The following is a 72,089-nucleotide window of genomic DNA, read 5'->3' as shown; positions in this document are numbered from 1 at the left end:
ACAATGAAAATAATAACATACTTACAACTTAAAAGCCTAGGCAGAATCAAAAGTATTATATAACAAAATGGCTAAAGTCTTAATCAAAGGCAAGGGAAAATCTTAAATGCACTCGTTATATATAAGAGTGTAAAACAGGTTAAGCATTCAACTCAGAGAATAAAAATAAAATTAATAGAATAGAGAGAAATAAAACTACTAAATGTGAAAGCAGAAATTAATGAAAACACAGAAAAACACTAAACTAATAAAATCAAAAGTTGATTCTTTGAAGCTGTTAATGTTCATAAAATATAGGCATTTCTAGTAAAATAGGAAAAGGTACAAATAACTGACACATGGTTCAAAAACTAGAACCATTAGCAGGCAGAGTAAAGGAAAAACCAGAATAATGTGAATACCTCTAACAATAAATTTGACAACTGAGATAAAATGAGAAACTAAAATAAAAAAGCATTTCTAAAGCTACCTTTAGAAGAATTCTCAATAATGAAAATAAACCAACACTTATTAAAGCAATTTAATAAACAGTTAAAATCCCATTTCCCCAGTTCATTACTGATGGTTCACCTACATCCACCACTCAACTCACTATACAAACACACACACGTGCACACAAACACTCACACATATATAACCTTCCAAAAGGCTTAGGCCACGTAATTTTAAGAAAACATTATGTAACCTAAACCTCTAAGGAACAGGTAAAGCTTATATGATACAAATCCTTTCAAAGACTACAAAACAAAGGAAAGGTATCCAAATCACTCTATAACATGTAATCAAGAATCAAAATTGTGCAAAGATGTACAACAGCAGCAAAATTCCTAAATGGGAGCAAATCAAATTATCATAGTAAAAAAACAAAAAAATGAAACTTCATGACCACATAGTGCCAATACCATAAATAGAAAAATGATTGGCCCATTCAGGACCAGTATTGATAAGGATAAGTAAAGAATTTCCTTAACCTAATAGAAGAAATCCACTCAAAACCCACAATTAATGGCAAATATTACAAACTATTATAATTTGTTTATGCTGAAAGATGACTATATTATGGGCATTTGTTATATTTTCTACATTTTTCTTTATGCTTAGGATTTTTCTTTACAAATCTATAATTATAGCTTTTTGAGACAGAAAAGAAAAGGAAGGAATAGAGGACTTTACCATCTATTTATTATAACCTGTCTGAAGAATCTGGTCAACATTAACGAAAGTTGGGATATATGCAAGTGTACTAGAAAAAGGTGAGTAAAAAGATTTATCAAATGACTTATCCAGCACTGATTAAGAAGGCAAGGGACTTTGAATCTGGCCTGCTCAAATGGCTGTCATTGAGATGTTTATTATAAAACAATGAGAAGGGTTTTAATCAGATTTAACATCATTGTTGTTGTTTTCATCAAATGAATATAACATCTCTTAAAACAAATCACCTCTGGTGATATTCTCCATAACCAACTTCTATTGTCCTACAGAGTAAACATAACTATATCTTCTATGAGAAATAATACTGCCTGTAGTAAATCCTTTAATTGGGCTAGTTGACATTTTAGTGTCCTAAACCTTTGTTTAGCTTCTATCAGTCTCTCTTAACTATGACCAAACTGTGTACCCTGGCAAAACTGAAATTCTGGGACAATGAAACCACGAATAAGATTCTCTTCTGTGTTCCAATTCTATTAGGTACTGCCAAGAGTCTGATTTGCCCCTAGCATCAATATTTTCACTTTTTAATACCAATAATGCAACTTTAGAGAAAGTTACAAAGCTTTGTTTAATGTGGTTCTTAACTTGTTGGGATATGCTTGGACACATTGAAGCTGGTTCCGTATGTTAATTCCGTAGCCCCCACTCCCTTTTGCCTCCATGGTCATGTTATAATTTATTCTTATCCTGAATAAATTTCTAATTCCCATGGTTATTATATTTGTTTTATTAATTTTTCTTCAAAAATGTGTGTGTGTTTGAAAAGAAAAGCCATGAAGTGTTAGTCCCTGAGGTTCTTGATTAATCTCCCAATGATGGTAAGTATTATATCTCTAGTTTTATGCTTTTCTCAATTTTGAGTTCTCATAGCAATTGTTGATAAATGTAAACTGCCACCCAGAAAATTGTTAGAGATGTCTTGGGGGCTATTGGACTGTATTGGTAAGAACTCATTTTAAGGGTTAGAATTCCCAAAAGAATAGGCAGTCTCTCTGTATGGAAGTACTCCATAATAGAAAAAAAATTCTTCTTTTTTTCTATTTTTTGGAGGGTTATCACAGAAGTTGACTATAAAATTCCAAATGGCTTTCTGAATAAATACTAATGATAAAGAAGGCTATTACCTTGCTTATTCCCTTGCCTGAAACCATCTAATACTGATTCACCATCTCACTTCTCTCTAGAGTAATTTCTTTCTCAGACAGCAATAAGGTCTGAATGTTCAAATAAGTAAACCAGTCATGTGAGAATAAGTGGTCCCAAACAGAAATCCTTCCCATGTCCAGACAGGGAATGTACTAAAAGCTGTTCAACTACCTTGGAGGTGAGTTAATTCATATAGAGCTCCATCATCTTAAAGTATTTACATGACAAATAGCCTAAAGTCAATCATAAAATGGCAACTATACCTCAGGAACAAAGAACGTGTTTGCAAATTTTCAATACAACAGTTATTTATTTCTCTGGAAGTGCTTGGAGGAAAGGAGAAAAGAAAAGATTATCAATTCTGATGTCATCCACTTCTGCTGTACCACCAACCTGTTCTTAAGGTATATCAATGTTCATGTCTCTCTTGAGGAATCAATATTTATAAACTCCTGCCCCTTTACTGTCTCCACTCATTTTAATCACTCAGTAGGATCTATTATGTTAATCAAAGACTTTTTGCCAGGATATTTTGCGTGTGGACATTTGTAATATACATATTTGCAGTTCAGTGTCATGCCTTTAGTCACACAAGGATTTACCTTAAATAGGGCTACAGCACATTATTTTAATGTTTATTTATTTTTGAGACAAAGACAGAGAGAGAGAGAAAGAGAGTAAGAGAACACAAGCGGGGTAGGGGCAGAGAGAGAGGAAGACACAGAATCCGAAGTAGTCTCCAGACTCTGAGCTGTTTGTGCAGAGCCTGACGCAGGGCTCAACTCAAGTACTGTGAGACCATGACCTGAGTGAAGTCTGATGCTTAACTGACTGAGCTACCCAGGCGCCCTGGGGCTATAGTGCATTAAATAAAGAATTATGATGCATTGATTGTGCTAAACATGTACTGTATTGAATTTACATAACATAGAAGGTAAAATTAAGAGTCAAGTGTTGGGGTGCCTGGGTGGCTCAGTGGGTTAAGTGCCCACCTCTTGTTGTGGGCTCAGGTCATGATCTCATGGTTTCATGAGTTCAAACAGTTCTGCACTTTCAGTGCAGAGCCTGCATGGGATTCTGTCTCCCTCTCTCAGCCCCTCCCCCACTTATGCTCTCTCTCAAAAGTAATAAACTTAAAAAAAAAAAAGAGTCAAGTGTTGAACAGCGTTTAACGAAGATCTCACAGAAATACAGATCTACCATATCTTGTAGAAAAGATCTGAGGGCAAAGGAACAAACACTAAATGGTAACACAACAAAATCGCAAGTTTCTACTACCATTAAATTCCTCTCTATGAAAGTTGTCATAAAGTTTCAATCTACACCAGGTCTGGACCATAGTAGGAAAAAAACAGGTTTAAAGAGTGATGTAGCTTGGAATGGCCACTTAACAAACTGAATAGCAGTTGCTGGGACAAAATTTCCCACCCAGTCCCAATATCCCACTATCATTGTCAAATGGTCAGCTCTGACCCACCAGTCCTTATTAGCTGTATGTTGGAAACCATGATAAAATATAAGAGTTAATCAGAAGAGTAGTGACAAAATTTAGAGGGACTTCAAATATGCAGGTTCCAAGAGGATATGCTTATTAGGTGCAGACCAGAAAAAACTGTCTGCCATAATCATATGTAAGTATTTATATTATACGAATATATCTAAAACCAAGAAAATAGTTTATACCCACACCTCCCCTTGTAAAGGGTAGGAAATATAACTACCCTTTTAGATGGTTTAGTTTTATTTGTCAAATATTTATTTCAAGTCTAATATGACAACTGTATTGGACACTAGGCAGATACAAGTACACAAAAGTACACTTTTACTAAGGTGTACTATTAACAAAAGTGTAAAAATGTTACATGAATTGTTAAGTGGAAGAAATTATTTATTCATAAGGAGATCAAAGAAACTAAAAAATGGAAGGGCCATTCATGAGTGAAGAAGGCACATCAACTAAGAATGGGGTTAGGAGTCACGACTGGTCTAGTTAGCAGGAGCCCAGCGTATCATGAGGGGAATACCCAAGGAAACAATACAAGGTGAGACTAGAGAAGGAAGAGGGGACTGTATTATGTATGAAGCTTGTAATCCCTAAATCAGAAATTCTATTCTTAACTCAGTGGACAATGAAGAGTCATTGATGGTTTTTAAGTACAGAGTACCACCTAGGGAAGATACTATAGGAGTAGTACCAGTAACAGCAGGATAATACCAAGGACAGGAGCAATAATACCTGCAATGTTGTCTTGCCTATTTGTAATAACTACACAGATATAAAAAAGTATTGTTGGAATAAATCCCATAATAAAGCATTACATCTTTAAGAAGTTTATAACTTCCCCTAAGGCCTAAGCACATCTCTACTCTTACATGACCATATCCTTTGTTCTTCCTTTTCCTGCTTACAATAAAATAGCATGTTAGGGCTGAACTGAAAAATTCTCCATTCCTCAAATATTTAGTTTGAACAGTACATATTGGAAAGAGCAGAAAAACTCAAAGAATAAGATGAGTAATTAGTATTAATTAGTGTCGATTGCTGTTTTTCCTGAAAACAACTCATGCTGAGGAAGCAATGATATGGTGGAGGCTGAATGTATGCCAACAGCTTTCTTGAATTTCACCAATTTTATATTTTTTAAAAAACTGAACATCACTTTATTTTTTTTTTCAAGAAGATTGATCAGGAGGAAACAGCTTTGTTTAATGAGATAATATTGCATTTGATGGTTGGCTTTCGGGTAGCTGTCTGGATTTGGAAGAGGCTGTTCTCACTTGGCTCTGGTTTCTGACACGAAATAAGCTTTGAAGATTAACCAGCCATGTGGTATGTGCACCCCCAATATCATATGTTGTCTTGTACTTACTGTCAACAGGAGTCTCCTTTTTTAAAATCTACTCATATCATTTGCCTCAAATCCATATTGGAACTTCCTATTATTTCAGAGCCAGAAAATTGCAGCAATTATGAAACAAGGGCCACTCTATCTGCAAAATTTCCCATTGGCCAGTTTAATACCTGATCTGCAATCCTGTCACAGCTAAAATAATATCTCTCTTTCACATCCAAAATAATATATCTTTTTCCCTGGGGCAAAGTCCAAAAACAGCATGAAATTCAGGAATGTGCCACATGCCAATAGCAAATTTTCTGGGGTTTTTTTTGTTTGTTTTGTTTTTCTAATTTAACTTGATAAGATTACATGCACATCATTAGCTCTTCTTGGAGTTACAGAAAAAATGTACATGCTATCAAAACACTTTTAGGATGTTTTTCTTATTTTTATTGCTATTAGTATCATCATCATTATTATTATTGCTATCATAAAGTCTTTGATTTTCACAAAAGTCAAATAATCCCACCAGCATCAGTCTGTTTTATAAATTATTCAGTAAATATTTATTCATAGAGCTGCTACATATAGCCATTCTCCCTGCATCCCACCCTTAACGCACTTACAAAGAGCTTCATCTTAAGTAGGATGTGACTTTATTTTCAATCTCATAGCCTCTGACAACTTTCAGTCTCAGAAAGAGCACTGACACATGTGAATTGAAGTGTATATCAGCTCAGAGTACGAAGCATGACCTCTGTAGTTTCATGGTTGCTGCTTATGATTGCTCATTTTAATCCCTAACCCCACGTCTCCTCTTCCTGTCTTGTCAACTAGAACTTTAGCTATACCAACCATTTAAATATTTTTTTGTTTTTCCATGGATAATGCAAAAAGTTTGCACAAATGCATTGGAAGAAGCTATGTTCCTCTGATTTTTATGTACTTAGGTAAAACTGTAAAGTCCAAAGAAATCTACAGGATATTCTCAATTATTGGTTTACATGGATTTAGTAAGCTTGACTGTGCTCAACTTGCAAAGATCATATTTTCAGTTATTTGGAATTCTAGATGTGGTTTTACCACCAAACAACCCCACTTCAAGTACAGCCTAAATTCATGGTTGGAGAGTAAGGCAATGAAAAAGTGGGGCTGAGATTACTACCAGAGCCCTCCAAGCTTCTGGTAGGTCACAAAGGAGGATGGAAACTTACAAGGGTGTGTGGGTCTTGGGGGAATGATTCCATGAATCTATATATGCAGACTTATGTGGCAATTAATTCAATGCACCAATGACAGCAAGAGTGTGACTCTGGCAGAAGGTATGTAGGGGCTGAGGTGTTCAGGGGTACAGTGGAGGCACCAGATTCAACAGCTGAAGTTCCTCATGAGAGTTGATCAATTTTGTGTGTTTCCCAACAAACAATGTAATTTATGGATTCTTTTTTAACTAAGCTACTCATCAGAACAGTTCATTTTTCTACCATAGAGGCACTTAACTTGCAAAGGTATTCATATTTTGATGTTAGTCTAAACAAGGTACATCTTAAAATTTAAACCAATGTCAATTTTAAACTTTATGTCATCTCTCATTTTGAATTTTCCTTGTGCTTTCTTTCTCATGGTAGAGTGATATTGCTGTGTACTTACATAGTATTTTGTTCTTTTTAAAGCACTTCATACCTACTGTCTGTCTGCTATGTTTCTGGCCTTATAGCAACTTCTAAAGATACAGAGATGAAGAGAATGCTGTGTTTGCCCTTAAAATCCTCATTAAATGTTATTGAGATACTGGAGTATAAAGAAATAATTACAATACAATGTGAAATGTGATAATAACTGAATATAGATGTTAGTAATTAATAGGGGTGCCGGGGTGGCTCAGTTGGTTAAGTGGCTGACTCTTGATTTCGGCTCAGGTCATGATTTCATGGTTTGTGAAATCAAGCCCCACTTCAGGCTCTGTGCTGACAGTGTGGAACCTGCTTGGGATTCTCTCTCTCTCTCTCTCTCTCTCTCTCTCTCTCTCACACATACACACACACACACACACACACACACACACACAATAAATAAATATTTTTGAACAAGTTATTAATTAGGGTGCCTGAGTGGCTCACTCAGTTAAGCATCCAACTCTTGATTTCGGCTCAGGTCATGATCTCACAGTCATGACATGAAGGCCTGCAATGGGCTCCATGCTGAACGTGGATTTCTTTCTCTCTCTCTCTCTCTTTCTCTCTCTCTCTCTCTCTTTCTGCCCCTCCTTCTCTTTCTCAATCTTTCAAAATAAATAAACATTAAATTAATGAATTAATTGACAAAAATAATAATAGTAATTGTAGTTATATTTATTGAGCCCAAACTGTATAGCAAGTGCCCTTCTGTCTTAAATTTTATTGTATTCTGGTAACTACTCAATGAGTGACACATTATTATCATTTCAAATAAGAGGCCTCAGGTGAGGCTCAGGGAAGGAAAAGAACTTATCTAAGGTAACACAGCTACTAAAAGATGGTATTTGGATTTGATCCCACCCAGTCTGACCCAAGAGCACCAACTAAGAGGGCCTCTGTTCAGAATAGGTAGTGATTAATGTCTTCTGTGGGGAGGGTTTTGAAAGATGAACAGAAGTCAGCCATGTCAATGGAATATGAGACCAAAGAACTGGGGAAGGGTGTTCTCAGGACTAGCCGGAGAACAGTCACAAAAAGGATAGAACGTAGAACCTGTGAAGAGGCCACTAAGTCTACATCTTAGTATGAGGGAACGAACAGCAAAAGATGCAGCTGCAGAGAAAACCTGGGGCATGAAGCTGTGGAGCCTTGAATGGCTTTCTGAGGGGCACAAACTTCAGAATGAGGGCTACAGGGACACAGGGAGGTTTGTATGGGCCGCAGTGAAGTGCTCACTTCTGTGTTTTACAGAAACCACCAGGGCTGTAATAAATATGGGGAATAAATGGGAATGTGGGAAGATCTAAGACCAGGAGAATGGCAGGCCTGTTGTGCCATCCCGCCAAGAGAAGACTGGGGTCTTGAAAGTATGGGGGCAGTGATAATAGAGGGAAGGGGACAGATGCAAGACAAATCTCAGAAGAGATATACAGATGTGGGTAAAGAAAAGCCAAAAGATTTGGGTAGTGGTTTGAGAGTGAGCCAGCTGAGCAGACCAGAGTAACTTGAGCAGTTCCCTTGGGGGACTCTGCAGATTGTGGGGCAACTGTAAATAGTTAACTGTGGATGAAATCACTTTCATTGAAGACATAAAAATTGGAGGTTTCTTTTGAAAATAGAACAGAAGGGGCGCCTGGGTGGCACAGTCGGTTAAGCGTCCGACTTCAGCCAGGTCACGATCTCGCGTCTGTGAGTTCGAGCCCCGCGTCGGGCTCTGGGCTGATGGCTCGGAGCCTGGAGCCTGTTTCCGATTCTGTGTCTCCCTCTCTCTCTGCCCCTCCCCCGTTCATGCTCTCTCTCTGTCCCAAAAATAAATAAACGTTGAAAATAGAACAGAAATAATGAACTGTTTTAAGTTCTTTTGAAAGTCAAATCAAAAGCATCTTTTCTGACACAGTTATCTTACCAGCTAAGAAACTTAAAAAACTGCAAGGGAAAAAGACATCATCAATTGTGCCAAAATAATTCCTTTTACATGGCATTAGTCATCATTATATAAGAGCTTTTCCCCCTTTTAAGACTTTGCATTAAATAACATTAATCCTTAGTTTTTTCATCCACAAAATAAAGACACAGTGTCTATGATACCACAGACATCTACTGCGGAGTTTTGAAACTTTGGTGCTGGAAGGGATTCATTTTAGTGTCTGTGGAAACACAACCTCTCCTAAAGACAGGTTTCAAATAAAACAACCAACATAACATGTTCATATCAGCATTCAAGGAACCCTTCTATGGAGGTATGTGGAACACAATTTAAAAATCAGTACTCCATGAAATTCAGGAATTTTCCATGGGATTCTGTTTAAATGCCTTTTTATTATAAGTTAATTTTAGTTCATTTGCTTCTGAAGAATAATCTGGAGTGAATGCTTATAAATCCTGGGAAGAATCCATCATAAGAAAACTTATACCTTACCTTATTCAGAGAAATGATAAGGGTTGATTCTTTATTTGCTTAATTGATTTTATGGGTGTGGACCCTGAAGAGAGACAGAAACTTAACCAGAATGATCTTGCAATGATCCCAGTAAAAACAATCGTTAAAATGTGGATAGCAGTGGAGAAACAAGAGAGGGGGACAAATCATAAAAACATCAACACAGAATACCATTCACACTGTATTTAAAAGATGAGGAATATCTTACTTCTTCCTAATAAATTTCTAATCTGCATGCTTTCACAAGTTCCCAAAGCACTAATACTGATACTAATCCCAGTCCACCAACTCAAGAGTTGCAAAGGTACCAGGCTTAAAAGACTGGTTTAAACAAGCAAACAAGCAAGCATTTCATCAATTCAAATAATGTTTCTCAGTACAGTGATCAGCACAGAATAGGTATTTATAGTCACAAGCCCAAAATGACATAGTCCCAAACTGTTACTGTAGAAGATTGAAGCCTAGTGATTTATGTGTATACTGTACATGTATAATGTGTACTGTAAAGGAGGCAAGGAGTGTATCTCAAACCTCAACAACACAGCTAAGAAGTCTAGAGGTCTTTTTCTAACTTGGGTTCAGAAAAGTAAATCCTTAGCAGTCATTGTCAATTTGGCTTGGTTTAAAAAAAAAAAAAAAAAAAAGCATATGCATTTAATTTGTAAACTGAAAGCTGCTCTTGTGTTTTATAGGGTAAAGAAAAGCAATATATAATCTACTTGATAATTCTAAAGGGCTAGATACCACTAAAAGGCAATGGAGATGAAAACTAGATTCTAGACTTCAGTGGAAGTACAAAATATTTTGTTACATGCAAGAAAATACGAGGGGATTGAGTTTTTTAAAAGATTCTGTAAGAAATGAAGAATTTTTAGACTGTGTTAAGTCCCTATGAGTATATCCATGGTATTTATGTATGGCACATATAATTTTGAGCAAACAATAAGCACGAAGGAAGAAAAATCCTTTTATTTCCAAAATAATTTGCTGGATTAAAAGCTTTACATATCTTAAAATATTTCATTCTAATTTCCTCAAGCAAAATTTCATTTACATATGTAATACAACATTTAGCAATATAAAAATAAACCCAACTCCCACAGAATCATTTGTGAAAAAGAAATCTTAAACACATTCACAAGACAATGAACCAGTTGTATCACCCAGCAGTTATATATCTCGATATAAGATTAAAATTTCCCACACTCTTAACTGAGCCAAAATGAGTCAATTATAGGAAAGAGAGGGTATGATCCACGGCAACAGCACAAAGGAGCAGCAACCAAGGAGGCTCAAATCTTTCTCCTCCAAAGAGGGACCTCGAAAGAGCTCTTCTTAGACTTTGGATCTTAAACATTGCCTTTCAATGTCTCTTTTCATGTTCAGGTCAGTTCCTCCTTTATTTAAATATTTCTTTAGCATTAACTGCCTGGACAATGTTATTATTTTACCTCATTCCTCCACCCTCGCCCTGTTTATTAACACTGAGGGGAAAATAATCTAGGCATCTGGGAGGTGTCAGCCTGTCACTGCCACGGTGACAGAGCAGCTATAAATGTTGGCAGGGATGTGACTTGCCTTGCAATACGAATCGTCTCCTGCAAGGCAGATAGCAATATACAAGTTGTACATCTAGCCTGAGCTGTCAACAGTGAATTGCAAAAGGCCGGTGTGTGTGCATCTAAGGATATTTACCTTCATCAAATGGCTTTGGGTTGTTTCCAATGAGGTCAGATTTTAAAAGATTTAGAAGAGGTAACCTGTTTTGATAACTCTGGCTTTAATTTATCAGTTGTGCTTTCCAGAGACCATCTAAAAGGTTAAGACTCCTGACTCCTGAGGAGCTGATATCCAAAAAATTTTTCCAGCAGAAGGACTATGAATTAGTATAATTAGGAAGGTGATTCCCATGCTCTGATATCAGCCTAGAAACAATCATTTTATGCATTTATATTCTGCATATTACAATTTACAAAAAAAAACTTGAATGTGCATTATTTCCTATAGTCTTTGAAAATAGAAGACAGTGTCAAGGAAAAAAAAAAAGGCACTGAAAAGAGAAGCAAGATACTCAGATTCCAGAAATGCTCACATCATCACAGGTAGAAATGTGGGTTCCTGGAAAAGTCACCTCACCTTTTTAGGCCTGCTTCTCTTCCATAAAAAGAGCATTAGATAGAAGAATTTAAGGTCACATGTGATTCCAACGTTCTGCTATTCACAGGACAGACCTAACTCTCAATGAGTGAATTTCCTTGCTCCACACTAATGAGAACAGAAGGCTAAGAGAATTTAAGTGATGTGGCCAAAAGCATATGTCTAATAAGTGCTGACCCTGATTCCAGACATTTGCATGGAGGCTCCAGTAAACTATCCTACCCTTTCACGGAGCCAGTAAGAAGGTCAGTAGGCAGTGTCAATGGCTCTTACCTAGTGTTGCTGGATTTAGCAAATAAAAATATAGGAAGCCTAGTTGAATTTGAATTTTATACAAACAATAAATTTTTAATGTTTGTTTTTGAGAGACAGAGAAAGAAAGAGAGAGAGAGCACAGGTGGGGAGGGGCAGAGAGAGAGAGAATCCCAAGCAGGTTCCACACTGTCAGCACAGAGCCCGACGTGGGGCTTGAACCCATGAACCACAAGATCATGACCTGAGCTGAAACCAAGTCAGTGGCTTAACCTACTGAACCACCCAGGCGTCCCAATAAATTTTTTAGTGTAAGTATGCAACATATACTATTTTAGATATGCTTATATTTTAAAAGTATTTGCTATTTTTCTGGAATTCAAATTTAACTGGTTACACTGCATTTTATCTGCAACCCTGCTCTTGTTCCATGAAGCTAGGAGATAGAGGTTTCAAGGTACCTGCTGCACCCATTCAGCTCTAACATCCATGTGGGTATCCTATGCCAGAGTCTCTTAGACCCTGAAACTTCTCCGTTCTCCTCCCTCCAGAATACTAGTGCTCCACGAAGAAGGAACACTTCCCTATTCGCTGCCTTAAAATGTCTGTTTCTCCATTTTTCCTCTGTCAGTCTTATTTCTGAAGACATAAAGCAACATTCTGCCTTTTTTCTATTACAAATTCCTCCACTTGGTTCATCTTTTGTCTGACATAACAATCATCTCTATGCTGCATTCTAAATACTCACCTTCATTCCTCCAAAAAAAAAAAATCTCTACTTCGGGATACTTACCGTATGATGAAGAAACAGCTGGAATCTGGCAACCTCAATGAGAATTTAAATTGTATCCCTGGTATGGGAACTCTCCATAGGGTTGTCCTCCTGCCACCTCCTGCTGCCAAAACTTTTCAAGTTTCCAAATATTACCCCTTAATCTCAGTTTGGTGCCCTGTCACTTTTAGCTTGCTTCAGAGCTAACATCGCACAGAGCAGCCAACCTTTGGCTCAGGTCATGATCTCATGGCTTGTGAGTTCAAGCCCCACATCTGGCTCTGTACTGACAGCTCAGAGCCTGGAGCCTGCTTTGGATTCTGTGTCTCCCTCTCTCTCTCTCTGCCCCTCCGCCATTTGCACCGTGTCTCTTTCTCAAAAATAAATAAACATTAACAAAAAATCTTAAGGGTCAACAAATGTGTTCTGTGAAGAACCCAGATAATACCTATTTTAGGCTCTGAGCCATACTGTCTCTGTCTCAGATTCCTCTTGGTTTTTTTTTTTTTACAATGCTTTAAAAATTAAAAACTACCCTTTATTATTATGTTATATAAACTAGAATTACACTAAGTGAAATAAGTTAGACAGAGGAAGACAAATATGATTTCACTTATATGGGGAATCTAAAAAACAAAACAAACAAAGGAGGAGAAACAGACTCACATATAGAGAAAGCAAACTGATGATTGTCAGAGGGGAAGAAGGTGGGGGACAGGTGAAATAGGTGAAGAGGATTAAGAGGCACATACGTCCAGTTATAAAATCTATGTCACAGGAATAAAAAGTACAGCACAGAGAATATAGTCAAGTACTGTAATAATACTGAATGGTGACAGATGGTGACTACACTCATCATGGTTGCACATTGAATAATGTATAGAATTGTTGAATCATTATGTCGTACGTCTGAAACTAATATGACATTGTATGTCAACCCTATTTCAATAACAAAAAATGTATACATACATACACATATACATACATGAAACTAGACAAAAATTGTCCACATGCGAGATTTAGCCCATGAGTCATAATTTGCCATCCCCTCCTCTAGACCATTTCCCTCACTGACAAAAACAATGTGCCCACCTTCTGATTTTTCCTTGTATCAGCAAGTTTCTCTTCTCCATGACCCCTCAGTTAATTCTCCTGGCCTGATCATTCCACCTCAAGTCTTCAACTTGCCTCAACTTTAATTATATTCATTTGCATTTAGACTCACGCAGAATAATCTTACATATAGTTTTGCCCCATGAAAAGATTGAAAGATTTACAATTATGTTTATCTTAGTAAGTTTTCTCTCTCAAAAAGCAGATAACAAGTTACATGAAGGCCCTCCCTGCATCTTCTCTTCCACAAGTCTCACCCCTCTGGATTACCTAACACTATCTTGAGGCCACAAGACAAAGTATTTGCTAAGTGACTGTTTATCTTACATTTCACAATATTATGGAAAATGAGAAGATGTAAAAACCTCATAAAACCTTTTTCTATCAGTAGTCTGATTGAATATGAATTATATACGATGTTTTCATATATACTACAGTCTGTAATCCATGTAATACATAATCAGTACACTTCTTGCCACACTAAAATGGAAAACTGGAGGTGGGGGGAAAGTGTTTACTCTTTCACACTGCTTAAGGTTTTTCTTACTTTTTGTTTTCTCTACATAGAAAAGAAAGCTGGAGAAAGGTGAGAACTAGGGGAAATGAGGTTAAAGCCTACTTTTTAGGAGTGTAATAGGCAAGGTAGGTTTTATAGAAGACTGCAGCATTCAGTATTTAAAATGTTGTATGTGACTCCTACAGTTTCAGCTATAGTGAAAACTAGCTAATTAAACTGTAATAATTGCTTTAGATTTGACTTAGACCTCATTTTTCTCTCCTGGTTAGAAGAAATTAATGAGGAATCTGAGTACATTGAACTCTAGACCAAGAAGATGGTCTTTTAAAGCAAAGACAACCAACCGTCTGCCAGACAAAAATCATATTTTCAAAATCTCTATTTTTGTCTTCTGTGTTTGAACTTGTACTAAATATATTTTACTTTTTAAGGCACCAGAGAAAGATAGAATGGTTGCATCCTAATACAACTGTTCCATAGACAACTCAGTTTATTTCCCCAAGATCTGCTTATATATGCAACTCTCTTAACATTTCTTCCTTCGTGTGGAAAGATACACCCACCTTCATTCAAGGATTTAATTTACTTTGAAAATTGATTTCATTTAACATGCAGCATGATCTCAATATTTAACAGCTGTGTTAACAGGAATTGATATACTGAACAGTTCTGCTAAAAGCTAGAAATCTGATACCATGTCTCCACAAAATGTAAGAGAGTACAAAAATAAACTGAGGTGTAAAGTGTAATGGAGTCGAAAAGTAAAAACTTAAAAATCAATTAGCTGGCATCTAATGTTTGAGAGAATGACTGCTCAAGATATATTCTGAATTTCATCTTTACCAATATTACCTCTCCCATTTGGTACAATATCTAAGTGCAATGAGAGAAACTTAGGACGACAATTCAGTACAACAGGGTACCATGTTTTTCATAGTGCAAAAAATTAAAATGGATTATTACCAATACCTGGACTGTTTTCATTAACTGATTTTCATTGGGTGAGTTATGATTCCAAAATTTATACTAGTTCCTGACAGACTAAAATACCCAGGACTTGGCAACCTCATTGTCTAAGTCAATCATAAGAGAGAGCGAGCACTAGTGTACAACATGAATTCTCCAAATGTGAGCAAAATGGCCCAGTTCAGCAATTTCTCTTCAGGCAGGGTCCCAGCCCACTGAAGCAGCATGACACAGGATAGGACATTGACAGCCTGGGGCTGTGCTGCTAAAAGGGAGTGACAACAAGTCACTATTAGATTTCCACATGAGTAAGGCCACTTTCCAATTCTTTTGCAAAGAGCTGACATATCTGATTATAGCGAAAGACTGCCCATCCACAAGGAGAAATTGATGTGCACAAGGAAATTGCTATCGTTTTTGGATCCCTGCTGTAAAGTGGGAATGCCAATTTCTGCCACACAGGGGTGGGGACAAGATTGCCAAAGGTTGTCAGGGCAGATGAGACTGATCTTTATTTAGAGATTTCAGTAAGTTTCTCCATCTGAAGATTGTTTAAAAAAAAAAGAAAACCAATAAAATCAATTTCAGACAATCCCTGGATAGAATGTAAATCAGTACAAAAGTAATAGCTGTCTATTTATGTAGGTGACACTTTATGTTATAGATGAAGAATGTGGTCAGTTGCCAAAAGGTTTTACACCTCCCTACCCGATGTTATAACCTCCAAACTTAAATACTGGTTTACAAAGAGCCTTGGAGATATAAGTTACCAGAAACTCACCATCTTGGTAAGAATTAACTGTCACTATTTTACACTGTGATTTAGAGAGAACTGGCTGATTAGATTAAGGTAGCTCTTTGAGTGCACACAAGACAGTTAAACCAAGAAGAAAAGCAATGAGGAATAATTTGTCATCCTGAAAATTTTGTGGTTATAAAAGTATGTTGGAATTGGAAAGAATGATATAATGTCATATACACACAGAAGGCTGATAGTTTGCATCAAATCTAAAACAGGAAACGGGAATGGGAGAATGGGGATTTATAAATATTGTTCTGTAATATCCAGGAGAAACGGTGCTCTGACTCTAATCAACTGGTACTGATTCACTGGGCAGAAAAAAAGTTTCTAGTGTGGAAAGAGCAATTCACTATGGTTCCCAGTGTTCCCTAAACTGTATTCCCTAAAGCACAAGTCATTTCATTAAAACCAAACAACAACAACAACAAACGTCATCATCTTATAACTTTAAAAAACACTGCATGCTATATATTCTAGTCATGGACTGATTCCATTATCAATCTACTTATGGACTGATAATAGAAATCAGCATATTATGAGTTCCAGGAGAATTTCTGGCTAAGAAAACTTGGTTAACCAAGAATTTTTCAAACTTATTCAGCCATGTGGATGTCCTGACTCCCAACACCAAACGACCATTAGTGTTCCACGAAACAATTATGTGTAACACTTGTTACAGATAAAAATATTATTTCCAAACCAGTTCTTTTGCCCTAACTTCATGCGAAGCAAGGGTTCCTATGAACATAATGTGGGGATTTGGTATGAATTTACCTATTTGGAAAGCAATGCCCATGCAGAAGACCTGTTCTGTATTTTAGGCAGGTGTATGTCCTATTCCTTTTCCAGAGCCTTCCTACCACCAAATAAATTGCTAATGTGGATTCTGAAAAGAACAGCTGAGATCCTGAGGCAGAGTTCTTGATTTATTTTTAGATTTACTATGCCTCTGCACAATCCTTTTTCCCTAGGAAAAACTAGGTACATTTAGAAAGAGGTAAAGACAGAGGGAGAGATTATATCAATTAATACCAATAATTTAAGGGGCGCCGGGGTGGCTCAGTCGGTTAAGCATCCGACTTCAGCTCAGGTCATGATCTCGTGGTTCGTGAGTTCAAGCCCTGCGTCGGGCTCTGTGCTGACAGTTCAAAGCCTGGAGCCTGTTTCAGATTCTGTGTCTCCCTCTCTCTCTCTGACCCTCCCCCTTTCATGCTCTGTCTCTCTCTGTCTCAAAAATAAATAAATGTTAAAAAAAATTAAAATAATATCAATAATTTAAAAACATACACACATCCTATTAAGACTTTACTTACAAGAAAGGAAGAAATGGGCAGGAAGAGCAATACAAGCCACAAATTGTTTTCACCCTCCAGACTCGAAAGTGTATCTTAGTGTGGCCAACAATGAGCTATGCCCAACTAACCGTAACTCATAATAAAATGCAGGAGTGTGTGAATTAGTCTCATGGTTAGACTCGCTGGAGTTGGCACACGTTTTTTTAAAGGGCCAGATTGTAAATGTTACAGGCTTCGTGGGGCTGAGGCAAAATTGAGGCTATCCTGGAAGTACTTACACAACCATTTAAAGTGTAATCAATTTAAAAATGTAAAATCTATTCTTAGTTAATGGGCAATAAAAAACAAAAACAAAAACAGGTAGCTGACCCAATTTAGCCCACAGGCCTTTACTTTGTGTCCTTAGTTTGGAGCATTGGCTCTGGAGTCAGAAAGCCAGGGTCCTGGCATCTCCTGTAATTAGCTGTGAGATGGACTTTCTCTTTCTCAATTTCTTCATCTGTAAAATGAAGATGATAATAATATCCCCTAACTCAACTGACAGTGGTGAGAATGACTTAGTTAATTAAGAACCCTGCCTGACCAGTAAGTGCTCCAAAACTGTTTACTATCATTTTTAATTAAAGAAATTCCTATCAGTCCACCAAAAATTAACAGACCCACCCAGCTCTTTAAACGATGAAGTCAGAGTGCAGTTTCTGTTTAGTGCAGCAGGAAACACACTGAATGTGGTGAGTATGCGAGCTTACTCCTATCACATGTGTTGCTCTGCAAAAGCAGAAAGAGACCAATAGATTAGGATACCTAGGTTCTAATTACAGTCCTGTCTTGGTTCTCATGAATACAAGATGACTCTAGTCTTTGTACTTCAGTGTAGCCAGCCACACCATACAGTGAGCAATACTTTACAGTTCAGGAAATGTGTGGGTAAGATAAGCTATTAAGTGTAAAAGTATTATGGAAAAGAAATGCTAGGTTCCAGACTATAATATAATACTTAATGTAACTTGGATACTTTCCTGTTTGTCCCAGGAGAGAGACTGAGCTTTGTTGCAGACCTGATAAGGAAACTCCTAGAAGAGAGATCATCCTTGATTGTGTTGGGGGCAAATCCTCAACCACAGATCTGCTTTTTGAACAGGCAGTAAGGCTGAAAAATCTCATTGAGCATGCAGCCTGTTGTCTTGGAATTTTTAATGATATGAACACTGAAATGAGACCAAATATCTATATCTTCTCAAATTTAAAAATCTCTTTTAAATGAAAAAAAGATATATAAAAATGAAGGTCTTGTAACATCACAGAGAAACAAGAACCAATGTCATTCATATCTTTGAAATTAAAAAATATTCCTTAAATATAGAAAGCAAATGAAACAAGACTGATACAAAAAGGCAGAGGGAAAAAAAATAAACCTAAAACATCAGATATGCAATAAAGTAATTGTGTTCATTGGGCTCACTCTTTATCACTCTGCAGAGCAGATGAGAACAGTGTCTACTGCCCCCAGACTGATGCCCTGAGAACTATTTCCTGAAAGCCCGTGAATCATCTGTTCAGGGAGGGCTCACAGTATATACGGGCAATGAAAGATAAGAGCGGTCTATAAAAAGACAGAGAGACAAAAAGGACTTCTGCCTGCATATAATACTGTTCTATGAAGTATCAATTCAGATCTGGAAGAAGATCCAGGCACCAAAGACATAGCACAGTCCTGGAGGGACCAAGAGCTCTCACACTAGGAAAACAAATCAATTCCAAGCACCCACTGAGCTCTGTACCACCTCCCTCCCCATGATAAGCAGAAGCAGGCCCAGTAAAAGGATAAATATGACTGAAAAGCTGAGCCACAAAGAGGTTAGATCCAGAACCTTCACGGCCCATCAATTATGAGTTTCAAAATGAAAATACAGGGGGAATAGAAAAGAAGGAATAATAAAAAATAAAGTCAAAGCCTATAACGACCCAAGTCTGGTGACTGAATATACTGTTAGTGCAAAAGAAACTCACACTGGGGTGTATTGTGGTGAAGTCTCAAGAATCTAAATGGAAGAGAAAAAGTCACCGGCTTCCCTGGAGAAAGAATAAAAACTTATTTTCTGGCATGGGAAAATCAAATTGGCATCAGAACTTTTATCAGTAACACTAAATTATAAATCACATATTCAATTTTCTGAGAAAAATAACACTACTATTCATGTATAAGAACAAAATGAAAGTACACATGAGGATGCATAGGACTAAGAATATTTATAGACATTTTGTGAAAAAATTACCAAAAGACACCCTGCAAAACATAAACCACCAGAGAACTTCAGAGAGAAAAACAAGGATTACAAAATATTATAATGGTCTTTAGACAAGAAAAGGGTAAGGGGAAGAAGGTAGGAACCTCTAACTGAGTCTAAAACTTACTGTTGCACAATATATGAGAAAAAATAAAAATATGGAATAAAACTACAAATGATTTTAGTACGAGAGCTAGTAATGATGGAAGTAGTAGAACTATTCAAAAATAGGCGACCATTCTATTTCCAATCCAAGTTGAAATAAATCATCATTCAAATTTCTATGATCCAGGGAATATAAAACTCACCATCTTGAGCCATTGTTCGTATTCTTTATGAAAGTATCTAAAGGTCAGTTAGGTGGTAACTTCAGAGCCCACATCACCATTTAAAGCATTAAGTGGGATACACCCTCCGAAAATCCTGACTGGAGTTACAAGAGAGACATTCTCAGTATTCCAATACTTATTGTTAGCTGGGATAGAACAAATGGAAATGAGATAACTTTTCTTGGTAGGCTACAGACGAACCTAAAATTTATATTTAAATTAATTGTAACTAAGACCAGAAAGAAGGATCTCCTTGTATATTCTCTTAAAGACTGCCTTTATTTTTATTTTAAAAACATAACAATGGAATGTGGATGAAGACAGACAGCCCACCTTCATTATTTAATATCACATAATTCACCTTTATTGTTAGATTTAATGGTGTACAAGACCACTATGTATAGGACAATCTGCTAAAAAAAATTATTAGATTTCCTCATCATTGTTAGCTTTTGCATTAACCAGAAGACATTTTGATTTTTAAAATCAATTCAGTTGCAGCAGTAAAATCAATAAGAATCATAACTTTCTGGAAATAAGAAGGAGTTTAACAATGAGTTCTTAATAATACCACATGCTTGTCACAAAGATCTTTGAGAAATATATACCAAGAGAGGACAAGATAATTCTTTAAAGAAAAACCAGAAATTACTAGAAAAGAGTCTTCTCGTGAGCAAAGAATTATTCAGGTCCCCATAAGGAGTTAAGTCAAAGATAGAGGTGTCTGGGATCAAAAGCTGAAGATGGCAGGTATCACTCCACTTTAACTTCCATTTTTATGAAATAATTCCTTACCATAGGTCAGATCTCCATTTTACCCAATTGCAAAACAGTGATATACCCACTCTTGTGTAGCCAGATGAGATCATCAACTAACTTCATCCCTGTGTTCTGCCCACTTCTATCATTAGCAGAATGGAACTCTCTTCCTTTTAACCCCTACACTCCTCTCCATCATCACCACTATGCTGAAGAGGTTTTCTAATATGATGAGCAAAAGTTATGCTATGAAATGTTATGTCTTCAGTAAGAGAGACACTTTCTTTTTCATGACCTCATTATATTTTAACTATACATTGAAGAATGAGAACAATCAGGAGAAATTCAACTTGCTGATGTAGATTCAAAAGACCTAGCATGAAACTCAATGTGTCAGACTGAGCATAAGTATAGGATAAAGTGGTACTCCTGGGAAGGAACAGGAAAAGAAATAAAAATATAAAATAAATAAAATAAAATAAAAAGGTAAAAATAATCTTTCTCTCCAAGGGAGAAAAGATATCAGATAATCACAAAGGCTTGAGAGACAACCAAGACCTAACACAAGGTTTATCAATAAAGTTCATGCCCTACACAAGGCCACTCCTTTAAGAATAGGAGGAAAAGCTGTTTTTCCTAGCACATAGAAACAAACAAAGAAAGTCAAACAAAAAATCAAGAGACAGAGAAATGTGTTCCAAATGAGAGAGTAAGACAAAACAGAAAAAGATCAAATTAAACAAAGATAAGCAATCTACCTGATAAAGAGTACAAAGTAATAATCATAAAGATGCTCACTGAATTTAGAAGATAAACACAGAGATAACTTTAAACAAAAACGTAGAAAATATATGAAAGTACCAAACAGAAGTCACAGAGCAGAAGGACACAACAACTGAACTGAAAAATACACTAGAAGGGTTCAACAGCAGACTAGATGAAGCAGAAAAAAAGCCAGTGACCTGGAAGACAGTATAATATAATGCACCTGAATAGGGCAGCAAGAAGAAAAAAGGAATTTTAAAAAGTAAAGATAACTAAAGGGACAACAGGACAACATCATGTGAAGTAACATTCACTTCACAGGGATCCCAGAAGGAGAGGAGAGAGAGAAAAATGCAGAAAACTTATTTGAAGAATAATGGCTAAAAGCTTCCCTAACCTGGAAAGGAGATAGACATCAAGGTCCAGGAAACAAAGACAGTTCCAAATAAGATGAAGTCAAAGAGATCCACACCAAAGCACATTATAATTAAAATACCAAAAATCAAAGATAGAGAATCTTAAAAAAAAAAAAAAAATCTGTTATGTACAAGGGAATCCCCATAACACTATGAGCCAATTTTTCCACAGAAACTTTAAGGGCCAGAAGGGAGTGGTATGATATATTCAAAGTGCTGAAAGTATAAAACTTCAAACTAAGAATACTGTACGCAGCAAGGTTGTCATTCAGCATAGAAGGAGAGATAAAAAGTTCCTCAGACAAGCAAAAGCTAAGATTTCATCACCACTAAACCAACCTTATAAGAAATGTTAAAGGGACTTTTTTTAAGCTGAAAAGACAAGAAAACATATGAAAGTAAAAATCTCACAAAGACAAATATGTAGAAAAGGTAGTGGATTAACCACTTACAAAGCTACTATGAGGATAAAATACAAAGGTAGTAACTGTAACTACAATTATTATTTAAGGGATACACAAACAAGATATAAAATATGACATCAAAAACAAACATGAGGGGAGGAGGTAGAGTTTTTAGAATACATTCATATTTAAGTTGTTATCAACTTAAACTGTTATATGCATAGGCTGTCATACGTAAACCTCATGGTAACCACAATGCAAAAACCTAGAGAAGATACACAAAAGATAATGAAAAAGAAAGCTAAACATAACACTAAAGAAAGGCATCAAATCACAAAGTAAAGAAAGCAAGAGAAGAAAGGTACAAAGAGGAACTAAAAATAACAGCCAGAAAACAATAAAATGGCAATTACATGCCTATCAATAATTATTTTAAATGTAAATGGACGAGATTCAAAGATCAAAAGACAGGGAGCGGCTGAATAAATTTAAAACAAACAAACAAACACGAACACAAGCCTCATCTAGATGTTGCCTACAAGAGACTTACTTCAGACTAAGGACACACACAGACTGAAAATGAAAGTGCAAAAAGTGAAGTGTATAAAGATATTCCATTCAAATAGAAATGAAAAGAAAGCTGGTATAGCTATACTTATATAAGACAAAATATACTTTATTTTTAAATGTTTATTTATTTTGAGAGAGAGAGAGTGTGTGTGCAAGTGGGGGAGGGGCAGAGAGAGAGGGAGAGAGAGAATCCCAATCAGGCTCTGTGCTGTCAGTGCAGAGCTCAATGCAGGGATCAGACTCATGAACTGTGTGAGCTGAAATCAAGAGTTGGATACTCAATCAACTGAGGCACCCAGGCACCCTGAGACAAAATATACTTTAAAACAAAGACTGCAGCAAGAGACAAAGAATGTTATTACACTATATTAAATGGGTCAATCCAATAAGAGTATACAACACTTGTAAATATTTATGCACCTAACAGAAAAACACTTAAATGTACAAAACAAATATTAACAGACCTAAAGGGAGAAACTGACAGAAATACAATAATAGTAGTGGACTTTGATACCTCACTTAAGCCAATGGATATATCATCCTGAGAGAAAAATTAATGAAGAAAGATAGGCTTTAAATGGCACATTAGATCAGATGGACTTAATACATACATACAGAACATCCCATCCAAAAGCAGCAGAAAACACTTTCTTCTCAAGTGTACATGGAACCTTTTCCAGTATAGATCACATATAAGGCCACAAAATAAGTCTCAATACATTTAAAAATAAATCACATCAAGGATCTTCTCTGATCACAATGGTATAAAACTAGAAATCAATTACAAGAAGAAAACTGGAAAAATCACAAATACATGCAGATTAAAGCACATGCTACTGAACCACCAATGGGTCAGTGAATAAGTCAAACAACACCTTCAGATAAATGAAAATGTAAATACAACAATACAAAATCTATCAGATGTAGCAAAAGCCATTCTAAGAGGAAAGTTCGTAGCAATACAGGCCTACTCAAGAAACAAAAAAAAAAACAAAAAGACTAAATTAAATCATCACCCAGAGGAACAAGAAAAAGAGGAACAAATAGAGCTCAACATTAGCAGAAGGAAGGAAATAATAAAGATCAAAGCAAAAAGAAATTAAATGAGACTAAAGTAAAAATAGAAAAGATTCATGAAACTAAGATTTGGTTCTTCGAAAAGAAACAAACTTTACAAACTTTTAGCTATATGTTCCAAGAAATAAAAGGCTCAAATAAATAAAATGAAAAAAAAAGTGAAATAAAAGTTACCTGATATGACAGAAATACAAAGGATCATAAGAGACTACTATGAACAATTATATGCCAACAAATTGGACAATTTAGAAAACGTGGATAAATTTCTAGAAACATACAATCTTCCACGATTGAACTATCAAGAAAATAATATCTGAATATACTGATTACTAAGCAGGAGGTTGAATCAAAATCTCCCAATAATAAAAGTCCAGGACCAGATGGCTTCACCAGTGAATTATACAAACTATTCAAAGATCTACTACCTATTCCTTTTAATCTATCCCAGAAAAATGAAGAAGTAATGTTTCCAAACTCATTTTACAAGGCCAGCATCACCCTAATACCAAAACCAGACAAAACACCATAAAAAAAGAAAATTACAGGCCAATATCCCTGATGAACACACATACAAAAATCTTCAACAAAGTAGTAGCAAACCAAATTCAATAATACCTTAAAAGGACCCTACAGCATGATCAAGGGAAACTTATTCAAAGGATGCTAGGATGGCTCAACATCCACAAATCCATCAACCTGATACATTAACAAAATAAAGGATAAAAATCATATGGTCACCTCAAAAGATGTAAAAAACATTTGACAAAATTTAACATCCATTTATAATAAAAACTCCCAAAAAAGTAAATATAGAGGGAAAGTACCTGAATATAATAAAGGCCATATATGATAAACGTACTGCTAACATTATACACATTGGTGAAAAACTGATAGCTTTTCCTTTAAGATCAAGAAAAAGACAAAGATGCCCACTCTCACCACTTTGATTCAACATAGTTTTGGAAATCCTAGCCACAGCACTTAGGCAAGTAAAGAAAATAAAATGCATCAAAATTGCAAAGTAAAACTGTCACTATTTGCAGTTACTATGTTACTATTTAGGACACCATAAAGACCTCACCAAAATACTAATAAATGTATTCAGTATAGTTACAGGATACAAAATCAACATACAGAAATCTGTTGCATTTCTATACACTAATAATGAGCTACTAGAAAGAGAAATTTTAAAAGTAACCCCATTTACAATTCCATCAAAAAGAATAAAATACCTAAAAATAAATTTAACCAAGGAGGTGAAATACATATACATTGAAAACTATAAGACAGTGATAAAAGAAATGGAAGAAGATACAAATAACAAGAAAATATATTCCATTCTCATGGATTGGAAGGATTAATATTCTTAAAATGTCCATACTATTCAAAGCAATCTAAAGATTCAATGCAGCTCCTATCAAAATTCCAATGCCATCTTTCACAGAAATAGAACAAGTATTTCTAAAGTTTATATAGAACCACAAAAGACCCTGCATAGCCAAAACAGTATTAAGAAAGAAGAACAAAGCTAAAGGTATTGCATTCTCTGATATCAAACTATGCTACAAATCTATAGTAATCAAAACAGTATGGTATTAGCATAAAACTACACAAATCCATAAAACAGTAAAGAGAGCCCAGAATAAATTCTACACATATATGATCAATTAATTTACAACAAAGGAGCCAAGAATACACAATGGGTAAAAAAACAGTCTCTTTAATAAATGGTAATAAAACTGGACAAGCACATGCAAAAGAATGAAACTAGACCACCAGCTTATATCATACACAAAAATCAACTCAAAATGAATTAAAGACTTGAATATAAAACCTGACACTATAAAACTCCTAGAAGAAAACATAAGCTCCTTGAAATCAGTCCTGACAACAAAATGAAAAAGCAACCTACTGAATGGGAGAAAATTTTTACAAATTATAAAAGGTTAATTATCTAAAATGTATTTTAAAAAATCAATTCAACAGCAAACAAAACAATATATTTTCAAAATATGCAAAGGATCTAAATAGACATTCTTCCAAATAAGACAAACAGATGCCAACAGGCTCATGAAAAGATGCTCAGCATCACGAATCAAAGCCACACTGTAATATCACCTCATACCTGTTAGAATGACTACTACCAAAAAGACAAGAAACAACAAGTGTTGGAGAAGATATGGAGAAAAGGGAACCCTTATACACTGCTGGTGGGCATGTAAATTGGTTCAGCCACTATGGAAAAATGGAGATTTCTCAAAAAGTTAAAAATAGAACTATCATATGATCCGTTATTTCACTTCTGGAAATGTATCCAAATAAAACAAAAACACTAATCTAAAAAGATATGTGTACCCTTATGTTCACTGCAGCATTATTTGCAATAGCAAAAATATGGGAACGACCTAAGTATCCGTTGGTGGATAAATGGCTAAAGAAGATGCGGCATATAGGTACAGTGGAATATTATTCAGCCATGAAAAAAGAAATACTGCCATTTGTAACAACATGAATAGAGCTTGAGGGTATTATGCTAAGTGAAATAAGTCAAATAAAGAAAGACAAATACGTATGATTTCATTTATACATGGAATCTAAAAAACAAAACACATAGACACAGAACAGATTGGTGGTTATCAGAAGGGAAGAGGTTGGGAGTGGGCAAAATGGGTGAAGGGGGTCAACTGTACAGTGACAGATGGTAACTAGACGTATTGTGGTTATCACTTTGTAGTGTATACAAATATCAAATTATTATGTTGTATACCTGAAATACTATGTTAAATACAAATTTTACCTCAATAAAGAAGAAAATCATGATTCTTTGAAAGTTTATGAAGAAATTGGAGTAGTTTAAGTAGACTTTGCTCTTATTTCAGCAAATGAGAGAAAGGAGGTAAGTTGTTTTTATTTGGTTTTGGCAATCTTTTTTTGTAGTAATGATATTTTAAATTCTGACTATAAAAACAGACATGACCATTCCACATATTTAAAAACTACAGAAAAGACTGAAGAAAAAAAATTAAAACCACCCATAATCTTACTTAAGATTATATATTTTACTTAATATAAGAAAATAATGAGTTATATAATTTACTTTTCATCTATTTATTCACAATATACATACACATATATTTATAAAATTAGGATTAGTGTGTCCACACAATTTTAACTCCATCATTTTCCACTAATATTATATATATTTTTCTTAAATTTTATTTAAGTGTATTTTATGATTCATAGTGTTTCACTCATACGCGCTGTTGTTTATTAAATTAGGCATGCAGTACAGAACATCATGATTTTCATTATAAACAACACTGCAGAAAGCACCCTTTATTTTATTCACCTTAAGCAAACACCATTCACACTTCTTAAACTGCTCTTACCAACTCACCAAGGAGCTAGACTTCTGCCATCGCCACCTCTTCACAACAGCATACTGGGAGAAAAATAGTGCAGGGGGAACATCAAATGGTTCCTACTTAAATTAGAGATCCTATTATTCAGAATGGGAAGAAGGACAAATACATAGGCTTTGTTTTTCAAAGTAATAGTTGATAATCAGATATTGGGAAAGCGCCCATCAACTGTGATGGATAGTTGAATAGCAGCATAGTCAATTCTGAATAATCTTTATAATGGAGACAAACTTTGAGACAGAAAAGGGAGATGGAGCATAAGTAATCCAAACAGCAATCCAATCAAAATGAAAAACCACTGATATCTGACGACAGATAATATTTTTTCAGGCAATAAGAATAATTCCCTAACTTCAGACTTTAAGTTATAACAATATAAATCAGCATTGTCTGAGCTCACACAATCCTGGACACGGTTACAGAAAATTGATCCGAGGCAAGGAAGCTGGCCCAGGTTTACACTTGCGCCTCCAGGTAGTTTGCATCATGGATCATCAGCATTCAGATAGCCTAGAGCTGCTGTGTAATGCAACGCTGACAAATAGCCATACTGCATTTTAATTGAAGCTGTGGAAAGAAATGGATGCTCTAACAAGTGGAGTTCTAAAAAGTAGTCAGCATTGAAGACAGTAACAACAAAAGAAAGTAAAAGTGCAATCTCCAATGCATGACATGCATGAGAAAAGTGCTTTAATCATTTAAAATCCCGACTATTTTATGACATATGTGTTTCCCCTTAATATATAAATTGCCTGTTAGGTGCTCAGAGTATTTTTATCATTGAAACTAAAACTCTGGTGTGGTACACATACTGGATTTCAACTTCTATACAACATACATGTTACCTCAAGGCCAAGCACCACGTTGGATAATTTCATTGTATATAATAATATACTTTAGGTAATCATTTCACCTTGGCCTGGTTAAGGTACAATAATCCTACTCCCCCCGACCTCAATCCAGAGGAATTCTCTATCTGTAACCAAGAAACAGCCAAACTCACATTATCCGAAGCACCCTCTTCCTTTCCTTCTGAAAGCTTGAGCGGTTAACCCACTTCCTTCCGTTTCCATGGCCACTTCTAGTCGCTCCCACATGTGATTTCTCTTTCCCTCAATGATAAACTGATAAATGTTTAAGAGTCAAAGTACTCTTGGGGCACCTGAGTGGCTCAGTCGGTTAAGCAACCGACTCTTGATTTTGGCTCAGGTCATAATCTCGCGATTTGTGGGTTCAAGCCCCATGTCTGGCTCTGTGCTGATATCACAGAGCCTGCTTGGGATTCTCCCTTTCTCTCAGCCCCTCCTGTACTCACTCTCTCTCAAAACAAATAAACACTAAAAAATTTTTTTCAAGACTCTTGAAGTCAAGAGACTTTTCAGAAAACATCTGTGTACAAAAAATCCTTTACCAACATAAAGGTTATGTAGCACATAATTCACAAACAATAAAAATAATACAGCATATGATTCCACATAGCCAGGTGATTCTCACAAAATGTTTTTGTTAATTTTTGCCAAATTCTGGTGTCCATAACCAAACTATTATTGCAGTTGAGAAACAAGTATAGTTCTGACCTAAGTTTTGGATAATAATTTCATTTACATTAATGAATAATAGGAAAATGAAAGAAAGAAGAAATATGTCAGAACAGCACTCATTCATCAAAGATGCTACGGGACCATTTTGCCAAATGGGAGAATAGTTTTCAAATACTGGAATGCTTCCCGAATGTCCTGTGCTATTCACAATGTAAGGGATACATACAAAACACACTTTTAATTTTGAAATGCATTATGAACATTTCAGCATCTTCTTCAATTTACACTAGAGACCAACAAACCTCGGCTCATGGGCCAGTTCTGAAGGGCCTCCTGTTTGGGGTAACCAGTTTGACTGATACATAGGTACATAAAAAAGGTTGCCTACTTCTGGTCTAGACAATCAACGAAACAAATCAGGCAAATTAACATTTGTGGTGTGAATATGTTTCCATGGCTAACTTCAAGCTACTAACTTGACCACGGAATTGGGAGGACATCCACAAAATGGCACACTATTCTATATTTCCACCAGGCAAATATGATAGACATAAAAACCTTGATTATATAAAATTGTAACATAGTAAAATAAGTAGGAAGTGCTGAGTTTTGAGTATTTATTATCTTTTTTTAATATAATTTATTTAATTAGTCTTCTATAGGTTAATTTTAATACTAGCTGTGGTTAACAGCCAGTTTTCATGATTCATGAAAATCAAAAAATCGGCCCTGGTGAGCCAGTAGGAGCTATCTCCCAAGCCCCTCTGACTTTGCTCCCACTGTCCTCACAACTTCTCCCTTGTGCTCCCATCCCTCAACTAAATTCATCATTTTGGAAGTTTGCTAGGGAAGGGTAAGTTTTTGACATGTTAGCCAGGAAAATACAGACAGTGACTTAAAGAGCTTTTTCTTAAAACAAACAAACAAACAAAAAAAACCAAAACAAAATACAAACAAAAAAACTTCCTTCTCTATCTTTTATTCTTTAAAGCTAAATTCAACAGGGAAATTCTAAGTAAAATGAAGGGGGTAAGGGAGAATTTTTAAATACAACAGAAGACCCCTCTATATTGCAAAGAAAAATAACTTACCCTTATGTTGGGGCATTTAATCTGAAGGAGCTGGGATTAAAATAAGTGGACTAGGGGCGCCTGGGTGGCGCAGTCGGTTAGGCGTCCGACTTCAGCCAGGTCACGATCTCGCGGTCCGGGAGTTCGAGCCCCGCGTCGGGCTCTGGGCTGATGGCTCAGAGCCTGGAGCCTGTTTCCGATTCTGTGTCTCCCTCTCTCTCTGCCCCTCCCCCATTCACGCTCTGTCTCTCTCTGTCCCAAAAATAAATAAACGTTGAAAAAAAAAATTAAAAAAAAAAAAAAATAAGTGGACTAAAGTGAGAGAATTGAAGACAAAGAGCTAAAGAGCCAGATGCCAAAATTTGGGATGTGTTGGGAGGCTGAAGGGAATGAGAAAGCAGGCACAGGGGCATTGAAAATGATAAGACAGGGGGTATGTCTATAAGGGCTAACCTCCCCGTCCTGCCAGACCTGGAACAAAGTGAGAATTGGGCAAAACAAGGAAGATGGATCAGAGGCTCCAATTTAAAACTGCAGCAACATGGAAGTAAAGGAAGTCATGCTAGTAGATGGCCTTGCATCCATAAGCAACATGGACAAAACTCAAACCCTAAAATTGGCTGTGCTGCTATTTACCATCTTTTTACTGAAGCGATTGTGGTGGCTCAACTAATGAGTTTATTTTCATTTTCACATTCAATGAAATCTAATATTTAGACAAAACGAAGATCCTCACCAAAAGCTCTATTACACTTAATTTCTACCTTCCTTCCTCTTAATTTAATAGGAGTTTTCTCCAGGTACTAAAATAGTCAGATTAGTCAGGTTCTAAAATAGTTTTCTGGAGTACATTGCATAAAGGCTTATTAATGCCTTGAGTTATAATGTGTCTTTGTGTAAAAAATATTCTGTTATTAAATAAATTTGGGCAATGTTGAAAATTATGTTCTTTTTTCCCCCTGCAGACTCACAAATGTGTATTAGTAATAATAAATGTTGTAAGTCTAGCAGTAAAAAGAATACCAGCAAGGGGCGCCTGGGTGGCTCAGTCAGTTGAATGTCAGACTTCAGCTCAGGTCATGATCTTGCAGATTGTGGGTTCAAGTCCTATGTCGGGCTCTGTGCTGACAGCTCAGAGCCTGGAGCCTGCTTCGGATTCTGTGTCTCCTTCTCTCTCTGCCCCTTCCCCACTTGTGCTCTATCTCTCTGTGTCTCTCAAAAATAAATAATAAAAATGTAAAAAAAAAAAAAAACAAAAACAAAATTAGTTTTATTCTCCAAAATACATATTGAAAAATGCTGATCTAGACCCTTAAACAAAGGTGGTCTATGAAGTCAACCTCAACTGAGTAGTTACATTGCACTCTACGACATTGTAGGGCCTCAGGAAAACATTTCCCCACCACAAAACATCTCATTCTCAGTCAGTTGTACACACTACAGTGGGCTTTTATCAATTAATGTCTGAGGAGAAAGCCATATTTGAAGCAACATGAGATAATGGGACACTAAATACGTGACATGGTAAACAGTGTATAAGTCATGGTACCATGTGGACCCTAATACTTGGCTCAGAGTTAAAATGCGGACTGAATGAGACATGAATCTGAGTCACCAATATCATCTTCAAATACGAAAGATGACACTGTCAACCAAGAGAGTTACTTAAGTTGTTTTTAATAGAAATGCTTTAAAGTTGAGGTATGGTCCCTGAATAAGTTTCCTGATTCAAAATTTAGTATTGGTGTGCTTCTTACTTAATATACATTCTTGACATTGGACCTTTGATATGGAAATTACTCATACTCCCTATGAGAATCATTATGAATGATCATGCCAGAACAACCCATATGTAGACATGCCACCTGTCAGGTCCTGCAAGGCCTCTCTTAGACAGGTACAAGAATTGTGGACATATGGTGTTTGTCACAAACAAATGCTTCACTATTTAACTATGGGACTTAAACACTCCTGAGTCAAGAACTGTAGGAAGTCAGTTACAAAGTAATGGGTGTAGGGGGAAGGCCTACTTCTGAAAATCTATAGGTAATAATCATGGTTATAATAGCCACAGGGAATAGATTTATAAATACTAACCAATTCAAACGCTTATATTGAGGGCCTTCCCCACTGATCATGGGCTAAAATTATTGGAGGCAATGCCTGCTTTGAAAATATACAAGAGTCACTTTAGTGTTTCAAGAAGAGTCTATGAGAATATATATATACACATATATATATATATATATACATATATATGTTATACATATATATATATATATATATGTATACATACACATATATATGGTTATATCAACTCACTAAGGGTATGGCAAATATCAAGGACCTAAGAACTGATGACTAGCATATCATGGGTACCAAGAAAGATAGCTCTCTCTAAAAAACTCTCACTTCTGTCTTCCAAATGTTTGAAGAAACATCAAATGGCTTAACTAATAGAGGTAAGATTTAACATTATGTCCCACAGAAGTTTAATAAAAATATACTAATTTGTGAAAGATTAATAACAGTAATAACTAACATTCATCAAATATTTATTGTATGACAGGCACTCAAATAGATTAATTTGTTTAATCATTACAAAGTCCTTTGAGTCAGTTTACTGACCATAAGAGTAAACTAAGGACCGAGAAGTAAATGAACTTGCCCACTGCAAGTAAGTGGCAGAGTCAGGATTTGATCTCAAATTGTCTCTCTCCAAATTCCACACTCTTAACCACTACTCCATATAACCTCTTCTATGTTTTGTTTTCTGAAAGTAAAGTTTGATATACTCACTTCAACCAAAAGGGAAGGTTTCTGAGCACAACATAAAGATGAAAAAAAATAGGGAGGGGGCACCTGGCTGGCTCAGTCAGCAGAGCGGGTGACTCTTGATATCCAGCTTGTGAGTTCAAGCCCCACATTGGGCGTAGGGATTACTTAAAAAACAAAATCTTTTTTAAAAAAATAAGGAAGCCAAGAAGTGAGGGGAAGAGCAGGCATAAAATGTTCTGGGCCACCAAGACTTAGCTTCTCCTCTTCATACAATTTTTTTCACTATGTGGTTGCGTCTTCCTAAGTTCTTCTTAGTTTCCTTTGACATTTTCAGAATTAGCCACATTAGGCCATATCTAACAGGTTTTGTTTTGTTTTGTTTTGTTTTTACTGGAGCTAAGTGAATTATTGTTTACTCCTGACAAATTCTTATGATCAGACCAGACCTGCCAGAATCACTCAGCAATGATTTCTTTTTTTAAGTGTAGGTGACCATGTGAAAATTATGCTTTTATTCAGAGTTGTTTACAAAGCAGTTGAATTTAACCTGCTAATAAGATTTCAAGTAGTCAGGAAAGGTAGGTAATCAAAGCATTCATTGAATACTGAAAAAGTCTTGAGTATCAGTATCACTTATATGTAAATTTTTTTTTAAAACATCAAATTCATAGGGGTGCCTGAGTGCCTCAGTTGGTTAAGCATCTGACTTCAGCTCAGGTCATGATCTTATGGTTCATAAGTTCAAGCCCTGCATCAGGCTCTGTGCTGACAGTTCAAAGCCTGGAGCCTGCTTTGGATTCTGTGTCTCCTTCTCTCTCTGTTCCTCCCCCACTCACACTCTGTCTGTCTGTCTCTCTCTCTCTCTCTCTCTTAAAAATAAAGATTTTTTTTTAAATTAAAAATCAAATTCACGGGGCGCCTGGGTGGCGCAGTCGGTTAAGCGTCCGACTTCAGCCAGGTCACGATCTCGCGGTCCGTGAGTTCGAGCCCCGCGTCAGGCTCTGGGCTGATGGCTCAGAGCCTGGAGCCTGTTTCCGATTCTGTGTCTCCCTCTCTCTCTGCCCCTCCCCCGTTCATGCTCTGTCTCTCTCTGTCCCAAATAAATAAATAAACGTTGAAAAAAAAAATCAAATTCATAAAACAGAGTAGAAAAATGGCTGCTGGGTGCCGGGGTCTGCAGGAAATAGGGAAATATCAGTAAAAGGGTACAAACTTTCAGCAGTAAGATGAATAAGGTCTGAGGGTCTAGTGTGTAACATGGTGGCTATAACTGATAACAATGTATTGTATAATTAAAATTTGCTAAGAGAGTAGAATTTAAATATTTCCAAAAAAAAAAAAAGTTAGATGTGTGAGGTGATGAATGTGCTTTAACTAGATGGGGGGGAATCCTTCCACATATGCACACTAAATCATCACGATGTACACTTTAAATGCCTTACAATTCTGTCAATTATGACTCAATAAAACGATTTTTTAAAAAAGTCTGAGTATCATACTGTAGAAGTACAAAAGCCCCATTGTTTGAAAGAGACAGTAATGTATTTGCTGACTTTGCAATGGCTAACAGTACAAAGACCGTCCTCGAAAAGTAATTTGCTTGATGGGCCAGAAATCCTGATCTTCAGGAAATCTTAGGGAGTCTTAGACTATGACCTTATGCTCCTAGAGAAAAATTAACAGGTGCTTTGTGGAATAAATAAAATGTCTTATTTATTCAAAAACATGACCCACTCTGACAAAATATGCTTTGAAATAAAAGTCCACAATGAAAGCTGGTTGCTGGGATTTTCCAAAGAGTTGAGGAATAACATTATTAAATCTGGGGAAAATGTCTTATGAGACTTTGATGCAAAATCTCAAATTTGAAAAACATCTGTGGAAAACAAAAGGTATTATTAATATGCTTCTGACAAGCAGAAACAATGTCATCCATCTGAAAGAGAGCACTTTAAATTGACATTTCAGGCCCTTATTTTAAACAGCTTCTCTTATCTTTCCATGTTGGAGTCCTAACTTCTAACAATGCATCTGTTATACTTATTTATATCAATGTGACTCTGTAGCTGGAAGATGAGCTTACATGGCATATCAACTTAACATCTGCATACTCCGACACAATATTAGCAGTGAGTTCAACATAGAATCATAATCAAGATTTGATCTAAAAGAAAAAAAAAAGAAAAAAGAAATGCAGGTGCCTGGGTGGTTCAGTCATTAAGCATCTGGCTTCAACTCAGGTCATGATCTCAAGGTTCGTGAATTCAAGCCACTCATCAGGTGAGCCTGAGCCCCACTTCAGGTAAAACACAGGCCCACTTTGGGTGAGCCTCACGTCTCCCCCCGCCCCAGCTCTCTTTCTCTCTGTCCCTCCTGAGATTCTCTCTCTCTGCCCCTCTGTCACCTGCACCCCCTTACTCTCTTAACAACAACAACAAAAAGTAACTTATTCTAACTATACTTAAGAAGGAAATTACATTTATTCAAAGTTTCCAGGTTTACATAGGGCAAAATTGGGAGAAAGAAGAGTTCAAGGCTTTCTCAGGTCATAAAGAGAAATGAATTAAAAATCAAATAGAAATAAACATGTCAATAACCAATTGGCTATTTAGAAGCCACATGAGACTGTCACCTGAGCCCTCAGGGCCAGGCCTGTGCTTTGGACAGAAGGTATACAATATGGAATAGAAAATAAGATATAAACCCATAAAATGATAGAAAAGGATACCAACATGCGTGGGTAAACAAATGTGAAAACAAGAGTCCCATAAACTCAGATTTGAATTCTGAAATAAACACACAATTAAAGTGATTACATGTAAATATGTATATATCATTTACATGTGTGCATATGCATATATAAAATATTGAATGTTTCCTATGTTAGTAGTAAGAAATGAAAGAATCTATATATATAAGCTTATCAAAATATTGACTGATCTCAGAGACTCGGCAAGAGGTTTGTTAGTTTGGAGGAGCTCACAGACACATTTTGTTTAGCACCACAGGAGAGAAGGTAATTATACACATCCAAATTGCTTAGAGAACAAATGATATTTTTCACATTTTTACATGGGTTGTGGTACTGATTTTATAATTACTTCATGGAAGCATACATGCATTTGATAAATGTTGAGTGAATGAATGAATGAATGAATGAAAGTATGAATGAGAAAGAGAGGAAAAGAGAAGGAAAGAAACATAAAGGAAGAAAGAAATTCAACCAATAGTACAGATAATAAATGTCAGGGAGTTTCAGGGTAGGAGGAGGCAAGAGAGAGAGATCACTCTACTTTGCAATATTATTGCACAGCCCAGAAAAGATATTAGGTACCTAAAATCGTATCTTGCTTTGTTGCCCTCATTTTTAAAATATTCGATCAAAGCTAACATAACATGTTGTGATGTCTGCCCAGTTTTGCTAGTATTATAGTAATAAGAGATGAAATTTTAAGATCATCAGGTCTATTCCTTGATCTGAGAAGGTATTGTAGCTGTGATTTCAGTTCTACCCCACAGCCACACATCATCTTAATAGGATATATTGATCTAACAAAGAATACACTGAATTGGTTTTATAAATTCTAATCATTTTTTTTCAATTTCATACAAAATTTGTGTTTAAGTTACAAATACAACATTTGATTTTAGAGGAATCTCTCTTTTTTGTATGAAATGTTTGGAACTCCCGAAAAAGATGTTGCATGAGCAGAAATAATAATGAGCTTTTAAAGGAAAAGTGATTTATATTTCTCAATCCATATATTCTGGAGGTAATTTTTTTCTTTCCTTTATTTTTTTGGTGTGGTTGGGGAGTATTATTCTTTAAAAAAAAAGTATTATTCCTTTTATTTTTGAGAGACACAAAGACAGCATGAGTGGGGAAGGGGTGGTGAGAGAGGGAGACAGAGAATCCCAAGCAGGCTCCACACTGCCAGCAATGAGCCTGATGATGGGCTCGAACCCATGAAACCTGAGATCATGACCTGAGCCAAAATGAACAGTCAGATGCTTTAACCACCTGAGCCACCCAGGCGCCCTGAGTATTATTCACATATGGACCTAAAACAGGATGTTTAGGGGGAAGAAAAAGAGTCCTATTAATGATAATAGAAATAAAGTAGGCTTATAATTGGCTGAAATTTAGAGTAGAAAAAGTATGTGTGTTGGAAGAGACTCATTTCTAACAGCTGGGTTCCTGGGAGCCTATTATCTAGCAAGTTCCATGGCCATCTCCATTTCTCTTACAAGTTGTGTGAGCTCAGAGGCTTCACATAGGCTTTCTCTGCTTTCTCAACATAGTGCTCTGCAAGTTTCTCACTTTCTGTTTCAAACAATCAGACACATGATTGGGTTACCAAAACCTAAGGCCAGCATTAACTCTTCATGGAGGTAGCACTCAGTCTAAGCATCGTTTCCCTATGTTAGGTCCTTGCGATTCAAAGTATAATACACAGATAAACAATTTTAACATCACCTGAGAGCTTGTTAGAAAAGCAGAATCTCTGGCCCCACCCTAAATTTACTGACTGAATCCTTATTTTAACAAGACCCCCAGGTACTTCATGTTCACATTAAAGTTTGAGAAGCACTGCTTTACCATAAATTGTAAAGAGGGAAAAGTGAATTAGTACAAGGCAAGTGTGTCTATCCCTTGTACCATTAACTACACCCAAAAGGTCAACTGCTAAATAAATAATAGTCAATGACTTCTAAATGCCATATGGTACCTTGGATTGGTCCTGGAACAGAAAAAAAGAGCATTATTGGAAAAATTGGTGAAATCAGAATAAAATCATGTGCCAATGTTAAATTTCCCAATTCTGATAAATGTAACATGCCTATTTTAGAGGTTAACATTAGAAGAAGCTTATTGACGAGTATATGAGAATTCTGTACAATCTTTACAATTCCTTGCAAATTCAAAATTCTTAACTGCTTCAAAATAAAAAGTTTAAAAATTATACCTGTGTGGCAAACAACCACAAGAATCTCAGTGTCGCGCAAATGTAATTTTTCTTTTTTTTTTTTGTTTGCATTTAAATTCCAGTTAGTTAACATACAAAGTAATATTAGTTTCAGTGATTCAACACATAACTTTTCTTAATCTCAAAGTTCAGTCGAGCTGTGCTGGGTCAAGCTTATCTCATCAGGTTTTACTCAGCCCCTAGAGAGCTCTGTTGATCTTAGCTTGACTCATTCACATGTTGGGTGGGAACAGACTCTCTAATGATTTACCTATAATGGCCTTCTCTGAGACAGTAGGGGCAACATGTAATTGTCCTACATATATTCCATCATCCTGGCCATTTTATCATGGTCACGGGAGAGAATAATAATGGGCAAATACACAATTTGTTTTGATGGTAGTCTTTTAAATATGGGCCAAATAAAGTTATAAAGACGGCCAATTCAAGGGGTAGAAAATCGGTGCTACCTCTGATTTTAGAATAGCAAAACTAGATGGCAAAGGGTGTGTGTATATGGAAGTCTAAATAAATGAAGCTGCCACTGCATTCAGTCATATATGCTGATGATGTATGAATTAGCAATGTGTCGCATTTAGCGTATCATATAATGTAGGTACTACACTCCAATCTTATCCTTTAGTGCTAATCAAAATGAATTCAGTGTTAATATTCCTCTCATTATTTCATAGTTTGTGGATTATATTAGAAAGAAAAAAAGCACCTGATTTCCTGACCAATTTTAGCTTACATAGTTTTCTTTTTGAAAGCAAATCTTAGTAAGAAAGTTAAACATAAAACACAAGCAAATAGAAGAGGTCAAGTTCAATTTGAAGAATATCATTTCCTTTACTGTTTGCCTTCATCTCATCTTAACAAAAACTATATAATTATAAATAACATAAAGATTCAATTCTACATTTATTACATTTTTGAATCTACTGAAATCTGTAATGGACACAATTACCAGTTTTTAAAATCGTTTTCTAAATGCAATTTAAAAAATAAAAATAGGCAATACTGGACATCTCTGATAAGATTCCTGGAACTTCCAGGCAAAAATCCCCTCCCATCTCACACTTTGCCCTATTTAAATTAAATAAATATTTTTTTATTTAGGTGTATGGTTTTCAGAATCAGTAAAATTCAGTGAACATTCATAATTGATCTCTTCAGGTGTACCTTGAGAACATATCCTTGCTTTATTAAAATTGACATCTATTTAGGGGCGCCTACGTGGCTCAGTCAGCTAAGCGTCCAACTCTTGATCTCAGCTCAGGTCATGATCTCATGGTTTGTGAGACTGAGCCCTGCATTGGGATCTGTGCTGGCAGTACAGAGACTGCTTGGGATGCTCTCTCTCTCTCCCTCTCCCTCTCTCTCACTCTGTCCCTCTCTACCCCTCCCCTGCTCATGCTCTCTCTCTCTCTCCCTCTCTCTGCCCCTCCCCTGCTCATGCTGGCTCGCTCTCTCTCGCTCTCTCAAAATGAATAAATAAAACATTTAGGGATGCCTGGGTGGCTCAGTCGGTTAGGCTCAGGTCATGATCTCACATTTCATGAGTTCCAGTCCTGTGTCAGGCTCTGTGCTGACAGCTCAAAGCCTGGAGCCTGCTTTGGATTCTGTGTCTCCCTCTCTCTCTGCCCCTCCCATGGTCACACTTTCTGTCTCTGTCTCTGTCTCTCTCTCTCTCAAAAATAACGAAACATTAAAAAATTTAAATTTAAATTAATAAAATGTTTTAAAAAATAAAATAAAATTGACATCTGTTTAAATAACTTTAGCAAAAATTGCTTTGGAAAGGTAACAGAAAAGAAAGTTTCAGAAACTGTCACACCAAGTCAGTTTCTACAACGTAGATAAACTTTGAAGCAGAGCATGACTAGGGTATAAAGCAAAATAATCAAATCCCCCAAATTATTTTTGTGTGTATCATTATGTCTCCTTTGTTGCAGTCCAAAAGTAAACCAAGGTGATAAAACTGGTTTTGTTAAATGTGCCATGCGATTGAAACAATGTTCCTATTTGGGTCAGATATGACTCTGCTACTTGGTAAGATACTGCATTCATATGCTTTACTATGATGAATAAAACTATGATGAATAAAAACAGTGCTTTTTAGATACACACACAGGTCATATATACAGAGATATAACTGATTACTTCTCTAGTATAGTGATGAATGTAGAGCAGTTTCATAATATACAGAGAGAAAAGTGAGATGCCAAGTGTATAATCGCTCCCTTTTTTGAAACTGAAAAATTACACTCTGTAAGTGTGTATTTCAGTAATGAACCTAAGGATACACCTTTTAGGTCTGTGGAAGTTTCTTTCTAACCAAATACTGGCTCCTGAATGAAAACTATATGAATCACACATAAGTTTTTGCCTACAAGTACACAGATATTAAAAATAGATGTATCAATTCAGTTAATATTTATTACATAATAACCATGTGCCAAATGTTCTAGATGCTGGTATTGTTGGCATTGTCTCTTCCCTTAATGTTTCATAGAATTCATCAGGGAAGCCATTTGACTGGAAATTTTCTATGTGGAAATGCTTTTAACTACAAATTGAATTCCTCTAATACATACAAGCCTACATAGGTTATCTGTCTCTGAGTCAGAGTTGGTAATTGTGTCTTTTCAGGAAATTTGTCAATGTCATTAAAATTTTCAGATGGATGAGCACTGGGTGTTGTATGGAAACCAATTTGACAATAAATTTCATATTAAAAAACTAAATAAATATAAAAAAATAAAAACTTAAAAAATTTTTCAGATTGTTGGCATAAAGTTGTTATAAATTTTTCTTTTTATCCTCTTCAGATCTGTAGGATCTATACTGTTGTTCCCTTTCTCACCTTTGTATTGATATTTTATATATTTTCTTTTTCTTGATTAACCTGGCTAAAAGGTTTATCAAGTTAATTGATGTTTTCAAAAGAACCAGCTTTGATTTTTCTCTCTTGTTTTTCAGTTTTCCATTTCATTTATTTCTACTTTCATCTTTATTAGTTCTTTTCTCCTGTTTACTTTGTGTTCAACTTCCTTGTCTTTACTAATGTCTTAAGAAGAAAGCTTAGGTTACTAATTTGAGACTTCTTTTTAACTAATGTGAGTGTTTAAAGCTCTACTTTATGTACCACTTGTACTGCATCCCAAGAACTTTCATATGCCTTGTTTTCAATTTCATTCAGTCCTAAACATGTTCTATGTTTCCTTTTGATTTGTTCTTTGATCCAAGTGTTATTTACAGGTATGTTGTTTTATTTTGAGAATTTTCCAGATTTCTTTCTCTTATGGTTTTCTAATTTAATCCCATTTAAATGTATACTCTGTATGATTTGAAAACTTTTTGAGACATGTATCATAACCATGATATAATCTACCTTGGTTAAAGTTCAATGTGCATTTGAAAGGAATATTTACTCTGATATTATTGAGTAGTAGGTTCTAAAGATATTTACTAGGTAAAGTTTGTTTACAGTTTTGGTCAAAGGCTTCTATATCCTTATTTATTTTTGTCTTCTATAAAGTATGAAACGTTTCACAATAATTGTAAATTTGTCCATTTCTCCTTTGAATTCTATTAGCTCTCTTTTCATTTATCTATAAACTTTGACATTACATACACAAATATTTAGGATTGTTATATCCTCTTTATCATTAACAAACTGGCCCACTTATCACTGGCAAAATTCTTTACTTGAAATTTACTTCGTATTGGGGCGCCTGGGTGGCTCAGTCAGTTGAGCGTCCGACTTTGGCTCAGGTCATGATCTCGCTGTCCATGAGTTCAAGCCCCGCGTCAGGTTCTGTGCTGACAGCTCAGAGCCTGGAGCCTGTTTTGGATTCTGTGTCTCCCTCTCTCTCTACCCCTCCCCCACTCATGCTCTGTCTCTGTCAAAAATAAACATTAAAAAAATAAATTTACTTCATATTAACATAGCCACTGCATGTATTTTCCCATCATCTAGGTTATAAACAATTTGTGTCTTTACGTTTGAAGGGAGTTTACTATATACCACAGATATTTACATCTTGCTTATTTATGCAATCTGGCACATCCGCCATTTAATGGAGTGTCATGACCATTTATATTTAATGGGATTTATTAATATTTTAGGTTTAGTTCTACCATCTTGCTTATCATTTTTTTACTTGTCCCTTCTGATCTTTATATCCTTTTTGTTTACTTCCTTCTTTTGGAATAATTGGTTATTTTAGTCCAATGTATCTTCTTTACTGGCTTAATAACTATTCATCTTTCCTAGTGGTTGCTTTATCATTATCATTAATTTATATAATTTTTCACCATCCATCTTTAATATTATATCACTTAAAGGATAATAGAAAAATTGTGTGACATTATTATTCCATTTCTTCTCTCCTAGACTTTGATCTGTTGTTTTCACACATTTTGCTTTTCCATATGGTATAAATGTCACAATACAACATTAGTATTTTGCTTTAAACCAGGTATTTTCTTCTGTAAAGAAGAACCAGACAGTAAATATTTTAGACACTGCAGGTCACATGAGGTCTCTGCTGCATATTTTGTTTTTGCTTACGCTTTTGCTTATGTCTTATTATCCCTAAAACTGTAAGAATCATTCTTAGCTCACAGGCCATAAAAAGCAGGTTATAAGAACAGATTAGGTCCACAGACCTTATTTTGCCAACTCTTGCCTTAAACAGTCCATTAACTTCCAAAGAGAATTTAAAGTAAGAAAAAAGCCTTTTATATTTACTCACATATGTCTTTTCCAATGTTATTTATTCTACTGTGCCAATATTGATTTCTAACTTCTATTTATCTTCTGATGAAATAATTTTCTTCAACATTGCTTGTAGTACTGGTCTGCCGGTGGTAAATTTTTTCATCTTTTTAATTCCAAAAACTTCTTTTCCTTTGCACTCTCACAAGAAATCACCTGTCAGTCTTTGTTCTTCTATATATAATGTCATTTTCCTCTGGCTAGTTTTGGTCTTGTTTTTAGCATACTTGACACACAACATGACATTAGCTTCAGGTGTACAACACAGTAATTCAACTTCTCTATATGTTATGCTATTTATGGCTAGTTTTAAGATTTTCTCTTTATCACTGGATAAGCAATTTAGCTATAATGTGCCTTGCTATAGTTTTCATCACCTTTTGTTATTCTGCTTGGGGTTTATTGAGATTCTTGGTACTGTGGGTTTATTGCTTTCATCAAATTCAGAAAACTTTCACCCATTATTTCTTCAAATGCTTCCCTCCACGTACCTTTCTAAGACTCCAGTCACATATACATTAGACCTCATCTGTTGTCTCACTGTTCATTTTATTTCAGCCATTTTTCTCTCCTCATTCTCAATAATATCTATCACTTTAATTTTACAAATCTGGCTTTCTGTAGTGTCTAATCTACTGTTAATCCTATTAAGTGTATTTTGCATATAAACATTGTACTTTTCACCTTTGAAGTTCTATTTGGTCATTTCTTTTTTTTTTTTTAATGTTTTATTTTATTTTTGAGACAGAGAGAGACAGAGCATGAGTGGGGGACGGTTAGAGAGAGAGGGAGACACAGAACCGGAAATAGGCTCCAGGCTCTGAGCTGTGAGCACAGAGCTTGACGCAGGGCTCGAACTCACGGACCGTGAGGTCATGACCTGAGCCGAAGTCGGCCGCTTAACCGACTGAGCCATCCAGGCGCCCCTGATTTCTTTAATCTTTAGTGTCTCTCATGCTTTCTTCTACTAACTTGAACATGTGGACTACACATATAATCACTTGCCTAGGCTATCATCACTGTCATTACTATTTCATTTTTTTTGACATCTCTATGGGTTATAAATTTTTACTTTTTTTTTTTTGCTTCTTTTTTGAGCTCTTTTCTGCTAATTAGCAAAAAATTGATCCTCTCAAAGTTTGGATTTAAGATTTGATAGATCCAAAACAACTTTTATCCTAGGTTTAATTTGGTCTCACTATTCTGGTGACGCTCTTCTTAATTCTCAATCTTCAGAGTCATCTCTGAGGATCATTCTGTTTTTTTCTGGTAGTTCATGGTCTGGCCTCAGGTAGTACATGATACACTGATCTCCACTCAAATACTCAAGAACATCCCTCATAGTGTGTCTCTATCTCTTTTTCATTCTTGTGGGTCTGTGTGTGTAGCTCTCTATTCTTTATATTCTGTGCCATGAATTTTAGCCACCTTGCCCTCCCTAAACTCTGTATTCTCTCTCCTCAACTTAGACTGCTAACTTTATTTGGATACTACTATTATGAGCTACAAATTGGATATTCTCTCCAGGCAACAAGCTAGAGTGTATAGCACTCACTTTATTTATTTCTCCTCTCTCGGGGATCATTGTTCTGTGCCGCCCTTTGCCCTTTGTCATAAATCCATTTTTTCATGTATTCAGTACAGGTTTTAGTTGTTTTAATGTAGGGCAGGGGATCTAGTGAATACTGCATCATGGATGGACACAGAAGACTTTTTCTATACAAGTTGCTTTTGAAGTTCATAGGTGAAATGAATAAACAAGGACATCTGGGAACAAACAGACAAAACCAGAAAGTGAGACATTCTAGAAAGTCACTGATCAACAGTCTCTTCACCATATTACAGCATTAAAAAAACATTCTGGGGGGTGGGGTATGTTTGTGTGAGCTTTAAGAGACATAATAGCAAAATGCAACGTATAGATTCTGAGTGCTGATTCAATAAACAACAATGAAATAAAGACATTTATTTTTTTTTTAATATGAAATTTATTGACAAATTGGTTTCCATACAACACCCAGTGATATTGAACTAAAGACATTTAAAGTGCAATCCAGGAGGGGCGCCTGGGTGGCGCAGTCGGTTAAGCGTCCGACTTCAGCCAGGTCACGATCTCGCGGTCTGTGAGTTCGAGCCCCGCGTCAGGCTCTGGGCTGATGGCTCAGAGCCTGGAGCCTGTTTCCGATTCTGTGTCTCCCTCTCTCTCTGCCCCTCCCCCGTTCATGCTCTGTCTCTCTCTGTCCCAAAAATAAAGATAGAACGTTGAAAAAAATAAATAAATAAATAAAGTGCAATCCAGGATACTTCAATATGGGCTAAATGTCAGAAAATAGACAATGTAATTTTTTAAATATTGGTATTATAATAACTGTGCATATATACAAAAGTTTTTCAGTCTTTAAAAGTATATGCTGAAGCATTTCATATGAATTTTGTGTACAATAGGAAGTTATAAAGAAAAGCATCGAAAGGAAAAAATAAGAGCAATGAGAGTGAACAGGCCTTACAAGATATTAAAACGTACCATTAGCCCTCAATAACTGAAATACTATCATTTTAATTTTTCAAGTTGCTTAAGCACTAAAACAGAGCAAGGGTCATTTTGAGATAACATATAGTGTTAGTGTAGAGTTGAGCCAAGATAGCTTAGCTATCAGGAAAACGAAATTTATTCCTGATTCTGTCACAGAAAAGATGAAATAATATCAAAGATTTTATAGCTCAGATCCTACTGTGGAGGGGTGCAAAGTCCTGGCCTGCTGATGGCTACTCAGAAGTTTAGCTTCGCCACTAATTCAAAGGTGTGTATTAGTACCTCCTGCCAAGAGCCAAGATCTAGGCAAAACTCAATATCCTTTGTTCCATGGAGCAAGTCAAATGACAGCGAGGCATGGGCTCTGAAATTTGACAATGGGGATCATACTCTGGTTCCACATAACACAGTATTAAAACCCCAAGGCGAGGTCAAACAGAGTCTATAGTTATGCACTAGTCCAATGTTTGGGATTCCAGCCAGAAATATTTCCAACACAAAATAATTGGTATTATATACAAAGCCATATATCTCAAACTACTCAACAATTTTATTTTATGTTTTTAAGTTTATTCATTTTTGGAGAGAAGAGAAAGTGCAAGTCGGGAGAAGCAGAGAGAGAGGGAGAAAGAGAGAGAGAGAATCCCAAGTCAGTGCAGAGCCCAATGTGGGCCTTAATCCCACTAACAGTGAGATCATGACCTTAACCAAAGTCGGACACTTAACCAACTGAGCCACCCAGGTTCCCCTCAGTAATTTTAGAGGCACTTAAATTTCTCTCCGCTATTTAGATCCACAGACAAAAAAACTGAATTACAACACAGTTACCTTCAAATATACAAATAGACCCTAGGGAACACAAAAGACACATAGTACCTTTAGTTTTCAATTCAAATAAATTGGTCTTCTAGAAAAAAACTCACAAAATTAAACAATTCTGGCTAAGGTCAACATATGACAGCAGTAACATCATGGCTCACAGATTCTATCAAGCATAAATAATAAATTTCTTTATTTCCAATGCTCTGATCATCCAAGGTCATTAGTTAATGGAATTCATACTGAAGAAATTTCAAAAGATATGCCCATTGCACTGATGTTCTGGATTATCATTTAATCTACCAAGTGTTTCAAAATTCGTGTTTATAATGTTTATAGTGTTCTTTCTTATTTTCACCTGGATTTCAACACTTGCAAAATCAATTATTACAATCTAAACCACTTTTTTTATGGCCCTCTAGATTATGCCAAAAAATGAGATTCACTATATTCACACCCAGGGCTGTTCCTCTTTCTCCTTTCTTCTTCTATACAGAGATAACATTATTTCCCTGTCACTCATATAGAAACCTATAACACTAATACAAACTTCTGTCTCCTTCACTCTTTACCCCTAATGTCACCAAAGTGGGTTATTTTTAGCTTATTTATATCTCAGTAACCTGTCCTCTCCTGTTACTCATTTTTCCTCAGGCCACGTTTTCATAATCCCGGAAGAATGCAATGGTCTCCTTGCTGATAACCTGTTTTCCTTCACAGCCCATCCTCCACAATACTGCCCTCACACTCTTTATAGGGGAAAGCTATTTAAAATTTCTCCTTGCTAGGGCACTTGGGTGGCTCAATTGGTTGAGCCTCTGACTTTGGCTCAGGTCATGATATGGCTCGTGGGTTCAAGGCCATGTTGGGCTCTGTGCTGACAGTTCAGAGCCTGGAGCATGCTTCATTTTCTGTGTCTCCCTCTCTCTCTATGTCCTTCCTCCACTCACACTTTGTCTCTCTCAAAATAAACATTTTTTTTTTTTAAATTTCTTGTTGGTGGGACACCTGGGTCAGTTAAGTGTCCAACTTCAGCTCAGGTCACGATCTCACAGTCTGTGGGTTTGAGCCCTGCATTGGGCTCAGTGCTGACAGCTAGGAACCTGGAGTCTGCTTGAGATTCTGTGTCTCCCTCTCTGCCCCTTCCCCACTCGTGCTCACTCGCGCTCTCTCTCTCAAAAAAAAAAATAAACGTTAAAAAATATTTTTTTTGCTAAATTTCTCCTTGCTGTCTCATCTCCCAAACACCTTACATGTAGATCCTAAACTCCAGGAGCAAACCCATGAGCTCTTTAATGTCCATCACCTCCATAATCCACTAGGCACACTATTATTTGTCTTTGTTATTCAATTCTAGTATCTCTTCCTCTTGAAAGTCTTCCCAAACATTCCTTCTCTCCATTTCTTCTAGCTGGGAACCTGGAAGGGGGCTCCCTCATTGTGAGCCTATGGCACCCCAATGATATTTCAATGCAGATGCTAAATTTTTATTGTTTCAAACTTTTGTTTTCTTCCTTCAAATGTAACCTATTCTCCAGGCAGTGTTAGTTTTACGTTTGTTTGTTTTTAAATCCATATTGCCTAACACAGGGTTTGCTACATAATAAGATTCAAAATTGTTATTGAATAAATTGAACTGAGTTTGAAACTGACAGTGAAAAGTAATTGTGAGATTAAAATTTACCTAAAAATTGAAATTTTCCTGGCTCTATGCATTTCTTTTGTATGAGTCATATGCCTGTACTATGGAAAGGAAATATTTTATAGAAATATACATCAAGTAGTGCCATCAAAACTTGCATATGAAAAGTAAAAATTTCAATTCATGAGCCAGATGTTTAATCTATTCAATGCCAAACATCTGGATGTTTATATAATCAGCAATGATCGGTTAATTTTGTTTTAATTTTTCATCTGTGTGTTCAGTATCACATAGACACAACTTATATTTCTAATATAATCTAACATGTTTCATACACATACAAAAGAAAAATGTGCTTGTGTTTAGTAAAATATCAGCTGGTCCCATTTTCCTTTTTGTATTTTTACTTCTATGATTTTTACTTCTGAGATGTTATACATAGAAGACATCCATACCCTCCTGACATACCTAGAATTTAGGCATTCCCATCCACATTATATAAATGAGGAGGTTAGGGATGTTGTCTTGGAACACACAAGATGTGGAGAGCTATGACTTGAAACCAGGTCTTTCTGACTTTAACATCCAGGGTATTAACATCCACATTATATTGAATTTTGGACTTATGATTGCAGCCCCTTTCAACACAGACCACTTATTTACCAAAAAACACAGCATTTACCAACAAAGCATGCACTGAAATTCTCGACATCATCTCAAGATGATCTTCATGATCTCTCTTTATATTTTTAAATGCTTCATTTGTACATTTCCTAAATAAAATCTCCATTGAGACCTTGTGACATATCTGAAAAGCTATCAGGATGGCCCTTTAGAATAAAGGCCTAGACAGGAAAAATAAAAAGTAGAAGCAGTAGTATACTCCTAAGGAAAAAAAAATCTTCATTTTATATTAAGACAGAATGTTTCCCATCAGTTATTTCTTGGATATTTATCCAAGTTGTAGTAAGAAGTATGCTCAGAAAGAGTTTTATATCAAGTAAGTTTCTGAAACCCAGGATTTGGCAAAGCTAAAGTTAAATTAGGAAAGGATTTCTTCAAGCTTTTAGTATGCTGAAGTAAGTGTTGTAATTTTGCATGGGGCAAAATATCGTATGTACCATTTCCCAAATGTTCGTGATCACGAAACCCTTTTTTCGAGGCATATTCTGTATGACCCAGGCCAAGTGAATGCACTTTTTCAAATGACAGGAATATTAACAATTGCCAACTAAATTCTGCATCCACCTTCCCTGGCACCCAACGAGACTTAGGACTTTGGAGCAACATGAAGGACTTATAACGAAATTCTATTTTGAACATTTATGGAAGATGTCACATATTATTATAACAAAGCATAAGTTCCTTGCACAGAGGGCAGATCTATAGAGAGAAGGAAATCAAAACTATGTTCATATTACCCTACGACTCCTCTGTGCTAGGTCTCCTGTATACAGATAGTCTCAGGGCAGTGAGATTATTTGAGGTTTTAAGAAAACTAACCCAGTGATGTAGTAACATACCAGATACTTTCAGCAAAAGGAGTGAAACCTTAAAAAAAAAAAAAAAAAGGATATGGAAAGAATCCTTTGAAATTGAGAAGAATTTTTAATTTGAAACTGGAGGCATTTTACTTAATCACCCATAAGACCCTTCACTACTCTATGTTTGACATTTGCCTATGCAAATTCCAAGTTCCTAAAAAAAATTTAGAGTGTATATGCTGGTCTTTTTTCATGTGCCACATCCCCATGTTCTGTTCTTCCAATTTGTGGCTAACTCTAACATTTCTGTTAATACAACAGACTAGATGAGATTAAAATATCTTTCAAGCACTTGAATAAATTGTATTTTCCCTAAAACATTTACAATTCATTCACACTATTTTTGAGTATCTACAGAAAGCATTATTATTTTTTTTTTTTGCAAATTTTTCTCTACAAAATATTCAAAAGTAAAGCCTCTAAAGTCAGAAGAGGGGCTGGCTTCTGTCCCTGTCACTAGTAATTGTTGTGACCTTGGGAATGTTCCTCAACCCTCTAGACCTGTTCCCTTTTACCTATAATAGCTTATATAATCCTAATTTATAGATTGTTGTGAAGATTAAAGGAGATAAAGCATGGAAAGCACAGTGCCCTGCAGAGTAAATTCTCAATAAATCCCAGCTATTATAATGCTGATAATAGTGATGATGATGTAACCAAGTTAAATCAATTTTCCTAGAAGGAATATTTGATTAGAATCAGTGACTTACAATCCTTAGTGTGTGTTAAAAACTCTCCTAGTGTGCTTGTACCCACAACCCCATGGAGCCTGACTCAGTGGGGACAAGTGGTGATTCTGCCAGGCAGGCCTGAAACCACACTTGGAGAAACACTGGACTAGTGAACTCTAACTCCACTGCATATACATCCCATTATGATTCTGAATGCTCCTTTACCCTCCCATGTGTTTACATAACCCCTGTCCCTTACTCAACTTGCTTTTGCTCTCAAGGTCTGGACACAGGGGCCATACAGCTTGAGAGAAGCAAGTGGAGCACCAGTGTCTCTAATGTCTGCCCTGGGAGCTGCAGGCTTCCCAAAACAGCACTCCTGGTCTCCCTCATTTTTTGGCCTGGGTTCATCTTATCTGTAATCAGAGTGGCTCTGGTCGCTTGCTAAAGAATATATTCCTTTGTGCCTGACTTACAAAGGAAGTACAACAAAGAAATGAACAAAAACGACTTTCCAGCTGCTAACGGAGCACTTGCAAATAACGTGACAGGAGAAACCAAAACCAGAAGTGAGTTAAAATTACAGCTTTTCACCTTAATTATCCAAAAAGGCCAAAATTAAATTATTGATCTAAATGGATATAAAGTGAGTACAGATAAATAATTATAGCTACATATGGATGTTATATAGGAATACATTTTAGAGATACATTTTAGGAAAAAAGATAACAATTTATGTGTGTGTTATAAAACTCAAATTGGTATCACTGCCTGTAATATTTAGACAACCGTTTCAATTCTCCCCCTTTTGATTTAGGTATGCTATTCCAGTTAAAAACAAAACAAACAAAACAGCACTTCGCAAATTTTCCTGGAAAGAGAAAGTCAGAGTGCTTTTTCACTTTGCAAATAAACTGTTATCCATCCTCGCTTTTCCTTTTTTTTTTTCTTTTTTTGACAAACTACCTTTCCTGAAAACTACCTTTGAATTTTGATGAACTCATTTAGGATCGACTGTATTTTTTCCCTCCTGTACATTCAGAAGAGGTAAAATGTAGACTTTGACAAAATGGCTGCCTCAAGCAAAGGCCAGTACGTGGATGCAGGACCTGGTTGTTGTTACCTCCTGCAATTTGTTCTGTGAATCTCAAGTTGGGGTCCAATTGTGAAAAGAATGGCAGAAAACACAGCCCCACTTTTAATAGCTATAAGCCAAAACAATGCAAAGCCAACAGAGATTGCAGTCCCCATCAGTCTCCACCTCTTCATTTTAGTTCTCCGGCCAGGAGGCGGTAAGAGCCCAGACTGGGAAGAGACTGTCACTTCACCAAGGGGAAAACCAAAGCCTATGGGGAAAAAGCAGCCTTGAAATATACCCCCCCCCGAAGAATGAATAATGATATCAATATTAGCATTTGTTATTCTGAGCTAAGACATTTTAATGATTTGTCTCAGGATCTGTTCTAAGTAGTTCCAGGGGATTAAATGCCTTGTACAAGAAAATACTAATTGAGCAGATCTTGAAGGCCCAGTCATTTCACTGATAATTCCAAGGGGATGAGCTATCATGGCTGCACAAACCTGGAACATAGGAGGCTTATCAAATAATTTTATATATGGAAGAAATTATTTCTGATCAAAGCTGGCTCCCAGAATAAAGTCAAATTATACAGGTGCTCCTATGGATTATGTAAAGCAGTCTGGCAATGAGAGCTGTAGGCTCTTTGTACTAATATTAGCTCAAATTGGGCCCATGTTTGACTCTAAAGGCGAGTTGCAGCTAAAGTTTAAGAATTTCAGTACTAATGGTGTTTTTTTCCTAAATGAAACAGCTGTCAAGCTCTGCCCCCAGTGAATACATAACATCAAAGAAAGTAAGTCTTTCTGGTACAGTGGTTACTTTCTTCAATAGATCATCATTGTGTGGCAAAACAATGTTTCCCTATGCACTTACAAAAATCATATTTTTCACATTCACATGCTAACTTTAAATCTGTCAGATCTCAATGTTCACTGCTGAGGTGTCAAATAAAAGTGATTTGTTAGCAGAAACCCTTTCTTTCTAAGTTTATTAAATTTCAGGCACGTACTCTGAGAGCTTTCTCAGTATATTCACAACATCCCAGATTGTGCCTATGACTCAAATCAAAAGGTCTGTATCTAGGATCAAGCAAGAAAGTAGATTATTACAAAACTCATGTTAATTAATACTTTTAAAATGGAATTTATTTTCATTTTACTCTGTATCTTCTTAGATATTTTCAGACAACTCCACGTTTTAAACAATAAGCCAAGCCTATTTTTACTTGAAAAGAAAAAAAAAACCTGTTTCCCTAATTGACTATGTGGTTTGAGGCTTGGTTAAGGCATCTTTCAAAATGCTATCCAGGGCCAGGCAGACTCCTGATGCGCTTAGAAAAATGTCAGTAAACAAGGAAGACTACTATATACCCTTGTTTGCAGACTTTTTAATGAACTCAGAAAACCCTGTTATATCTACTGGGCACATTTTATATAGAATATTTGACAATCAAAACCTTCTAAATTAAGTAAAGAGCTTAATCAAGTAGGTCAGGACAACTTTCAGTCCTTTGCTTTGAATATACATGTTAATTCAAAATGAAAGCATTCTTTCAAGAGTAGATCTAGAAAGCTATTGTGCTTTCTTTTCTAAGTGCCAAATTGTCCTCTAAAGCTATTCTTCAGTATTCCATCAACCACTATCTTGGGACAAAGTTATAAGTAAAAGTAATAGCTGTATCTGATATTCCTCAGTGACCAACAGAGGGACAAATGACAATGAGAGAATGGGGCTTCAAGCACCAGGCACATAGAGAATGCTGGAATGATGACCTCCTCACTAAGTAAATGGAGTTTATATGCAGAAACTCCAATAAGAGACAAGTAGAGAAAGCCTAAATTATTTTGGCAGCCTCTATTTGAGGGAACTAAAAGAAATTAGCTTTTTATGTTTTTCCTATTTCAAATACAATAAATTTTTCTTAGATAAATCTTGATCTTCATTGAGAAGAACATCCCAAGGAACATAAAGCAATCTCATAGACAATCCTATGAATTTTGAAATGCATTTCCTGTAGAGACATACCTGAGGTAAAGATAAGTCAATCAATATTAATCCACCTCTAATGAAAAGTTGATGATCCAGTTTACTACGGCCATTTTTTTCTGTTTGTGTATGTTGGCATTTGGATGTCAGTTTTGTGAGAGAGAATAAAAGAACATTAAGGCATAAATTTTTTTAAAAAGATAATTCCAACTCAAACCATGAGAAATCTCTTGGTAAACCTCACAGACTACAGTTTATTTAAAAAATTCAGCTAGAGATAAAGTTAATGCCAACATATCTTACAATGATGCATGGTACTCTTTTTTAGCTGAAGTAAATCCAGGAGTCTACACATATATGGTTAATAATCTAGCTTGTGCAAGGTCAACAGTTGCGACCTAATTTCTCAGTATTTTTGACACTTAAAGAAATAGGTTCTTCATTTTCTATTGCTGTGGAAGTCATTAACATACACAAAAGAGCTTACATCATCAACAGACTTAATCTTTTTCCGAAGGTGTTTTGTTATAATGAACTCCTACTCATGATAATTCAACAACATATTCTTGATCAACACCCAGAATTGTATTTGATGCTTAAAGGAAAAAACATTTTATAGTTGATGAAACTGAGCCAGAGATAAACTGACTTGCCCAAGAACCCACAATCAGGGAGTAACAGAAAGAGCATTAAAATGCATGCATCTTGATTATCAGGGCCAGGCAGTGACAGACATCCAATTCAAGATGAACAAGAGATTTTTTAAGTATAAAAGAATTTGATACCTGCCAAGCAATCATTCTGTGGCAGAAGTGTGTCATAAATTTATATTTGTACTTCAAGATTTTCTCTGCTAAAATGGCTCAAAAAATTGTATGAGCTATATCATAAATTGTTTGAAATATCACAAATTAAATGCTTAAAAAATACATTCATAAGAAGTTCATAAAAATGTATTAAGTAATGGTAAATTATGTGTTTATTTCCTGATTAATATATCTGCGAAAATAATGAACTTCGTTTTAACTCTCTTGACCATTCAAAGTTTTCCTTCAGATCCTCCCTCTCATGTGCTATACCTATCTAAGGTTATTAAGCAGCATTTGATGAGTAATCCAAGCAAATTCAGCTTATTTTACATGCCTCAGTATTCCAAGCTGTAAAAATAAAGGGCTACGCTACGTAATTTCTGAAAGCCCTTTAGTTTCACATAAATGTAAACATGTCAATCACTGGACTAAGTACTTTATAAGCATAATCTCATGTAAGCCACATAAGAATTCCATTGTGTAAGGCCAGACATTATCTACTTTTTATCTAATGGAAAACTAAGGCCTAGAGATGTTTAACAATTAAGTCACAGGTAAATAAAAGTGAAAGCTGAAAGTCAAACTCAGGTTACCTGACACCAGAGCCCATGCTCTTACTCATTATACTTCACCATCACTTTTGTAAAGTGGGGTTTCAGGGGGTCCTGAAACAAGAAGAACAAATACCTTACTAGAAGAGCTTTATAAATAATAGCTATTATATAAGAGACTAATGCCTCACTACTGGAAGTATAGCCTTCAGACCAGAAACATCAGCATTACGTGGGTGCTGCTAAAAATGCAGAATCTTAAGCTCCACCCCAGACCTACTATCAGATTCTGGATTTTAACAAGATGCATACATGATTCACATGCATGTTAAAGTTTGGGAAGTGCTGTCCTAAAAACCATTCAAGAAAGAACATAGACATTCAGGAAGAAAATGGCCACATTTTACCTGATTTGGAGAAATGAACAAGGTCATTTTTTTCCCTTAGGCCTTCAACCTAATTATATACTAGGTAAACAATAAAGCCGTCAAGTGTGTGTACAAATAAAATGAAAGGAGTCTGCAAAACTTGAAGCATATAATCAGGAATACTGTCAAACTAGACTTCATCCTAATGCCTGGGAATTATTTTTACCTTTAAGCTGTTTCTGCTATTCAAATCACTGAAAATGGGACCAAATTCTTATAAATTTCTGTCCCTGTTCATACAATGTATAGACAGAAATGAAACTAAAAGCAACAATTTCCAGTGAATATATTTTTTGTTAATACCACTTAGGTAGTATTCTTCACTTCCCATATTCAAATATCATGGCTCCTAAGGATATAAAAAAGGAATAGGTCATTAAGTATAGAAAGTCTGCAAAATTTGTTAGTTGCCTTTTTATATCCCATGGAAAATCTAGCAAGGGAAAATATATAGATGCTTCTAAATGTTGCAATGCCTAGAAACAGACTCATGAATATAGAGAGAAAACTGGTGGTTGTCCAACTGGTGGGGGATGGGCAAAATAAAGATCAATAGGAATAAACTTCCAGTTATAAAATAAATAAGTCATGGGGATATAAAGTACAGCATAGAAAACATAGTCAATAATACTGTAATAACTTTGCATGGTGACAAATGGTAATTAAACTTACCATGGTGATCATTTCATAATTGTATATAAATGCCAAATCACTATGTTGTACACCTGAAACTAATATGATATTGTATGTCAACTATACTTCAATAAAAAATGCTGTGATGTTTAGTACTAGTACTATAGTATTAGTCTAATGAAACACAGATTAAAATATCCATATTTATTTTATATTCATTAAAACATCTAGAAGTCAAGAACATTTTTATATCATTATCTGGAAAAAGGTCAACCAGATGCAATAAAAATAAAGTGTCTCAGGTAAATCATTCTTCTGTCAGTTCATCCATTTTTCCTTCCCTTGAGAATAACTTATTTAACCTAAATTAATTCTTATGAAAATCAGAGCTCCTTGCACCTTAGACATGTTTTGTTTTGTATTTTTAAGGAATCTCCCTAGTTCTCTTGCTGCTAGATTTCAACTGAATAGCAAAAGTGCACTTTTCAGTCAGCTTCAATGCTGCAATTCTCCCTGATCAATACTCCTCAAGCTGGCTTATTTGTGCCTTTGGCTGTTAAAACTCACTCTTTAATAGGAATCAACCCTGCAATGTACAGTTCTTCTTAGTTCAGGTAACGTGGTTTTTTTGTGCTTGGCATAAACAATAAACTTCACGTTCTTAAAGGTCAGTGAAGAAAATAATCAAACCAAAATGCCAAAAACACACCCTTATCTTTTCTTATTACCAGAGTAGGGTATTTACATGACAATGGAATCATGTGAGATAATATAATGAATAGCAAAGTCACTCACATGATTCCATCACCTATTAAATATGAGTCTGCCTTCATTCTTGGCTGAGATAAGAAACCTGAACAATCAGGAGTGTTAATTTACAAATTAATCACTGTTCTCATATCATATTATTACTAAGATTTATCTGTGTTCCAAATTCAAGTTCTTCTCAAATACGTTAAAATGTCACAAACCAGGGACACCTGGGTGGCTTAGTCGGATAAATGTCTGACTCTTGGTTTTGGCTCAGGTCATGATCTCACAGTTTGTGAGTTTGAGCCCCATGTTGTACTCTGTGCTAACAACATCGAGCCTATTTTGGATTCTCTTTCCCTCTCTGCCCATCCCCTGCTCGCTCGCTCTTTCTCTCTCAAAATAAATAAATAAACATGCATACATACATGTCACAAACCATAAAAATAGTTTGACTTGCACCAGAGTTATTAACTCTTTATGAAGGTATTTCTCTAACCATTGGCTATATGCACAATGTATCATCCAGTTTGAAAACAGAATGTAGATCTGTGGCATATTTGGGGAATGTAAAGATCAGAGTAGATACTGATTAACTTAGGCAGCAGGTTAACTCATGAACTCATGAACTTATGAACTCATGAAGGTTAGTGGAAGATGGAAATTGTTCAAGGTATAAGAATGACTTTACATGTCAGTTTTACTCTAGAAAACAGTAATGCTAAGGGTAGTTACAATCAGGAGGACAATATTCAAGGCAAATACTGGTTCAAAAATAGGGATATTAGCCCTTCAACGCAAAAAGGTCAGTAATAGCATATCAGAACCATGGATAGTTCCCTGGAGACTCCTAACAAAGATTACTGATGAGGCATCCAACCTTCAAAATAAAGGTCCAATTTGTTGGCTATTCCCCATGAGAGAATGTTCTGGCTTACAAAAGTTCATCCTCTTTATAGTTCAACTATTGTCATTGAGGCCTTTATAGTCCCTACATCAGAAAAGAGATTCTTTTTATATAGCCTGACTGGAGTCTCCACAAACATGTCCAAACGCTCACTGGCCTCACAACATTACCATACAGTATCTCAGCCTTTTTGTTCTCAGGTAATTTAGAAGCCCTACATCTACTGGACAGTGTGCCAATATCTGACTCAGTCACCAGTCACAAACAGTGACTCAGAATAAGTAGTACAATATAAACATTAGCTAGAATGAAGAATTTTTCAAATAAAATTATAAGCATAATTCTCATTTTAATCCCCTATAAGGAAGTTAAGAGAAATGGTTTTATGCCTATTTTACTATTTTATACATGCAAGACAAGTATGCTAGGAAATTTAATGACTTGCCCCAAACCACAAGCCAGTGACAACAGAGTCAAAATAAAAAATCAGATTTTTCTTTCTCTAAACCCACTATATTGTATAAATTCAGTTTAAATGATCATACAACATGGTGAATATTTAAGTTTCTCAAAAATTATATTTACCATTTAGTGTTATTGTGGAGGAATAGTGTCTGTATGTTTTTGAGACTTTTTTTTCCTTCTCTTCAGGGTAAATACTTTAAAATATCTGGCACCTCTGTTTAGTTCCTCTCCCAAACCTTTACTAGCAGTCCAAACTCAGGGGGTACTTGTAGTAGAAAAAAGATATCCCAAATTTATGCATCAAAGAAGAGGAAGTGGCTCTTCCACCCCCAAAGATCCTTTCCTTCGGTGGAATCATTGCTTAGAAATGCCTGCCTATATCTTAGGACCAGGTTACCTAGTTTATGTTAATCTATGTGATGCCAATGGCTACTTTTCTCAATGAAATGTTAACAGATACAATGTGCATATCAATTCTGATACAAAGTAGTTATCTACTTTAAGTTATCTACTTTAAAAGAAAAACTGGGCCAGATTTTCTTCTGATCTCTTTTTCCACCTGCTGGATGAGAAGGACTCAAAGCCCCTCAAGGAGGGTAGATCTATGAAATGTAAGGGGCTTATGTTCCTTAATTACTTTATAGAAGGCCATCTCACCAGGAATATCTGCACATAACTGTAAAGTGAGCAAAAAATAAACGTACCATGTTGAACAGCAGCAATTTGAGGAGAGCAGTGAGCATATCAAATTTAATGCAGTTTCCAAAATTCTTCTTTTAGTACTGTGGTTCTCAATAAGGGAAATTTTGTCCCCCAAGAGACATCTGGTAATGTCAAGAGACATTTTTTGGTTGTTATAACATGTGAGGACAGTTGTGTTACTGTGATGTGGTAAAAAAAAAAAAAAAATCGGGGATGCTGCTAAACAGCTTATGATGAAAAGATAGTCTAGCCCAGCCTCTACTCCTCTAGAAAAGAATTATCCCACTCCAAATGTCAATAGTGTCACTTTTGGGAAGTCTATTTTAATTGTTTTATTTTAATTGTATTTCATTTCATTGTATTTCATTTCATTTTTAGAGAGAGAGAGTGTGTGTGTGTATGAGCAGGGGAGAAAGGGGGAGAGAGAGAGAGAGAGAGAGAGAGAGAGAGAGAGAGAGAGAGAGAATGAATCTCAAGCAGGCTCCACCCTCAGCATAGACCCAGACACGAAGCTTGATCCCATGACCCTGGGATCATGATCAGAGCTGAAATCAAGAGTCAGGTACTCAACTGACTGAGCCACCCATGTACCCTGAGAAGTCAATTTTAATATAAAGCAACAAATGGCAGAACAAAGAGTACAAGTATATACTAGAGAGAAGGGTAAGAAAGTATCCATAAATAAGCACATTATATATTGATGGTTTTGAATTGGTTTCATCTTATCTGTGAAACAGAGGAAGTGGTCAATACTAAACCTAAGATCAGAACTACCATGCCCTCCTTAAGGAGGTGTGCTCCTTCTCTTTTTGCCAATGAATTCCACCAACTCAACCCCCATGTCCTCATCCTCTCATTTCACCACTAGTATCAGAGTTGAGCCTGAGAACACTGTTGGTCAGAATAGGCTGCTCACAAGGAAGCCACCAGTTCCAAAGTTTTTTTTTTTTTTTCCACTGTCTGTGCACTTTCCTTCTGAGCACTAATCTGTCCTTCCTAGAAGCCCAAATAAGCTTAGATACAAATCTACAAAACAATGCAAAAATAGGACAATATTAGGTCATGTTTGGCAAGCAGATTACTTTAGTAAAAATTTCTTGTTTGCTGATATTAAGTGTGCTATTGTTTCAGCATTTGAGAGCATAGGAAATGCAGACAAAAATCTTCAAGATTTCATATGCAACTCTGAGGTTTGTTTTCCTAAATTCATATGGCCCTTTTTAAAATGGTTTTAATGAATAAAGTGATCATTAGTTTTCTGTCTCTATCATTTTGATTTCCTTTGCTTAAACTATCATGATTAAATAGAAACTTGCAAATGACAAATGTCTTAAAAGCCTGAAGTAAATAGTTATAATTTCATCATAAATGAAGATCACTTCTCTTTGACAATATGGAAACTGCCCACACTCTGCTAGAGTTGTGTGACATTTTACATAAAACTGAGAACAAGAAATATTAGGTACCTTGAGAGGAACTGAGAAATTTCATAAAGGCATGATAAAGAAACAATATAACAGAGCCTTCAAGATCTTTAATTCATGCCAAATAAATGTTCTGGACAAACAGAGGGCAGATACTTTCCAGGATGCATTATTTCAAAGTACAGTCCTATAAAAAAGTACTAAATTAAGCAATTTGGATAAATCATAAAGAGGTAAATTGAACAAACAAGGAATGATTTTCTCCTTTTATTCTCACCCATAAATAATACATTTGGGTCAGAAATAATTTCAATAGGGAATAATTATGCTAATAGTGTATTTTCAGTTGGATACAAAGTTTTCATTGTATACTTTATGAACATTTATAATAATATAATAAGTGGTAACTGTGATTTGGAACACAGAAACCTAAGTTCTTGTACTTTTGAAGCATCCAGGATTTGATGCCTTTTTTTGGTGATTTTGGAAGCAAAAGCTTGAGGGCTAAATTTGAAAAAAATCTGAGTGATGAGAAGCATAATACACCAATAACTGAGGAAGCTCTGGATGTGGGTGGACATTTTTCTCACTCTGTGGGAATTATGTAATGACTGGTTTTGGACTAGCAAGTAGCCTGTGGCCTAAAAACGAGAAGTGACACCTACAAATCAGAACAGTTACAATTATATGAGGTTGTTATGGAGGCTGTAGCAGACAGGTATATTAGATATGTGCAATTAATAAATTAATACACTGCTTAGATATGTGCAATTAATAAATTAATACACTGCTCAGGAACCCAGTATTGACTTGAAACTCCAAGTCTTTCGGCTGCAAATGAAGTTTCTTTATTTTCATCTCAGTTACTGTGGAAAATTATGCCATTTCTCAGACTTGCTATTTCTAGTTGAAGTACTACAGTGAAACCATTCTAACAACAAAATCTCTGTCCGAACCAAAACACACTGGACCCAAACAAAGGAGCAATGTAGGCTTACTTCCTAGCTAAAGCAATAAAAGTTATCTCTCCAAAGAATATGTGCTTTGACTTTGAACAAGCAGCCTCCTGCTCTATTGCTTTGTCAATGGCACTTGCCTGTTCACTGTCTCATCTTCAAATGGTTATTACATATTGACAACAGAGAGATGGTTGATAAGAGACAGATAGCTAGACAGGTAGATGAAATGGAAAAGTAAATAAAATATTTTTGGAGTGTTCTATATATGTAGATAATTATAACAGAAGCTTATGTAGTATAAATCTTCAACTCTTTTTTTAAGGTTATTTATTTACGTTGAGATACAGAGAGAGAGCATAAGCATGGCAGGAGCAGAGAGAGAGGGAGAGAGAGAATCCTGGGATGTGGAGCTCGATCTCCCAATCCATGCGATCATGACCTCAGCCAAGATTAAGAGTTCGATGTTCAACTGACTAAATCACCCAGGTCCAGAAAATCTTCAACTCTTAAGAATTTCTTTGCATTCACACAAAGCACTGAACTAAAACATGGTCCTAATATTAAATTCTAATTAACTCACTAATTTACTCCATAAAAAATGATTACATATTATGTTCAAGAGACCATTCATGATGCTGGGAATCCAAAGAAGCATAAGACATGGCTCTCAAGCAGTTGGTGCTTTAAGCAGTACTACATAACTCTGTAGGACATTATGGTAAACACAATAATAGACATATGTGCTAGGAAATTAATAGTAATGCAGTAGAGAAAATAATTAATTCTGCTTGAGTGTACCAAAGTTTATAGAACACACTTAACTAGGACTTGAAGAATAATCAGAAGTTTCCCACACAGATAAGGAAAAAAAAAATCAGTGCAGGTATAAGAAGTAGATATATATGTCTGAGGTATGTGGTATATTAGTATTCTAGAAACAAAGATGAAGGTAAATATTTATATGTTAATACTTTAATGGTGAGAGAAATCCCAGGGAAGCAGGGGGGAAGAAAATAGAGAGTGAGGTATTAAAGGAAAGAGAATAAATAGGAAAGAAAGTATTAAAGAATTGGTCACTACTTGAAATCCAGCACAACTGATTTTGTTGATCTGGTAGATCTATCTAATCGAGAGGGCATATTTAGCACTGCATTTTAATAGAGTCTGTCTAGGTGGAAATCGATCTTCCCATCTCCTACTTCCCATTTCCTACTTCCCATCAGTCAAAAATTACTTCAGGGTTGCACATACATAGGTGCCAAGTGTACCCTATAGCATCTCACACCTCAATGGAAATCAGGACACCACAGGGGAGAGGCAATAAATGCAGTATAGAGGCATGAGACAAGGTGCTATTGTGTGAAGTTAGTCATCACAGTATGTGGGGTAAAAAGTGGCCATGGACTAGGGGTAAGTAAGGTCAAAAGCAGTTAAAGTGATACCTAGAAAGTATTTGATAGGACTCTGCATCTTTCACATCCACTCATGCCCTTCCATTTTATCCAGTTCCCATGCTGCAAAATGACCCTCCATTTCTATGAGAAAAAGATGCCCTTGCTACTCCAAAAGAGGAAATGTAAGTCACAAAAACACAGTATCTGAAAAGATTTCAGTTAAGGGAGTTAATGAAACTATGATACTCACTGTTGCAACTAGTCCACCATAAGCCTCTATAACTGGAAGACCATGGTGTTGTTTCAATTTTTTTTTTTAATGTTTATTTCTGAGAGACAGACAGACAGACAGAGTGCAATCTGGGGAAGGACAGAGAGAGAGAGACATAGAATCCGAGGCAGGCTCCAGGCTTGAGCTGTCAGCACAGAGCCCAATGCAGGGCTCAAACCCACTAACCGGGAGATCATGACCTGAGCCAAAGTCAGACACCTAACCAACTGAGCCACACAGGAAGCCCCATCCATGGTGCCATTTCAGATATCTTGTGTGTCAGTTCAGACTCCACACTGAAAATTTTCCCTGGGCACCATAACTCTGGCAAACACCACAGATCTTCTTGGGAACAAAACAATGGACTATTTACCATATATATTTGGGGTGATGAGGACTTAGGATCCTTTCAATCAATGGACTCTGGGTCCATAAACTGATTTAGATCTGGAAATTGGCTGGACATAATTTTCCATTTCAGTGGCTGATGTCGCTTTCTTTATTTCTACAAAGGAAGAAATGATATAGTCTACTGTCAATCTATCTCACACCTAAGACTATTATGATCTCTTAACCTTTATCACATCACAGATCCCTATAGTCTGGGCATCCTGATAGCCATTCTGGCCTTCAATATCAATTATGACAATTATATTCACCTTATATCTGATAAGTGAATGCTGTCACCTAGCCTCCGCAATTCTGGAATTCATCATCGCCATTTATACTAAGGAATCTAGTTTCAAAAAACAAAACAAAAAAAAAGGAATATAGTTTCATGATTTCATGAGAGCATCTCCCACCATCCTGGCCTGCAGATAACCACACTCAACTTTCCCAAAGATTCCACTGTCCAGTCACTGTAAGATTATTATAATTCATTTTATACCAGTTTAAGAATACTCCCACTGAATCTGCCTGAGACCTGCCCAGGGGTACCAGTCAACTCTCAGTTGTCAAAAGTCAAGTTTAACTCACTGAATATGGCTGTCCTTTTAAGTTCTTATAATATCAATAATATCAAAGTCATATGCACAATTTTAATCATGAAGAGGAAACTGCATTTCTGTCACTTTTATAACCAAACACTAATCTTTAAGAGAAAATCCTTCCTCTAACATTTGTGGGTTCAAGACAAGAAGACAAATGAAAGTTCACACATATGATGTCTAAATATTTAAAATTTGAAAAATCAAACTAGTAAACAGTTATAGTAAAATATATTCCATTCTCTTGTCTTGATAAATATGTGTTCCGATTCCCAGATAACCCATGTAAAAGTGTATAATTCTGAAACTCCTCACTCTACCAGAAATGGTAGCAGGAGAGAGCCAGCCCCTAAAACCTTGCCTGCTCCATTCTCTTCAGAGTCATAGTTCTGTTCCACAGAGTAAGAGCCCTAGCATACATGCATGCATACAGAAATCTCAGCCTGTTCAGTCAAGCTCCATCCACAACACCCATAATCAGCTGCTCCTTAATCATCCTTCACTCTTTGACTTGTTCATACCATCTATATCCTAAGGAGGACATAGTAAAGAGACCCAGTTAGGCCCTGAATTGGGAAAGAGAACTCCAGGGTCCCAGTTAACAAGAAAATGGCCAGGAAAAGGAAGTATAACCTCTTGGAGAGAAGCATGGCTAGAGGAAATCCAGGACAGTGGCCTCAAGAGCATACAGTCCATGGCAGAGAGCCTCTCTTGCGTGGACCTAAGGACCTAAGGATATGAGAGCAAACATGAATCATTATTCATATAACTTTGTATCCATGGATGCTGAACAAGGTGATGTAGTACTCCAATGTGTATTTTTTAATAAGTGTGACAATAAGGTAATAAACACAGATGACCACAATAATGTTAGAATATAGGAAAAGACAGAGACTGAGTATAGATTTGGGCTCTAACACAGGTGTTTATATTATTCTGATACTTTGTCTAAATTAACTTGGGCCACCACAAGCCTTCTCACTTTCTTGGGTTTTTTAAATTATTTTTAATGCTTTTATTTATTTTTCAGAGACAGAGCACAAGTTGGGGGAGGAGCAGAGAGAGAGGGAGACACAAAATCTGAAACAGTCTCCAGGCTCTGAGCTGTCAGCACAGAGCCCAATGTGGGGCTCGAACTCACAAAATGCGAGATCATGACCTGAGCCAAAGTTGGACGCTCAACCGAGACACCCAGGCACCCCAAGGCTTCCCAATTTCTAAGGTCCTTTCTGTTTCTAAAATTCCACAGCTTATTTCTACTCATCCCTACTACTAAAAAAGCAACTCAAAAGTAATATTGTATATATCCTATTTTTTTATATAAAAGGTAATAATATAAAGCCCACAAAATTAGGTATCAAAACTAATAAGTATATGTTTTTATTGGGTTTGGGTAGATACATTTCCTAAAGAAGTGTCAGGTTTCACTTGAAATTAGACCCTGTAAGATCTTCAATAAGTGTATGCCAGCTGAGAATGAATAAAAGGTGAGTAAATAAATGTCATTTGTTAAAAGAAAAAAAAACTATAAATTTTATACTGGTCAGAAACTAAGACATCACATCTGTTAAGAACTGAGAAGCCCACAGTAAAACCAGTACAGGGAACAGAAATGCTAGAAACCATGATGATCACTCTGGCCAATGTAGACCACTGAAGTACTCTACGAGTTGTCCTATGAATAAAATGGCTATCCTTGCATATGCCAGTCTTGCAAAAAGCCATTCCCATTCATCACAGAGATCCTAGAACTGGTAGGACAAGGGAGACATTCCTAAGGATACACTGAGTGAACTAATAAAGCTAATGTCTCAGTTTAAATTTTTGTTTTGAACAGACCTAGAATTGGCAATTTTGCATTCTGCTATATAAAAACACTTTTAAAAGCTCTTTCATTCAACTTTATCATAATTTCATATGGGATAGGTCATTTTTCATCCAATATTTGAAGGACACAACTGCAGAATAAAGATCAGTCCTTTAATAAATTTGGCCTATAGAAAAAATAAAAAATCACTAAGTTCTCATTTCCTTCATTTAAACATTAGTATTTGGAAACTTTTTCAGCACCCTACAAAGGAATTGTGTTTAAGAAGCATTTCTATAGATGTCCTCATACATTTAGAGATTGATGTACTCTCCAGTCAAGTCTTCTGAAAGATTTTCATGAAGGCTTAACATATCTACCAATTTACTGCCAACTAAAATTCTTCTATTTCTGTAACTGACCTCACAGCTGGGGGCAAGCAGGACAAACAGGTGTGTTCAGTGGCCTTGCCAAAGAAGGTAAGTGAAATAAAACTTCTAAATATTTTAAATGTACTTCTAAATATTAATGATTTTTAAGTGATACCTTAAACCAAAGACTGACTCAGGAACAAACCTAATGTCTTATCAAAATTGTTGGAAATTTTTATTCCACCAGCAGTGTACAAGGGGTTCCAATTTTTCCACATGCTCACCAACATCTGTCATCCTTATTTGTTTCTTTTTAGGATAGTAGCCATCCTAATAGTTGTAAGGTGATATCACATTGGAGTTTTGATTTATAGTTCCCTGATTTGTAGGCCCTCTTTGGAGAAATATCTGTTTACATCCATTGCCCACTTTTAATCAGGTTTTTTGTCTCTTTGGTTGGTTGGTTGATTTTTAATTTTGGGGTATTTTGCTTTGTTTTGTTTTCGCTATTGACTTTTATAAGTTCCTTACATATTTTGGAGATTAACTCCTTATGAGATATATGGTTTGTAAATATTTTCTCCCATTCCATAGGTTACCTTTTAAACCTGATGACTATTTCATTTGCTGAACAGAGGTTTTGTTTTTTGTTTTTTGTTTTGTTTTTTGTTTTGTTTTTTAGCTTGATGTGATCCCACTTGCCGATTTTTGCTTTTGGTGTTATACCCAAGAAAATGATTACCAAGACCAGTATCAAAGAGCAAAGAGCATTTCCCCTATGTTATCTGTTAGCAGTTTTACAGTTTTAGGGCTTACATTTATCTCTAATCCATTTTGAGTTAATTTTTGTGTATGGTATAAAAGTTTTGTTTTTTTTAATTTTTCTTGCATATACTTGCAATAATCACAAACCATTTCTTCAATGTCCCCATTGTGTGTTCTTTGCATCCTTGACCCAAATCAATTGACTATATGGGTTTACTTCTGAGCTATTTTATTTCATTAGTCTACATGTCTTTATGTTAGTACTACACTATTTTAATTACTATAGCTTTGTAATATATTTTGATATCAGAAGTAAGAAGTCTCCAAGTATGTTCTTCTTTCTCAAGATCATTTGGGCTATTCTATGTCTTTTGTGGGTCCTTATGAATTTTAATATTGTTTTTTCAGGGTGTCTGGGTGGCTCAGTTGGTTAAGCATCTGATTCTTGATTTTGGCTCAGGTTATGATTTCACAGTTGGTGAGTTCAAGCCCCACATCAGACTTGGTGCTTACAATGGAAATCCTGCCTGGGATTCTCTCTCCCCCACTCTCTCTCTCTTCCCCTCCCTCATTAGTGCTCTCTCTCTCTCAAAATAAATAAATAAACATTTTTAAAGTAAGACTGTTTTTTCTATTCCTGTAAAAAATGCCATGGCGGGGCGCCTGGGTGGCTCAGTCGGTTAAGCGTCCGACTTCAGCTCAGGTCACGATCTCACGGTCCGTGAGCTCGAGCCCCGCGTCGGGCTCTGGGCTGATGGCTCAGAGCCTGGAGCCTGCTTCCGATTCTGTGTCTCCCTCTCTCTCTGCACCTCCCCCGTTCATGCTCTGTCTCTCTCTGTCTCAAAAATAAATAAACATTAAAAAAAATTAAAAAAAAAAATGCCATGGCGGAGGCTGGGTGGCACCTAGGTGGCTCAGTTGGATGAGTGTCCAACTTCAGCTCAGGTCATGATCTCATGCTTCCTGTGCTGACAGCTCAGAGCCTGGAGCCTGCTTCGGATTCTGTGTCTCCCTCTCTCTCTGCACCTCCCCCACTCCTGCTCTGTCTCTCCCTCAAAAATAAATAAACATTAAAAAAAATTTTTTTAAATGCCACTGGGATTTTGATGAAGATAACAATGTATCTGTAGATTGCTTTGGGCAATCTGGACATTTTAACAATATCAAGTCCTCTAATCCATGAACACAGAATGTCTTTCTATTTGTGTCTCCTTTCATTTATTTTATTGATGTTTTACAGTTTTCAATAGACAAGTGTTTCACCTCCTTGGTTAAGTTTATTCCTAAATATTTTATTCTTTTGGATGCTATAGTAAAAGGAATTTTTTTTTCTCAACTGATTTTATATCCTTGCACAGTTGTGTAAACAAAACTGTTTGCCTATTGGTCCTAAAAGGATGTAGCAGCTATGAAAAATAGTATGGCAGTTCATAAGAATATTGAAAATAGTACTACCATATGATCCAGCAATCCCACTTCTGGGTATAAATCCAATATAAATTAAATCAGGAATTCTGATTTCAGGTTTTTATTTTTTACCCTCCTCTAAGTTTCCCACTTTCTAAGTACTCTCTTCTTTCTTGAAATCCATCCCATATACTACGGGTTAAATGAAATGTCGTCTGTTGACTATACGATTCATGCTCTCCACTAAAGGCTACATTGAGGTCAATGTGTCTAGCAGCCAACCCGCCCCCAAGTATCACTTCTACTTCATTTGAACCAAAAAGATAAGAAGAGCTTCAACAACTACTTGGATTCTAATTTTTGTTAAATATGTTTTTCTTTAACAATGATTACTCACACAAAGTTTTTGTTGTCCACTTGTATTCTCAGTTAAATACAACATACTGCCCTGCCCAATTTTATGATTTCGTTCCAGATTATGTTTTGAAATTAGAGTTACCATTAAGAATTTTTTTTTATCAAGGACTATTGCTAAACATATTCTTACCCTCTGTTTTCTTTTTAAAAATTTTTCAAGGCATACTTAGCTGATTTAAGATTGTTTTCTGTTTGGGGGCACCTAAGTGGATAAGTCGGTTAAACACCTGACTCTGGGTTTTCGCTCAGGTCATAATCTCACAGTTTTGTGAGTATGAGCCCTATATTGGGCTCTGCACTGCCAGTTTGGGATTCTCTCTCTCTCCCTCTCTCTCTGCCCCTCCCCCACTCTTGCTGTCTCTATCTCTCTTAAAATAAACTTTAAAAAATGATCTGTTTTTTTAAAAAAGATTGTTTTATTGTTTGATGTGATCAGTTCTAAAGACAATCACAGTAATGGTAGAAGGAAAAATGAAGGTTCTGGTGGGGTGAGATAGAGTGAGAATGAGTTAGGTTAGAAGCAGCAGCAAACAAGGAATTGCCTGAGTGACAGAAGAGCAAACAGTTAAAGCCACTGCAAAATTTCTAGAACTATCTGACACAAACACAATAACTAGCACTGCCAACCTGATAATAAACATATTGCCTACTAATATTTTACTTTAATATTTATACTAAAAAATATGTACTCCTTATATGTCACTATATTTTGTAGATGTTAAGTTTACTGAAATCTTTTCTTCTCCCCAAGAGAACTGTGATTTTTAAATATTTTATAGGAGATATGAAATATTAAGCTACATATTCTGACATTAGTCTTTGCCAAGTGAGGTAACTTCTATAGAATTTAATTTTTAATGTATGTTTGCCACATTTCAATTTATAATTTGATTTTTTTTCTCTGGGTCCAGCACTATGGTGCAATGGGCTGTTGGTGATGAGGATATCTGAAAACAATACAAATTTAATTAAGCATCCTCCTCAAGAATTATGGTAAAAAAAAATGACTTGGGAACTTCAAAGTCTCTGCAAGAAAATAGAAGAGTTCACCTTGTGTCTACAGACACAATTTTAATTAGCAAGTTTGTGAAAGTATAGATCACACATTTAATTACACATGCTCAATGACAGCAGAGATTTTAGCAATCAAACAAGAACCAAAATTCAAAAGCACTAACAGAAATAACAAACTACCTCAATCCCCACATAATTACCCAACACTAGAGAAAGTGCCATGAGACTGAAGGTCCCAGTTTTAAAATTAATTTAGTTTTCTTAACTGTTAAGGAGTATTTTTTCTTTTTTAGGGAATATTTATTGAATGTATGTAGAGAATGTTAATTTACAAGAATGCAAAGAGGATACTTCATTTATCTAATTGACAAAGTTTCTTGACCACTGAATATATGCAAGGCATCTGCATTTTTTTATTGTTGCATAACAAATTATCATAAGTTTGGCAGGCTTAAAACACATACACTTATTACCTCACAATTTCTTTAGATCAGGAATCCCAGCATGGCTTAGATGGGTCCTCTGCTTTGATTTCTCTCACAATGCTGCAACCAAGGTATAGTGCTGGGGTCTCATCTGAGGTTTGACTGGGGAAGGATCTGCTTGCAAGCTTATGTGGTTATCAACAAGAGTAAGATCCTTATAAACTGTTGGATGAAGGCCTTAGCAATTTGTTGGCTAATAGTCAGAGGCTATCCTTATCTCCTTGACATATGGGTCTATCCATATGACAATGTGCTTCATCAAAACCACCAAAGGAAAGAGTCAATAGTTAGAGCCTGCCAACAAGATGGAAGTTATAATCTTCTCTAATACAATCACAGAAAAGACATTCCATCACCTTTTCCATATCTACTGGTTAGAAGTAAGTCCCAGGTCCTACCCACAATTAGGAGTGTAGATCAAAATAATATGAGAAAGGACAGCCCTCTTAGGGTCTGTCCATGAGAGCATTGTTCCAGGTGCTGGGAAAGAGTAATGAATTAAGAAAAGTAAGATACCTATTATTTTTTTTTAAGTTGTATTTATTTATTTGAGAGAGAGAGAACATGTGCACGGGAGGGGTAGAGAGAAAGAATCCCAAGCAGGCTCTGAATTGTCAGTGCAGAACCCGCGATGGGGCTCAAACTCATCTGTGAGATCATGACTCAAGTCAAAATCAAGAGTCAGCTGTGTAACTGACTGAGCCACCTAGGCACCCCACTAAGATATCTATTCTTATGGCAAATATAAAATATAACAAAAAATGTGGTTAACATATCAATAGCCTTTTCTTACCCAGTATCACTTTTGTTGAGAATAATTTTATGTGTATATGAGTTTGCTGTGTTTATAGGATGAACTGAAAAAGATAGGTAACTATCAGATTACTAAAGTTATGCAAACATGAAGTAACGAGATTCCATTTTGGCCTGGCTCAGTGGAATGGAAAGGAACCTGTGGATGCAGAAGACACTGGTGAGTGGTTGCTCTTAGAAAAGGGAGAATGAAAGAGAAGAAGGCAATAAGGATGGCTTCAAAGTTTTCAAACCTGGCAATTGGGAGAATAATGGGAAACTTATTCGGCAAGAAAGACAATGAATTTGTTTTAGACATAATAGATTAAAGGTAAAAATGAAACTTCAGGTGAAAATATTCTCTAAAAAGTAAGAGAGGCAGAACTAAGTTTCAGAGAGATCAGAGTTCCAGAAATAGAAAACTGCCCCCAAAAATAGTTATGCTTTGGCTGAGTGGAAAATTCTATTCCATCAAACTTGAGAGTATGTAATGGGAATGATATTTCTTTAAGAAGGAACAATATATTTTGGTGTTATAAGAGTCTGTAAGAATGGTTTTATCTGCTTCAAATCTGAAACATGAAAAACCTGAGATCTTGAGACCTTTTATACTTTGTATCTTTCCAGCTCTGTGCCTTTGTCATGGCCCCTCCCCATGGCACATATTCCCCTCCCCTTACCTTGCCTGAATACGGAGTACAGATTCAGCACCTTGGTACTAGCTCTGGTATTAATTAGCAATCATGAAAAACAGGCAAGTTACTTTACTCCTCTGAGTCTCATATCCTTTCTACAAATGGGGATCATCATACGAGTCCCACCAACTTTACTGAGTTTTCATTAATACAAATGGCCTACTGATATGAATGGTTGTGATAAATTAAAAAGGAACTATTATTAATACTACTACTACTTTTATTATTATTATTAAAGATTCTGGTGATTATACTCTTTTTTCTTTTTATATTTGTTATAAATGTTACAAACTGTATTGGCTTTCAAATTGTTTCACATTCAGTTCTTTTGAGTTAAGAGAGACTTTAAGTTTTAAGGGAAAAGACAATGGACATACCAACTTTAAGTATCATAGCACTTTCAAACATTGGAATATGGTAAATATTCAGTAAATAATAATTTTATCTTACAGAATATATTTGTTTATTATGTATTTTCCCCAACTATAAGATAAACTCTATAAGGGCAAAGATCATGGTCTGTATTGTTCAATTTTATATCCCTTTTCCTGGAGGGGCATTTGGTAAATGGTAGGTATTCAATAAATATTTATCAAATAAATAGATGACTTAATAAAAGAAATCATATTTAGACAGCCAAGGTAACCATGCACTTAATTATTTTGATGATTCAAGAAAATTTTCATTTGGGTATTTTTTTTTGTTATCTAGAAAATTTGGTACATATAGACTCAGTCTAACATGAGTAGTAGAATGTGGAAACCAACACTAAGAATGTTAGCAGGAACTCTTTGTGATCACAAGCAGTAATATTTTTCCTTTTGTTTTTTTTTTCTAACTTTGCCATTACAACTTGCTTTATTTTCCCTTTGAGATATTTGGAGGCTGCAGCATATTGTAACAGACAGATGCTTTCTGTAGAGCCCCAGTTACCAGCGGGCACGAACTGCAGCCCAAACTCCTGGCACCTGGCTGAAGGGGAGTTACAGCCAGACCTAAGAGGAGTATACAGACCAGGCTGGAGCCCAGGAAAAGCTGCACCAGCCAAGAGGAAGGGAAAACTGGAAGGCAAAGAGGACTGTGAGTGACATCAGCTATGCCCTCCAGCCATGGATACCTGCTGAGCAAGCTTCAACCAAGAAGGAAAGAGGACACTGCGTGTGAGAGGGGAGGAACCACATTATCCCCAGGTTCTCTAAGTCTCTCCTCCACGACATCATCTAAGTCTGATTTCTACCCCCAAATACTCAGCCACCATCTTGGAGAGAAGTTGCTGTTGTAAGGAAGAACTAAAATCTGAAAGCCTGAGCATTGTTTCTGAGGAGTGCTAAACAACAGCTGCAGAGACTATATGTCTAAATTGTAGGAAGAGAGGATATGAGAAACAGAAAATTATTATAAGAGCCCCCTGAGCCCCCACC

The sequence above is a fragment of the Lynx rufus genome, unplaced genomic scaffold, assembly GCF_022079265.1.
Source record: "Lynx rufus isolate CCGP_SWC_20201006 ecotype Redwood Valley unplaced genomic scaffold, mLynRuf1.p SCAF_8, whole genome shotgun sequence".
Classification (NCBI taxonomy): domain Eukaryota; kingdom Metazoa; phylum Chordata; class Mammalia; order Carnivora; family Felidae; genus Lynx; species Lynx rufus.
This window is presented reverse-complemented; position numbering follows the sequence as displayed.